Source organism: Mercenaria mercenaria, chromosome 6 (genome assembly GCF_021730395.1).
Source record: "Mercenaria mercenaria strain notata chromosome 6, MADL_Memer_1, whole genome shotgun sequence".
Lineage (NCBI taxonomy): Eukaryota > Metazoa > Mollusca > Bivalvia > Venerida > Veneridae > Mercenaria > Mercenaria mercenaria.
Window position 1 is genome coordinate 25,075,744 of NC_069366.1, and position 72,089 is coordinate 25,147,832.

The 72,089-nt window shown below is 35.2% G+C and overlaps 4 protein-coding genes across 9 annotated transcripts in view; 2 read left to right on the forward strand and 2 right to left on the reverse strand.

Annotated features, from left to right (window-relative positions):
* Nucleotides 1-339: 339 nt before the first annotated feature.
* On the reverse strand, nucleotides 340-7,043 carry LOC123549369 (uncharacterized). Of its 2 annotated transcripts, none has more exons than XM_053545447.1 (6): nucleotides 6,902-7,043; nucleotides 6,239-6,474; nucleotides 5,618-5,816; nucleotides 4,749-4,861; nucleotides 2,763-4,378; nucleotides 340-2,486 (listed from the first exon to the last, which is right to left on the reverse strand). In XM_053545447.1, the coding sequence occupies exons 2-6, from the start codon at nucleotides 6,472-6,474 to the stop codon at nucleotides 2,155-2,157; spliced, it is 2,496 nt and encodes an 831-aa protein (XP_053401422.1). In that variant the 5' UTR covers nucleotides 6,902-7,043; the 3' UTR covers nucleotides 340-2,154. The 2 variants fall into 2 exon arrangements, with proteins under 2 accessions (XP_053401422.1, XP_053401421.1); XM_053545446.1 differs by having other exon boundaries at nucleotides 6,737-7,017.
* A 1,842-nt stretch (nucleotides 7,044-8,885) lies between these two features.
* LOC123549367 (protein unc-93 homolog A-like) lies at nucleotides 8,886-34,370 on the forward strand. Of its 5 annotated transcripts, none has more exons than XM_053545453.1 (7): nucleotides 8,886-8,907; nucleotides 17,252-17,852; nucleotides 18,539-18,702; nucleotides 19,086-19,328; nucleotides 28,988-29,123; nucleotides 29,551-29,682; nucleotides 31,240-34,370. In XM_053545453.1, the coding sequence occupies exons 2-7, from the start codon at nucleotides 17,273-17,275 to the stop codon at nucleotides 31,464-31,466; spliced, it is 1,482 nt and encodes a 493-aa protein (XP_053401428.1). In that variant the 5' UTR covers nucleotides 8,886-8,907; nucleotides 17,252-17,272; the 3' UTR covers nucleotides 31,467-34,370. The 5 variants fall into 5 exon arrangements, with proteins under 5 accessions (XP_053401428.1, XP_053401423.1, XP_053401425.1 ...); XM_053545448.1 differs by lacking the exon at nucleotides 8,886-8,907 and adding an exon at nucleotides 9,359-9,613; XM_053545450.1 differs by lacking the exon at nucleotides 8,886-8,907 and adding an exon at nucleotides 10,298-10,413.
* A 2,376-nt stretch (nucleotides 34,371-36,746) lies between these two features.
* Nucleotides 36,747-44,224, forward strand: LOC128557650 (uncharacterized). Its single transcript, XM_053545454.1, has 4 exons — nucleotides 36,747-37,012; nucleotides 40,606-40,769; nucleotides 41,473-41,565; nucleotides 42,601-44,224. The coding sequence occupies exons 1-4, from the start codon at nucleotides 37,003-37,005 to the stop codon at nucleotides 43,513-43,515; spliced, it is 1,182 nt and encodes a 393-aa protein (XP_053401429.1). The 5' UTR covers nucleotides 36,747-37,002; the 3' UTR covers nucleotides 43,516-44,224.
* Nucleotides 44,225-56,986: 12,762 nt separating this feature from the next.
* The window catches only part of LOC123549365 (tumor protein p53-inducible nuclear protein 2-like), a 16,215-nt gene continuing 1,112 nt past the window's right edge, over nucleotides 56,987-72,089 (reverse strand). Inside the window, exons 2-3 of the mRNA XM_045337392.2 lie at nucleotides 62,932-63,078; nucleotides 56,987-58,395 (exon numbers count right to left, since the gene is read on the reverse strand). Of these exons, the coding sequence (XP_045193327.2) occupies nucleotides 57,989-58,395; nucleotides 62,932-63,073 (549 nt within the window). The 5' untranslated portion in view covers nucleotides 63,074-63,078 and the 3' untranslated portion in view covers nucleotides 56,987-57,988. The remainder of the gene's footprint in view (nucleotides 58,396-62,931; nucleotides 63,079-72,089) is intronic.

The following is a 72,089-nucleotide window of genomic DNA, read 5'->3' on the forward strand; positions in this document are numbered from 1 at the left end:
TAATATTCTTAATCCTGACCTACTGGCCCACTTTCTTGTTTCTGAAGTTACATCAAAGAGGTTTAGAGCACCTTTATAATTTCTTAACATATTTCAGTTGTTATCTGGAATAATCTTTACCATGACCTACTCGCCTAGATTTTTGTTTTTGAAACTTTAGCAAAAAAAATTGTTTTAGCAAGCAACTAAACTCAGGTGAGCGATATAGGGCCCTCATGACCCCCTTGTTTTTTTATTATTTTGTGGGCCGTTCTATATTGTAGAACAAGAGTCAACATTTAAAATCATGTCTGTTCATATTTTTATCAAAATGTTATTTTATAAACAAGAATACAAAAATGAATATTTAGCATTTTTATTGCACGGTAAAGTATAGCACATGGTAAATAAAAATAAATATTTGTAACATAAATAAATACATGACAACAACATTAAAAAACAGACAACAGATCCTAATACAAAGACATTCATACAAAAAAAACCTCTCACTTTTTTAAAGCTTCCATCCAAATACTCATTGTGTAACTATAAGAGATAAATCAAATATGATTATTTTTAAAACAACATAATTTAATGAAAAAGAGAAAAAAAAGGGCATTCAAATACAAAAAGCTAAATCTTTTGAAATGAGATTTAAATGGAAACAAATTCATTTTTTGCAAAGAAATGACAAATGAATAACATTAAAGTATCGCAAAAACTGATTTAATTTCAATTTTGTAAGTAATGGCTTTATAAATTGCGACCACATAAAATTATCGAAAAAAAACCCGGCTTAATTTCAATTTTCCAAGTAGGGCTTTATAAATTGCGACCTCATTAAACTATCGAAAAAAACCCGGATTAATTACAATTTTACAAGTAGGGCCTTATAATTGCGACCGCAACAAAATCTTGTTTTCACTGTTTGACTGGCCCAGTGGAATAAAAATAAATAAACATAGCACCAAAAAGAATGTGGATTTTACTGTGATTTCGATGTCATTTTCCCACTTACTGCGTTAGAATTTAGTTAAAATTTCAACAATTACAATTTTTCATTCGGAAAATTATTCCATACAGGCTTCTGGATTTAATAATAATAATAATAATAATAATAATAATAATAGCTGTAGTAGTAGTAAGACAATAAACCACAAAAAAAAAATCAAAATCACTTTCGTAAACTTTCGGCAAGTGTGTCAAAATGAAATTACATTTTGTACTTCCTTTGCAATCAAATGCACTTTTCTTTTTGTTTTCACTTTATTCGAAAATCAAACATAAAAATGCAAAATAAATGTTAGAAATAGTGTAAAAAAGAAACGAACTTGAAAATCAAGTAAAGGTAACTTTTAAAGCTATTTATCACACTTATAACTTTTATACCTATCTGTCACACTTATAATTCGGCGGGGTTGGATTTTTAATCTATCTATCACACTAAAAAAGAAACTTTCTAGACGGATGAGAGATGAACGTTTACTGACTTAAATGAAAATAAAAACATAATGTTTGATGGGTTACTTGTAACAGCTATACCAATTCTTACAGACATATGCTTATGAATATAATTAACATTTGTCATAATTGTAAAATTAATAAAAAATCTTTTATGACAAACGATGCACATCGTGAAGATAATAATACATTATTGCCGCAGTACAAACAATATAATCGTGAAAAAAAAACTGACAGTAATGGATCGACGTTAATTACGTCAACGTAACGTAAAACATTTCAACGGTCACAGGAAATGGGACAAATTAGCGGTTTTTAAACGTAATGTACTATAATAACATCATATCGAAATGAATTTTGATTCGGTCGTTTCATAGACAATAAAAGGGGCGCACTTTTCCCCACAAACCTAATAATATTATATATATATCTGACGTTTATTGTTTGTTACGGTAAACTAATGTAATTCAATTACTGTGACAGTCTATATGACGTTACGAAGCTTGGCGGGGAACCATCGATGCGTTAATGTCGTCAGGTAGCACTGATACGTCTACCTCAAACGGAGATGAACGAACGTCATTTTTGTGTCCAATCAATTTAGGTTTGAGCAATATTCATAACACTGTTCACCCTTAACTTAGTGTCCCTCTGCATTCAAGAACTGCTGTTTAAATTCAAAGTGTTGCGCGCCACGAGATAATAAATTATCAATTACTTTCCTCTAGCCATATTTCCTCGACGCCTATTATTTTGCCGATTGTTGCGCCACCTGTTAAGACCGGAAGTCTTGTAATTACATGGATTGCGCCTTGCACTGACGCATCCTTGTCTGGTTTTGGTGTTTATGAATCTTTCTCCTCGTCTGCATTGGTACAGCTGGAACTGGAACCGACTTCCGGCAGTAGGCCTACCGGTTTTACGGGTATCGAAACATTTGGCATACATGTGACATGACTTGATACATTCGAGCACTTCTCCCTCGACACAGGTCTTAACTTCCTGACATGGTCTGTTCACAACACAATCCCATCCCAAAGAGCAGCCTGTAATTGATGTGTATTACATATTTCATTTCATTTCAATGAATCAAATATCAAACAAATTATCAAAATAAGGTTGAGCAGTACAAATTTCTAGCCAGTAAAAGCATGCGTATGATCTTAACTATTTTTGAAAATACACACAAAAAATATTAAGGATAGATATACGATACACGCAGCGAGGAGAGGTTAATGCTAAAAAGTAATTTCTTGTTTTTATATGAAATGCATGCGTCATTTTATATGTATTGTTGAAAATACACGCAAGTGCAACCTTACCAGCAGTGACGGTTGTCGGCTCTACAGGCGGCTGAAGTGTGACTGGTCCAGGAGTAGGTTTAGGATCAGGATCAATTGAAGGCCAGACCCATTCCGTACTGTAGTCACAATAGAAACTCACAATAATACTGTTCGCCGTAAGCTGAGGACAGCTGGCGTCTTTATCAAAGTCCCAAACATTCAAAACGGCGTCCCCAAAAGAATTTCCAAATTGTAAAGGTCTGCCACCCGTAATTTTAACGGCACCAGAGCATGGTCGATATATTTCTGTTCCTGGTACGAGACATATTGGTTTACAGACTCGTCCGCAGGAATCTTGAGCGTTTAACATAGCAACCGAAACATCGTGTTGGGACATAGGTTTTCTGACAGCAAGATATGCTGTTGCTACGGTAATTGCTAATCTTTTGTCTAAGATAGCATATTCTTTATAAATACCCTCGTAGTTCAAACCCATAGATTTCACGTAAATTGTGTTGGTAGGAGTATCAGGTTCTATACAGTCGTCATATTTAGCGGGAACTTCCGGTTTTCGAAGATGTCTGTAGACGTTGCTATACGCCCTAGGTGCGTAAATATCTCCCTCCGCTTTCTGAATTTTACCGCGCCTAACAGGGTATGATCCATAGTTAGTGTAATCTGGCGGTCTTCTCAAAATAAGTTTTACTGGTATATAAACCCACTGTCCAATGTCACTTTGGCCATTCATGCAGAACGTGTTCTGAACAGGTTTAATTTCTCTTGAAGGTTGTTTTTCCACTGTGGTATTTGTTACTGGTGGAAGTGGCGTAGTTGTTTTATTTGGTTTATTAGGTTTATTGGGTTTATTTGGTTTGCAAGGTTTGGGTTTGGGCTTGTTCATTTCTGCTTCGTACTCTTCTACTTCTTTCAATGTCCTTGCCATGCATTCATATTTCCCCTGTCCACGATCCACTGCGTCTAGGGCAGGCACGCATTTCAAATACTTTGACCCACAGTCTTGTTTTCCTTTGTTGCAGGTTGGTCGTTTGTCGTATTTGTACCACTCAGTGGTAAACATTCGACTTAGACCGTCGATAACGTCAAGATCAGCAAAACCCATTTTCGCTGTTGGTAAGTGAAGTTCATGCGCACCCATAATTGTTGGATTGACCGGATAATCGCTCTCAATATCCGTTCCTGCCTTCTCCGCATTTTCTCTGAAAAGTTCCCAAATATAATCGATGAAACAATGATGAAGCCAAAACACTGGATCATACACTGCAGACGACAAAATGGCCATCTGTCCGTCTATCCATCTGTGCCCACCGTTATGATGGTATTCGCAATCATGGTCGATCTCAGAATCTTCTCCACAGATGGCGCTCATTTTTGTGTGCCTAGTTATATTATAAATCATCTTATTATTTAGTAGAGGCCCGTCTATAGCACAATTACGTGTGATAACGCCCGTAGATGAATCCCAACCGTTTCTCATAATCCCACCTTTGGCTTCACCTTCGCATGATCCAAGCAAGCGGTCGCTGAACAACGCTGTTTGTACTGAGTCGGGCATTTTTTCATCTAGTGTAGAATCCCAATACGGCACTGTTACGTCTTTAAATTTTGGCCCTTCGTCTCTCAGTGCATTTTCAAACCTATCGTATACAATAAAACAGCTGTGTTTTAACCTGTGTATTTAATCGTCACTGCAAAGGGAGACAACTAACATTTCACAAATACAGACCTAAGGACGGTCGGAAAAAAAAACAGAACAAGAATTTCGACATTTTTATTAATTATGATTTAGTTATCAATAGAATAATTACTCATACAAGTATATCAAATCTATTTCACCGACATTTTAATGTACATGTATTTTGTTCTAAGAGTTATACAAGATAAAAAAAAATCTAAAAATTAACTGAAAATTAAAAAAACGGCTTTAAAACAAGAATTCAAGAAAATATTGTATGTACCAAGGAGACACTGTTGAAACTGGAGAGATACACATTGAGAAAAACTTACATGAGTAAATACATTCTGTGCCATCCAAGAAAGTTGCAGCCACCGTGTGCCGACACCGAGGTCATACCCGTGTGGAATTCAGCAAGGGCATCGTATTTATTCGGAGAAATTGTCTGAAATAGAGAACTCCGGGATACACTCATTGACACAAATACAACATTGATTATTATACGAATTTTCAAACAACTTTTAAATAAAAGTATAACAAATTGAGCCACGCTATGAGAAAACCACCATAGTGGCTTTGCGGCCAGCATGGATCCAGACCAGCCTGCGCATCTGCGCAGTCTGGTCAGGATCCATGCTGTTCGCTAACAGTTTCTCTAATAGCAATAGGCTTTGAAAGCGAACAGCATGGATCCTGACCAGACTGCGCGGATCCATGCTGGTCGCAAAGCCACTATGTTGGTTTTCTCTTTGCACGGCTCAATTATGCTTTCCATGCAATGAACTTTTCTTGACATATGAGTGAGGTTACACTATTATCCTACGTCAATATCAAATACATTTATATTCTTGCTCTAAGAAAATCTCTAGGATTGTTTATCTATGAAATGGAATTAGACACACAAAAAAGAGTTGAAAAAAGGTAGAAATATCTTTATTATCAGTCTAGTGGCTAGTCTTAAGTGAATCTTGAGTGCGGAGTAGACACTCCTTCCAACCAACTATTTTCTTATTTTACTTGAAATATATATGCCGCTATCCAAGTATTAACGTTAATTGCAATAGGCTTCGAAAGTGAACAGCATGGATCTTGACCAGACTGCGCAGATGCGAAGGCTGGTCTGGATCCATGATGGTCGCAAATGCACTATGTTGGTTTTCTCATGGTGCGGCAGAATTATAAACTATAAATCTATACTCACTGTGTTTTGTTTAGCACTATTTACAGCTTCAAAGAATAACTCTATTTCTTTGTCAGACATCATTCGGATTTCTTTACGAATACGAAGTTTGGGTTTTGGTCCTGTATGCGCCAAGGGGTTGGCCTGTCTCTTCTTTCGTTTAATTCTATGTTGAACTATCTCCTGTTTCGTATTTCTGCTCAATGAGTTCACATACGATCTGAAAATGTGTAACATTTATTTACAACTATTTAGCACAATACATTTAGCACAAAACATATACTAGTTGCACAGCTATTTAACTTCGTGATTTTTTGTTGTCTTTACTATATTTCCTGTGGAAATATTTGCGGGCGTGAGTGAGAATTATTCGTTGATCATTACTTTTTAAATTTTTGCTTTGGATACTAAACATGTTATTTGCAAGTAATATCCGATGCGATTCGATAAACCGTTTTTACGAAATCAGTTGTTATGTTTTGTACTTCTTAGTGCTGTGCATACGGACTTAGACAATCATCGCTTTTTCACGCAGTCATGCTCGCGTTCTTCTGGATTTATGTCCGAAAGATCCCGAATTGCATAACAAAATTACGATGAAACTTCATATTTACTCCCGGGTGTTATACTTATAATACTTACACTGTTTGGGTGTTTGCTCCACGCTGAACGTTTAAGTCTTTCATATGCTGCCACATGTACATATTTTCACAATATGACTGTATGCCAACAGCTGGGGTTTCAGTTAATTTTGTTTTCCTTTTGAAGTACCCGAAGCATTTTGCAAGAGGTCTAGGAACATCGTATGTTTGTACTGTCGCGGTTGCAATTTGAAACATGAAAGCGCTCAGTAGAAATATTAAGACTGGTATGTGCATCTGAAATGAAACGTGTGCAATTTTTTTTCAGTATACGTATTATGTTTTTCATCTGTAATATTCATTCATGTGTGTGAATCTTATAATATAATAAAACACCCTAAGATTACATGAAACATATATTCAACAGTTTAACTTCTTCTTCTACTTCGTACGTAGTTTAACAATTTGTGTAACAATGCCTTGTACACATGTACTAAATAAACAAACGACTTGTAAAACTGTTCATGGAATACGGTAAAACAATTATGAAATACTTTACCTTTGTACAATTTTAAATCCGAAAATTCAATCGTAATTTAGGATATTTTCTTTTAAAGCTCCTTCTAAAACAGAGTCTCTATCAGCAATAATTTGTTAAAAATTCAACATATTAATGTTTAAAATATGTGAATGTGTAAAATAAGAACTGAAATTATGCTAGAACCTTATCACTACTGTTAAATCCTCTGCTGAGATTTGTATGATAGAAGTGTATTCATTTAAGCGATTTTATTTACAGTTTTCAAACAGAGAACAAAAATAACCTCCAATAAGATCACAAAGATTCTCTGCACTAATGACATTTAATTATCGTCTAGTTTTATGTTAGAATGACAAGTAAAACAGACTTATGACGATAACGATTCGCCATGATTGATCACTAGTCGCGAATTTTGTACGTAATAGTACAGGACCAATAGGATCTCCTTGCTGTATACCACAGTTCATTGTTAAAACTTGGGCGGTCAATGTATAGCAACATCTATATGAACGGCACTTGGCCTGAATTTAAAAATGACAATGAACCTGTGCCTAAGCAATACCTCTTAGAATAGCAGAATAAATGGACAAGCGATTCAGATTTTAGCTCTATTCAATGTTGCTTATTGGTAGCCATTTTAATATGTGCTTTTTGCAAATCCCAGTTTCTAAAAGACATGTTTCTACTGAAAAAAAACAACAACAAAAAACCCTGAAATTTCTCGAATTATTCAATTGGTAGTTATACCACATATCAAAAGTTGTTCATGCTAACTTGCACGTACATTCCGTTTTTTTCACACGGGCGCAGCAAAATAGTACATTATTATGAAATGTTTTTATTTCATTATAGATACACTGTCACATCCAAAAATATTTTATGCATTAATTATACAAATAAGGAAATAAAACAGTACAGTATACGCTAAGATATATCATAATGTATGGTCGGCAGTGGTTTTTGTTAGCGAAATATTGTAAATCCATGCTTGTTGGGTGCAAGTCGTAGAGACTTTTGTCATTATGTTAGTATGTTAACCAAAGTTTCACGTGCATGCCAGCTAGACAGTTATAATCGCAGTATGCAGAATCTTATCCAAAATTGCTGTTTGTGTATTACCAGTAGGAAGACGCATTCCATATCCGGGGACGCGAATTTTTCTGTTTGACGACTTCACGGAAGAAGTTACACCTGAAGTTGTCTGTCCTGCATCTGGCTCATATGGTTCAGGAACATGAAAAGGGACATGTTCCCGGTCTATATGGATAAGGAACATGAAAAGGAACATGTTCCCGGTCTATACTCTACGTAGCGTTTATCTTACACTGTGTCTGAAAGGCTGCATGGGTGGATCGTAATTAAACACTGACTGTCATTATATTTTAAAATAATTTTGTTATGTTTATGGGATAACGTCATCATGATAGTACATGTATATAAATTCTGGAATGTATTTTGAACGACTTGTAATACTTTCTTTGGTAACAATGCTTTGTTAGGAAAATAATCAAAAACTATTGTTAGCATTATTTCTACAATTTAATCTTTATATAGAGGCCTTCGTGGCCGAGTGGTAAAGATCGCTGACTTAGAGTCACTTGCCCCTCTCTGATGTTGAATCCACACTCGGAGTGTTGTATTATTCATGTGAGGAGGCCTCCCAGCTCTACCCAGGTGCCTGCCCGTGATAGACCCGGGGTCTTCATCCACCACCAAAGCTGGTAGGTCGCCATATCATGCATATGACCTACAATTGTGTTGGTGCGACGTTAGACCCAACAAAAACGAATAAATAAATTAATCTTTGTTTACTTGCTATATCATTTGTGAACGTGAATATCGTTCCCCAAGCAATTCAGTAAGTGCATATCACCCAATGAGGCTTGCTATAAATCAGTTTGTGATAATTATTTACCGGTTTATACTCAACAATAAAACCAAACATTGAAGAATTTTTGTTTTTCATTTTTTTTTTATTTTCTCATGTTATAAAATCAAAAAAAAACCTTTTATGTTCAGTTGTAAATATAGATTAACAAATAATTATCAAAAATATTTACATATGATTACGTTATCTGATAGGCTTTTCCAAACCAGCAATTATCTGAAATTTTTTGTTTGCTTCAGTTTCAATGGTCCTGAAGACGGAAGTACTGAACCAGTCTGAGTGAATTGGAATTTGAATTTCAGTGTTTATCAGGAATATCTTTTTTTTAGTTGTTTTTTATCAATTTTGTTCACTTGAGGTACACAAAATCGTGTCGTGAAAACGTAATTGATTTTCAAGTTATGAAAATAGAAACGTACGTTGAAAAGGTTTTATGGATGTATGTGCGTGTCTGCGTGCGTGCGTTCGTGCGTACGTGCGTGTACCTGTGCGTGCTTATAAACAGTCCAAAATGGTAACACACATGGGCGACTTCTTCAAAAGACCGTTAGTGATATCAGTTGAATGTAAGGACACTCCCATTCCAGAAGCTTCCCTTTTAGTGCGCCACTGCACCGAGACACTAATCATCGGCCGATTCTTAAAGTTTATAGCTGAAAGAGCAGGTGCTCAAGCTCACGACCCCTGGTTTTGTAGTCTTTTGTCGGCCCGTCCTAATGTAAAAGCTTCACCGTTTATGACGTGATGAAGATGTAAATTATCGCCTTGGGCGCAATTTTATAATGTGATCTACCTGTCACACTGTTGAATAGATTAAATGTTTTGTTCAACACTGCTGCATCGACATACGAGTTTAAACATATTATATTTTTACGTTTTTATGTTATTAACTATCTTAAATGACGTCATTAATGAATACAGCGATAGAAAACTTGCATATTTGATTTTGATAGAAAACACATTGTCTGGGGATATGCAACTGTAAGTGGAAGGCGGTACCTTAAAAGGTAAGGTTAACTGTTATATATATAATGTATCGTTTGTTATTTTTGGCGAATACAGAGGTCGGTGAACCAGGGTGAAAAAAGACCTGCAGGTTAAAGTCGTTTCTAACATTTCTTAAAGTATCTTTAAGTATAAAGAAACTTTTCTCGGTTTATTTACATGCAGTTACATATTTTTGTGGTCGAAATCAGTACTGTTTTGAAAGATGAGATTTTTTTCAGGGTTGTATCAGGGGTCTTGCAGGGTGTGGATATTAAGGAACGACTGTCCGATTTTTGTTCAGGGTTGTATCAGGGGTCTTGCAGGGTGTGGATATTAAGGAACGACTGTCCGATTTTTGTTCAGGGTTGTATCAGGGGTCTAAGGGAGTGGGGAGGGGTGACCAATCAATGATACTGCCATCTGTAATGTGTATAAGGATACGAGCTTTGGATACAGTTTAAATGTATTGAGAATTTAACATAGTTTATGTATATTTTTTGGAAGCCTTGGGTCTACGAGTAAGGGTCGAAATACCGATGCCAGAATGTAGCCGTAACGTGTACTAGACGTATCAAATTAAGCGTTAATATGTACCGACCGATTGTATACCACTTGTTTGTCGTTAAGATATTTCCTTGTCTATCCATCACTATGTAATTAATGTATTTTATTCTCAAACTTTTTGTATTTTGTATTGTGGTTAAATAGGCCGTGTTCATAACCATACCTTGTATGGAAGTTGAATTTTAACTTAATACAACAAACAACAAGTCTAAGGTGTAGGGTGTAATATAAAACCTGTGTGATTAAATATTGCATGGTATAGCTATATAACATTTATTTTGTTTACAAATCTCAAATTTCTTTATATTTCATGGTTTAATATGATAAAAGTTGTATCGCCGATTTAAGAATACATTTGAGGAAGTTGTTCTTGTAATCTATTCTAGATAAAGGAGAAAATAAATTCAAGGTGATATCGGTACATTTTATCTTCGTTGGATACCATGTATGTAGTATTTATATATACCTAGGTGCTGAATTTGATGTTAATGAATAAATGTGGAGACTGTCATATTTGTTCGTTCTCATTTAAGTTTAACGCATATCTGCATAACACATTTACTAATATATTGTCAAGTATTGACGCGGTGCTCATGAATATTCAGTATGTTTCCCGTAAATTTATCAATTATCGGTGTCCGAACCGTTGTGGGTTGTGGGTTCGAGTCTTATCTTTAGCCAAAATATATATATTTTCTAATTTTATCGGCGAGACAATTTCAACTATTCTTGTGATTTTCTATTGTTTTTAATATTGAAAGAAATTCACTGGTATTTAACATTCTTCTTTGTATACATGTCAGTAAACCGTTGAAGAAAATGTCGACTAAAAAAGATACAACAATTGAACTATATCAAGCCAGCTTTTACAAGTACAGTCGAATACCGTTACCTCGATATTCAAGGGACTGTAAAAATTGCATCGACGTATCCGAAGTTCGACGTAACGATATCGACTATTAGGGACTACTTTGTACTTGTGTTGGACGTCTATATTAATTCATTATATCTAATGCTTTTTTCCAGAGGGCTTGAAAAGGGAAAGAAATAATATTAAACGTAAATATGATTTTCATTTTATTGACAAATAAAACATGTTAATTAAATACATACATATAACTTTTTAATTTTTGAAAATATACATTTAAACATTAGCATTTTGATTCCTTCCCTAAACAAGTCTGAATGCAGCGGTAAAGTTCCTAGTTGAGTAGTCATTTTGACTGTGCTTCGACAACGAAAATTTGCCAGTTAAATACGCATATTGTTACTCAATCCTAAATGGTAGATTTTTACTCCGTCAAACAGAAAATATTTCATCCAAATTAGTTTTTATATTGGAAAACAGCTTTCCTGCTCGCATGGTGTTTTATAAGACTAATTATTGGGAATTAAATGCAAAACTTCCTGACATTTAAATTGGATTAAAGATTAAATAACAAACAAAACAAACACACAAACTAACTTGAATATAATTAATATATCGCCGGACAACAATAGGTTGATTTTCATACCTTACAAATAACATGGATATTTTTTTTTTTTTTTTTTTTTTTTTTTTTTTTTGTTTTGGGTTTAACGCCGTTTTTCAACAGTATTTCAGTCATGTAACGGCGGGCAGTTAACCTAACCAGTGTTCCTGGATTCTGTACCAGTACAAACCTGTTCTCCACAAGTAACTGCCAACTTCTCCACATGAATTATCAGAGGTGGAGGACTAATGATTTCAGACACAATGTCGTTTATCAAATAGTCACGGAGAACATACGCCTCGCCCGAGGATCGAACTCGCGACCCCGCGATCCGTAGACCAACGCTCGTACCTACTGAGCTAAGCGGGCGGGCAACATGGATATTTTTTGACAAACTGTGATATCGACGAAACCAGGTGTAAAAACAGTACAGGTAAGTTGACGAGACTGAAAAATCTCACCGAGCTAAACGAAATATCGAGCTAATCATATCGAGGTAATGATAAATAATTACATTAAGATAAATAGGGAAAAATCGGGACCGACTCAAACACATCGTGCTAACCGGAGTATCGAGCTAACCGATATCGAGGTAACGATATTCAACTGTATTTTCAGGAAAATCCAGGACTGGAGAAATCTTCGTTCATTCAACGGACAATTCAAGCAGCTAGTGTCAGTTGACGAAAAAAGACATCTTAAAACAATTAAATAGTAAAATATATTACATGAAATAAATCATTGGTAAAAGTAATTTTACATTGAATTTAAAAACATGGTCCGAACTTAATAAGAACACTCATTATAGCGCGCGGTAGTCTACGCAGGCGTATTATCGGTTCATTTAGTGTTTACTTTCAATTAGGGTCCGTCTGTCCTAATGTATAATGTATAGTCTCTAATAGTTCTATATAGAACAGTTATGTACTATTATATGTATGTTTGTAAATGTATATTGTTATTGTTTGTATGTGATAGAGACTCTAATAAACAAATAAACAAACACTATAGGATATTTCAGTAAATATATACATATTATTGCGTAAAATAACGAAAACGCGAAAATTAACGTGTGCCGTGCCAGGTCAATACTTACGGACAATAATACACTGGTTTGACAACACTAAATGCGGCTGTTGTACATTATGGTGCATCCATGTGTGAAGTTTTGAAGTCATGACCAGGTTACATCCATTGAAGATCAGTGCATAAAGGTTAATATTAATTAGAGATAACAGGTTATAACACACTAAATAGTTGTTGTTCTTTATTCTATATAAAATTGACCTATTTCCAGTGGTCGCAGCACACATCAGGACCCATTTTAAATGTCTGTAAACTACATTTTCTTGAAGAATATTGTAAGTGCCAAATAAAAATCAAAAGAAAAGTGGGGGTCATGTTTGATGCAAGAAAAATAATTTCAGTTAAACACACAAACTGCAAAATCAGCTAAAAAATGAGACCCCAAACTATACTGGTGGTGTATGATCTAAGTTTCCATGAAAAATTTTGTCATGGTGTTATTTCATGATCAAAATGCTATCTTCATGTCAAGCATAAATCTGTCATGTGATTTTACCAAAAAAATTGCAAAGAAAATAAGGAAAATAGCTCTACACAGCGAAAAAACTGAGGACTATTTGTATCCGCCATTATTTTTTTTCGCGCCATTTTTCTATTTAGTGTCTGTATGCCTATAAGAAAAACTTTTTTCTCTGACACTGTGCCAGTTTCATTTGAAATGTAAAAGAAACCTAAAAGCATGAAAAAATACAAGGTTTTAGCTTGATATCAACAGTTTCTAAGGTTTTATGGCATTTTCAGTACCACAAGACAGAGCGTCAGATTTTGTCAAAATTAGCTGTCGCGACATAATTTTGAAGCAGTTACCCTAAATGCAGCCTTGTTTTGCCCTGTTTTGACATTTTCTACTCTGATCTGCATACAAATTACACATTTAAACTGTTAATCATGTTCACTTTTACCTCTGATGGTCAGACATTAGCAATCAGTTGGCTATAAATATGCAGTTTTTGAAAAAAGTACACACAAAACAGTGAAAAGGTGATATTTTTGGGTTTTATCCTCATTTTCAACAAATTTGCAATAAATTTGTCATTTTCTATCAAATTCTAATCAAACTAGCCCATTTCCACCATCATCTGGCCAGATTTCAATGTTTACCAATGTCATCTAACAGGGAGCTGGTCGTGGACTTTAAGTAGGGACAACGTAATTTTTTCGTGTTGCAACTCTTTTACAAGGTTAGCTTTGTGTAAAAGCTAGTCAGCGGCCCGTTATTTGTTCCTTCTCTTGAGAAGGAACACTTATAGGCCTAACTATGGTAAAGGAACCAGCGTGGGAGCCATCTGGTCTAGTCGCGTAATGGCGGACATTAATTTTTCACTTGGCATGGCAACAGAGGTCTAAATTAAAGCTGGTTTCTGATTAAATTTCATTGTGGATGTATTTTTGACATTTTGGTAGGATAAATGGGAGAGCAGGTTGTATTTGGTGAAGTGAAGCTCAATTTTAGTATGAGTAGTACTTCCAGGTCACAGCAGTGTGATTTTGATGTGATTTTACAGTAAGCAAATCTCTCTTAGAAGATACATGGCCCCTACTTTTCTCTTCATTTTATATCAGTTTTATCATAACTGTTTAAAATGAGGTAAGGATTTGTTCTCTGAAATGGGTCTAGATATGTTTGTTAGCTCTTTAAAAAGTTTTATATAGAATATATAGGGAAAACTATTTACCTGTTTGTGACCTATAAGAAAATGTGGGCAAAAATTGAGATTTGTCCAGATATTGATATAAATGGATTAGTTTGGTCAGAGTTTGGTAAAAATGAGCATTTCATTGAAATTTTGCTATAAAAATTGATAAAAAAAATCAAAAAAGAAAAAAAAAATCACATTTTCACTGTTTCAAAATGAGGTAAGGATTTGTTCTCTGAAATGGGTCTAGATATGTTTGGTAGCTCTTTAAAATGTCAGTTTTATATAGAATATATAGTAAAAACTATTTACCTGTTTGTGACCTATAATTATGGTCAACATTTCACACTTGACTGAGCAGGTGATGGATACAAGGATACTGTCTAAGGCATCCGAATACCAGTAGGGCGCCGCCATCTTGGACTCATGCATACCTACTCATTACAAATAGCCTCTATGCCAATGTGTGTTCGCACGTCTTTATGTAAATCTATTGTGGAATGGATGTTATTAACAGCAGGCTGACAAGGAACAATAATTCGTACAGAGTACTAACCCGTGCCTTGAATATTTGATTCTGTAGAGTAGAGATTATTATAATGAATATGCATGATCTAAAAATAGACTCCTGCCACATAATCCAATCTGATCACCTCGGCCTTTATGATACGCAATAGCGTATTTACCGGAGAAGAATACGGAAATGCCGGATGTTGTACGATTGCCATATAATCATGTTATGAAATAAATGATCTAAAAATAGACTCCTGCCAGATAATCATGGTTTTATAGCTTCAGGTATATATAGGCTGAACACCACTAAATCCAGCTGTTCTTTATTTCATATAAAATCCACTCACTTCATAACGGTTTTTCGACATTTTCTAGCATATCAGATTTTCAGAGACTTATATTCCCATAAAGAACTAGATCGCTACTTTAGAAAAACAAAAAGAAAAGGGGGTGTTAACTTTTATATAAGAAAACTACAGTTCGTTAAATACAACCCGCTGAATTTACTACTTTTCGCTTCTTTCAATTTCTCTTTTCGTGACATTAAACTCTTACGCCGCCATTTTTATCTAGCATGCGATAGGAACATGCCGATTTCATTAGAATGCAAAGTGATACATACTGAAACGCGGTAGGGTAAAAGTAAGCACGTTCCTGCCGAGAAAATGCACTAGGAAAGGAAAAAAGATTAGTACTATTTATATTTGGACTACTTGTGACTAGACCTGCGGAGGCTTACATTCTATTTGGTAGTGATCAGCCTAAATATCTGTGCAATTTGCAAATGCTGCAAATGCTTCTTTTCATTTTTAAACCTGGCCATTTTCTCGCGTATCGTAAATGAATATGTAAATTATTTTTGTATATATAATATGCAGGTGCTCGCTTGTGTTAATCACGTGACGAAAACATACTGGGGAGTGCTAGTTTCGAAGATTTTGATATTGTATATAAAGTAAACTAACATATAGTAGTCGCAACTTGACCGCGATGGTTGACCTTAGGCTGATTATTCATATAGATCATTTCATTGTAGAAAATAAGGGGTGCTAAGGGAAGCCGTGTATTGTTCAAAGTATGGAATTAGTTTGTGTACAGTGCACAATCAAAGTATATATACATAAATTTGATCAGCTAAAACTTTCCAGTACAATAATTTATATTTATATTAATTTATATTTCCATTTTCTCGTGCACCTCGTGTTTTTCACACCACGGCAGTAAATCTATATCACTATAAATGTACGTAAAATTTGAATTTATGAATGCAAAAAGATGAAGCGTACACACCTTTTCAATAATAAGTTGTGCCTCATTATGTATTATAATACAAAGGTCAACCATCGGGGTCAAGTTGCGTCTACTATACTTTCATCACTGTTGTATTAAACATCTGTAATATGATGCTAAAAAAAAACGAATCATTGTATATGCGCTAGAAAGAACCTTTAGGTCGGCTAAATCTTGTTATGCTACTGTTCAGCATACATCAGACTGAACGATCTGTCAAGCATACCACCGACCAGATACGCAAAATTAAAAAAGAAACAACTTTCATTTAGAAAGAGTCTCTTTGTGTTTGCTTATTGCAACAGCTGGTTCTCAGCCTAGCACTATCCGCTTAATGCTGAGCGCCAAGCGAGGAAGCTACTAGTACCATTTTTACGGCCGCGTCATACCAAAGACGTAAAAATGGTACTAGTAGCTTCCTCGTTTGGCGCTCAGCATTAAGAGGATAGTGCTAGGACTGATCAGCCCGGTGTCAGTATAATGTGACTGGGTGTTGTATCATGCCACGTGTCTACGGCGTGATATTCCAGTGAGGCAGCTTTATAAAGTTGGGCAATGTGCTCACTGCTACAAGTAGACACCGTCGTTTATATGACTGAAATATTGTTGAAAAAGACGTTAAACACACACACACACGCGCGCACACGTACACACGCACACACACACACAGAGCTTGTCTATGCATTTGCAATTGCTCGTACAGAAAACAAGGTAAAAAACGCCTCCATGGGATTCGAAAACTTCGGTCTTTTTCCTTGTTTTTAAACAGAAATCTTATCGAGACTGGTCGGAAAAACTATACATACATTACTTTATGCCGTTGCGCTGCATGTGATGTTATTAAAACATCCTTTGAAAAGCGAGTGTAGCACTAGTCATATGCTAGAATACAGATACCGGTATATGCTGCGAATACATTTAATGATGATAAATATCTTTTTTTTTTTTTGAAATCTGCAAAGTTTCAATCAATGTAAAATGGAATAATGTTAAGTCTTAAGTCAAAGCCAGTATTTCTGAATTTTGATGAATATGAACAAACTGGTCTGGCTTTCTGTTCCGTCTCCGTATAACTATATTCCATTCCCTCTTTCAGAGCTGAACTTTGTAAAGGAAAATGGACAATCCAGGAAGAAATATCGATGTAGAATCTGAAAAGGCTCGCGAAGCGGAAGTAGGATATGGCGCTACCGGAAATGGTTATAAGTCATCTGCTGATTCAAAACTAGCGATGGCGGAAACCTACAAGATGACTAAGTTCCAAGTTCTCAAAAATCTGGTTGTCGTCAGTATTGCATTCTTGTTTTTATTTACGGCGTTCCAGTCTTTGTCTAATTTGCAAAGTAGTCTGAACAGAGAAGAGGGTATCGGCACCGTCGGACTGTCGGTAATATACGGTGCGCTTGTAATTTCTTGTATGTTTTTACCACCGTTTATTATCGATATTATCGGATGCAAGTGGACAGTTGCATTTTCCATGTTATGTTACATTCTATACATGGCGGCAAATTTCTACGCAACCTGGTGGACAATTATTCCAAGTGCGATAATTCTTGGCATCGGCGCAGCACCGCTGTGGTCTGCGAAATGCACGTATCTGACGCAGACGGGAACATGGTATTCCAAAATGACCGGAAGAACAGAGGATGACATCATCAATCGATTCTTCGGAGTTTTCTTCATGATCTTTCAAACAAGTAGGTTAAAAATGCTGTAAATACGCATTAAGCTACTACAATTGAAACGCCATAAAACCAAACCCGCAGGATGGCTGCTTCTTTTCTGTAAGATACATCACAAAAGAAACACTATAATACAAAACTTGAGTATTACTTAGTTATCTAGTAAGAAAAACATTAATTCAATAGGGAGAACATATGCGATGCCATTAAGGAGATCCTGATCTAGAGTCATGGGCGATAGCGGTGTAAACATCAAATTGTACAATGTCTGTCAGACGATCTGCAGTTAAGAATTTCTCAACTCAAATGTCTGTGCTTTTTAAGGAAAAGCTGGCGTTTCATATACAAGAAAAAATTCGGAAATACTTCTAGGATTATGTCTAATATATTGTTGAATAAGGCTGTGTGACTTGGTAATTTCTTAAGCATGGGTAACGTTGCATATGTGTTACCTTCATTCACCGGTCTTTATCCTCATAAATTACTAATAATAAAGGTCACATTAATACTGTTATGTTTAACTCTACTCTGAATTTAAGCTACACTCGCGCTCTGAATCTATTCCTTTTTAAACGCATTTCTAAAGATATTGGATTTATTCGCATATGATAATGGTTACTTTGATGCGATTTTTAAGTCATTTTGATGAATATTTTTATAACATATCAAAGTTGTAACAATTCAATTTTATGGTTATTAAGGTCAAATATGGGGCAATCTAATTTCATCCATGGTGTTTAGTGAGCGTGGCGATAATGCGACGACTGAGGTCACAGAAGAAGCCCTCCAAAAGTGTGGCGCCAACAACTGCCCAGCAGACGACATTGGTAATAATACAAATCTCAAAAAACCGGAACTTAAACAGGTAGGTGGAGGAGGTCCTCAAATATTTAAAGATTCGAATTAAGGCAGGATTCTAGAAAACTGAGCTAAACAAAATAAATATATATGTATTTGTTCTTTGTAACTGTTTGTAGAACAAACTCGTTAACGAATCTAGTAATATGTGCTGAGTGAAACACTATGTTTGTACAACAACCCTGCAAACGAGTGAAATGAAATGAACCTTTCTGAAAGTCTGAAAACATGTTTGCATATCTGAGAGAAATATTATCCAAAATGCTGGCCGATGTAATTGTTGCGACGACTTAATTACAAACGGATGAAACAGGTAGCCTACAAAGATAGCATTTATATACTCGTATTCGAACGCAAACCAAAAGCATGTAATTAAAAATATTGTTTCAGGTATACACTGTCTGTGGGATTTATATTGCCAGTGCCTTTGTGGCGTTCCTTATTGTGGCCTTATTTCTGGACAAGATAAATCTAGACAAACATGACAACAGGACAGGCAAACGGAAATTGTCGTTCCATCTCCTGCTAGAAACCTTCAAGCACATGTGGCGCAACCCCTACCAGAAACTGCTGATACCGTTAACAATTTACAGTGGTATAGAACAGGCGTTTATAGCTGGGGATTTTACCAGGGTCAGTTTTTCATTTTTTCAAGTTTTTGTTTTCTATAATGTCAGATAACTTTTGCAGCGTGGCCAACACACGTTACTTTTGGATACCGTTCACACGGAGAAAACGTCTCGATTCAATTAACATTTCCCCTATATTTTCCTTATTATTTGACATAGTTTCTTAAAATAAAGTGCGTCGAAGACAGCAAAGTGAGTGTTTTCCGCTGCACAAAGCGCCTGTCGTCAGTTTTCAGTACTTTTTTCAAACACTTCGCCCGACTGGATTTCGTTGACTTATTGTTACTTTCCAAGTTGGGTAGAGTGTTTGAGAAAAGTAATGGGAACTGATTGCAGACGTTTTGTGCGGAGGAAAACACTCATTTTGCTGTCTTTGAGACTCTTTATCCTACGAAAACCCGTCAAGTAATAAGGAAAATATAAGCAAAATGTCACCTGAAGCGAGACATTTTCTGCGTGTGTACGGTATCCAGAAGGCACGTGGGTCGGCCACCCTGTTTTACCTAACTAAATTTCACATCCAGATGCTCTAATGAATTTGTTTAACTGAAATCGACTTTAATCGTACAAAGTTTGCAGTATTTTTTCTTGGTTGCTTTCTACGCTTCCGAAGGTGCCTCCGTGGCCGAGTGGTTAAGGTTTCTGACCTCAAATCACTTGCCCCTCACCGATATGTGTTCGAGCCTCACTTGATGTGTAGAATTCTTCTTTTGAGGAAAGCTTATGGAAGGTCGACGGTTCTATCCAGATGCCCACCCGTGATGAAATAATGCCCAGAGGGACACCTGGGGTCTTCCCCCACATGAAAAGCTGGAAAGTCGCCATATGACGTATAACTGTGTCGATGTGACTTTCAACCCAACAAAAACCAAACGAAAATTTTACAGATTTTATCCACACAAGTTTTAAAAATATTTCATTTATATAATGATGCTTGTGAATCCGTAACGCTGCGTATGTAGCTGACAAATTCCCATCAAAATTAATTAGACATAAGGTGCATATTCAGTTTTTTTTAGTAAGTGGCTGTCGGGGGAAAACCTGAACCCGTTATTTCGGAGGGGATGAATATGACTCGGTATAAGAATTTTGATGTTAAATCAGTTTTAGGGGATAACTATAATTACTTTAAAAGCATTTTCAGGGCGGAAGAGGCCTTTTAAACTGCTCCTAACATAAAAGAAAAAATAACCCTAGTTCTGTCAAATCCTAACACAGAACATTTTTCTCGTCCGAGGATCAAACCGCGGCGTCTCGAATGATTTCGAATTGACATTGAAATTAGTACTATAGGTAAAACTATGGAACACGGTATATCCTGTGTTAATCTGAGTGATTCATCTTGAATGGATAGTTTTTTCCTGCCATCCGAAACATAGAAAATCATGCAAACCGCAAAAAGCAAGCTGTCATGATTATTGTCATCACATGAACTCATCCACTGAGAGTAAATTCATTCCATCTTTTGTTCTAAAAAAATGTCAGCTTTCCAGAAATTTCATAACATTACTTGAAAATGTTCACACCTAATATGAAACATCTAAACACGGGAATATTCGGTGTGTTGTCTTTTGTTCGTTAAATGGGATGTGGTTTTGATTATACTTAAACTACTATGTGGCAATTAACTCATTTATTATATGCTTTATTATGGTGCTATTTCCTGCTTGATACTTTTTTTTTGTTTTTCCGTTTTATTGAAAATCAGTTTCGCTATAGCACGCTAGTTTCTCAGTTTACTGCTCGGTTAATCGAATTCTTTCATGGCACTCCTAGATGACGTCATCTATCAGTTACTGATCACTGAACAGTCATAAACGATTAATAAGTCTACTATATTTACGGACTATTTTTAGCTAATCGAAAAGCGTTATGCTTTAAGTTCCTTAACTCAATCGACATCAACATGATTTTGATAAACTCATGCAAAATATCATCATCCTTGTCGTCGGCGTCGGCGTCATCACAGCCTTCGTTATCCACATGTTCTTACACGTCATTAACATCATCATAAATGCTGTGGAACATATTGGTCACCTCGACTTGCCTCTCATCGATTTGTTTATTCTATTTTTAACGTTAACTTAAACATATGAAGTTCATTTTTCAATGGATCAGAATGCCATGTTAGGGGCATGCGTGGCCGAGTGGTTAAGGTCGCTGACTTCCAATCACTTGCCCCTCACAGATGTGGGTTCGTGCCGCACTCGGGGCACTGAATTCTTCATGTGAGGAGGCCATCCAGCAGGCTAACGGAAGGTCTGTGGTTTTACCCAGGTATCCGCCAGTGATGAAATAATGCACGGAGGGGCACCTTGGGTCTTCCTGCACAATCAAAGTTGGAAAGTCGCCATATATAACCTATAATTGTGTCGGTGCGACGTTAAACCCAATACAAGCGAAAGGTAAAGCAGAATGCCTTGTTACATCGGTGTTAGTGTTGTCCTCGATGCTGAATATTTTGTGTCTGATCTCGAAAACGAGAGTCTGTACGGAATCCTCGAACAATTAAGTGTTACGACACGACGCGTGTCTGCACGACACGATACGTTTTATGTACCGTCGTTCATCTTTTTTCAAGTAACGAATTACCATACAAAATTACAATAACCTATACGAAATTAAATAGGACGATGATAAAGATTGGTTTAGTGATAATGATTATTATTATTACTATTTTCTTTATGTCTCCTTCTTCGTCAAGCTGTGACTCAAGCTTGGCATTAAGTAGATTATTATTATTATTATTATCATAAGAATCATTGCCATAATTATCATTATCATTTATTTCTTGTTTTTCGGCGAACGCCGTCTAAGAACGAATTCGTGACCTGGACTAATCCATGCCACGTGACTTAAGTTTGCAAATCAGATTTTTTAATAACGCATTATTACGGAATCCTGTTCGTGCCACTTTAATTCTCGCCTCGCCAACACGCGACAATGCAATAATTTTCGCATTGTCGCCTTGTCCCAAAACATATATACATGCAAGATTTAACAATCCTCGCGGGTTTTTTGAGTCGATAATTATCGTCTTAATTTTCGCATGTCTTTCTTAATTCTCGCATCGGGAAATCGAAATTCCACTTAAATAATGATACATTGTCGCACTGTCGCTTGGGATAAAATTTCTGGACAATTGATCTGGGTATTATGTATCAATACACCGAAACAAGTTTCTAAAAATATTCCCTGCCCTTTTTAATGGTGTAACAGAAATCCATGGTGCTGTGGTAAGAAATAACCTCTAGCACCGGGCGACAATGCGACAATGCAAGGTTTTGCAAATTTTCGCAACTATATATCATTATTTAAGCGGAATTTAAATTTCCAGATGCGAGAATTAAGAAAGACATGCGAAAATTAAGACCATAATTATCGCCCTAAAAACCTCGCGAGGATTGTTAAAACCCGCATGTATATATGTTTTCGGTCAAGGCGACAATGCGATAATTACCGCGTTGTCGCGTGTTGGTGAGGCGAGAATTTAAGTGGCACGAACAGGATTCCGTACATTATAGATAATTTATCAAAATGAAAGATTTATGCAACTAGACGAGAGTGTCTGGGTCTTTTTTCTCACTCTGCTGATTGTGCAACGTTGACAAAGCGTTTATCCTTAATGACGCTAGCTACATTTTGCTCAGTATATTTAGCAAGAATATTGATATATCTAAAAATGATTAGTAAGTTTAATAAATACAATAAAAACCTGTTCAAATACCAACAGACGGTCTGCGTATCACATGAATAAGGGTGTGATTAGCCTTCTTGGTAGAGAATTGTATTCCAGACCACTGCTGTACTTATTCGTCGTAGAAAAAACAAAACAAAATTGCACCCCTACGAAACCTTTGTGAAAAATTAAGAGAACCATTTAAATTGTTAAGTGTCGTGTTTATTTTCGCTATTTGCAAAATGTTAAATAGATGACAGAATAACACAAATGATATGAAACCCTCATAAACTTCTTGTCTTATTACAATTCGCCGACCATATTTTTAAAAGATATTTCTTGAATGTTATTCAAGCATACCCAACGTATAAGGGAACATTACGCTAGCTGGGGGAGAGTTATACCGCCCCACAAAGCCGCAGTTTGTAAAAAAGACCTTGGTTCATTCAGGTATAGCCTTGTAGTCCAGTCTGGCAATTTCTAACCTTATTGGCAAATTTTAGAAACTCAGTGAGTGCCAATTGACACTAATTAGCGCAAATTTAGTGAGATCTTTACCGCATAGATTTAAGGTAAGATCAAAGACTTTCCTGGCTAGTTAAAGTATACCACATCCTCTGCACTGAGTTGACTTCATACCGTCTGTAAAACGACAGAGACATGCTATCCGCAGCAGTGACTTTCCATTGATATTGCAAATCGGCATGTTAAAATCCACTTAAGAAATACGAGGTACGGCTAGTCTACTTCTCGCAGAAAGAATTGACGTAAGTCGCACGACTGTTGGACAAAACCACAGTACGTTGAACTGAAATTAAACGTCAGCATAATTATAGGAACTCATTGTCGGCTTTATGTAATAATCAGTTTAATGAGCAAATGTAAGTGTCATTCTTTAGGCCGGTTAGTAATAAAAGTGATTTACGTCGCAAAAACGTCAAAATGTTCATAATGAAATGTTACTTTTAAAAATACATTATTACTTAAAAAAATAACATGTTTTTTAACATTACGAAGACATTAAAGCAATCAATCTAGACGTTATTCGTCATCATTACCTAACGTTGACGTTTTTTGTCTATCTATGTTACATCAATTTAAACATGCACGCAAACGCACACAAATAATTATAGCAATCTAAATATACATGTCAATAATTATTATGAGCGTTGTCAACCTCATTTAATGGACTTTCGGTAAAGAATATTATTTTTTATTTTTCAGTTATTATAAAAACAATGATATGAACATGTTCAGAAGTTTTTATTTTAGATTAACTAACCCACATTGACAAATATATAAGCTTATGTAGTAGTCGGTAAATACATAGAAGTTTCGAAGATAAAGCCCGAAATGCTATGTGGATATATTGTAGTTTGAAATTTTGCATATCGAGGGCTCAGAGCGAAACTAGTCTGTCTGCTTCTGTTTCTATATACACTTAGACTAGTTTCACTCTGAGCCCTCGATATGCTGTTCTAAAGGTACCGATTGTTGCCAGTATATTGAAGAAGTATACTAATAAAATGTGGTAACAAATTGCTGTAGATTTTGGTAAAAAATTAAACAAGCCAGAACAGGTAAATTTAACACATGAATCTAAATATGCAGATTCCAGAGGGGGAGGGGGTATACCTATATTTTCAAATTAAGTATGCTAGGGGTCCGTTAGCATTTTAAGAGTGTGAAAATAATGGCACTTTAACAGGTCAGATTTGCTGGACTATGTTGAATACTGCTGTGAATTCATAGAAGAAGTACATTCCCTTAGCTGATAGTAGTTTGATACTGTACTTAATGATTAAGTACACTTGTTAACTTTTCCATACAAAGTTGTCCCCCTTAGAATGTTTACCCCACCAACATTTCATCTGCAATACAATACTGTTATTACATACATTTCTATACTGAAATATAAAAAGTTGGTCCCACATATTTGTTCACTATCCCCTTCCCTCTTCTGTAAGTTCAATACATTAAGTTGGTATTATGAATTGTAATTGAGATCAGGTTTTTTTTTTTGCTTTGTTTCTTGGGCTATAATAACCATGGTATTTTTGACTGCTGTTCAAAATCTGTGGTATTTTAGTCATGTTAGTGGTGTTGAAAATCCTGGGTATTTTTGAAGACCGTATTATACGTCTCGTAGATCTCGGTAGGTTGAAGAGAACCTCCAGCCAAACTCCAAACTCTAGGTATTCGGAACGTGAACAGGGTTTGTGATAGCAGTGATTATAAAAGGTAGTTGACAATTAAATAAATGTATGTATTTTATGAATATGGAAACCGTAGGGTAAAATGGGACAGCGAGGGAAAATAATATTTTTGCACATGTCTACTTGATACCAGGAAGGTGCAAAATGTACGCTTTGCCTGTTACCAGTATAAAAATCGTTAACAGGTTCATATCAGCATGTTGTTACAAACTCATTCACCGAAACATGTCCACACACACAAAACTGGTCAATGTGTAATGGTATGTAAATTAAAAAAAAAAAGAATGACAGCTATTATCCACTTTCAAAGACAGCTCATGTTGGGCATTATCCATGGTCATGTTCGGCTATTATCCATTTTTCACACAAGTATCAATATAAATGGTTTTGGCATAAAAACGGCAAACGTAAACCACTTACTCTAAACTATGTCAGATAGTGAAATGGTAGAGCCGTATATACAATGAATAACAAGCGTAAGAAACAACTCTAAATATTTTTATGAATTTTCAGACTAAACTTACATGGATTTTGTAAACTATTTAACATATTGTGTATTGTATTCACAAAAATACAGTAAAGTAGTTTGAGTTCCATGGAAACAAATCACCATTTGTTCTTTTAGCAACATCTGGCGGTTAAAATCTCTTATCAAGCCGCAGCAACTTACCGAAAAACCTGAAATTTTCAGAAGCGTTCATCTGCCATTTTGTAGCATTTTGGAATTATCACAGCATTTCGTATTATCCGGATAACAAGGGTGCGTTCCACTAATAAAATTTTGTTTTCTTCAAGGCAGTGCCCCATTTATCTTTTGCGGCATAGCATTTGTCTGTTTATTGATTTTCGATTCAAAACACAAAATGCTATCTCATATCTCGGTTCTACACAGATTTTCAAGCGACGACCAACACAATACGTCTGCCAAACATACGGCGGTATGTTTAGGACATGCATTTTTATAAGTCTAAGATATCTCGTGCGCACGACATCTTACCTTGTGCGCGCGACATTTTAGCATTTGGAAATTAGCATGGCACACCAGCCTTCCATGGGCTCATTACAAATCTACATCATATGACTTGCTATGGGGACTAGCAATACAAAGAAAGTACAATTTTAACATATCAATTCAGTATTCCATAATCTCCATTATATATCAGTTTCACTCAGTTTTACTGTTTGCAGATCAACCTTTATTTTATTTTTTAAATTTTTTTTTACTGTTTTAGCTCACTGACTTGCTTACTACATAAATTTTCTACATATATGTAGTTCGTTATACGTCATTTACAGCACGAGAGTCTTCTTACACCCCGGTGTGTAAGATGGATTTTTCCAGCACCGGTAAAGATACCAGAAATCCCCGTCTGGTATGCAAGAAATGATTATCTTATAAACTGTTTGCAGATCAACCTTTATTACATGTTTATCTTTTATACTGTTTGCAGATCGACCTTTATTACATGGTTATCTTTTACACTGTTTTGCAGATCAACCTTCATCTATTCTGTTTGCTGATCGACCTTTATTGCATGTTATCTTTTATACCGTTTGCAGATCAACCTTTCTTGCACGTTTATCTTTTATAATCTTTGCAGATCAAGCTTTATTACACGTTTATCTTTTATACATTTTGCAGATCAAGCTTTATTGCATGGTTATCTTTTATACTGTTTGCAGATCAACCTTTCTTGCAAGTTTATCTTTTACACTGTTTTGCAGATCAACCTTTATCTATTCTGCTTGCAGATCGACCTTTATTGCATGTTATCTTTTATACCGTTTGCAGATCAACCTTTCTTGCACGTTTATCTTTTATACTGTTTGCAGATCAAGCTTTATTACATGGTTATCTTTTATACTGTTTTTAGTTCACTGACTTACTTACATGATTAACTTTTGTACTGTTTGTAGATCAACCTTTATTACACGTTTATCTTTTATACTGTTTGCTGAACAACCTTTATAACATGATTATCTTTTATACTGTTTGCAGATCGACATTAACTGCATGGTTATCTTTTATACTGTTTGCAGATCAACGTTTATTACACGGTTATCTTTTATACTGTTTTTAGCTCACTGACTTGCTTACATTATTATCTTTTAGACTGTTTGCAGATCAGCCTTTATTACATGTTTCTCTTTTATACTGTTTGCAGATCGAAATTTATTACATGGTCATTTTTGTACTGTTTGATGATCAACCTTTATTACCTGTTTTATCTTTTATACTGTTTACAGATCGCCCTTTATTACATGGTTATCTTTTATACTGTTTACAGATCGACCTTTATTACATGTTTATTTTTTATACTGTTTGCAGATCAACCTTTCTTGCACGTTTATCTTTTACACTCTTTTGCAGATCAACCTTTATCTATTCTGTTTGCAGATCGACCTTTATTGCATGTTATCTTTTATACCGTTTGCAGATCAACCTTTGTTGCACGTTTATCTTTTATACTCTTTGCAGATCAAGTCTTATTACATGGTTATCTTTTATACTGTTTTTATCTCACTGACTTACTTACACATTTATCTTTTAAACTGTTTACAGATCGACCTTTATTACATGGTTATCTTTTAACTGTTTTGCAGATCAACCTTTATCTATTCTGTTTGCAGTTCGACCTTTATTGCATGTTATCTTTTATCCTGTTTGCAGATCAACCTTTATTTCATGGTTATCTTTTATACTGTTTTTAGCTCACTGACTTGCTTACATGATTAACTTCTATACTGTTTGCAGATAAACCTTTATTACATGTTTATCTTTTATACTGTTTGCTGATCAACCTTTATTACATGATTATCTTTTATACTGTTTGCAGATCGACCTTTATTGCATGGTTATCTTTTATACTGTTTGCAAATCAACCTATATTGCATGTTTATCTTTTATACTGTTTTGAGTTCATTCACTTGTTAACATGATTAACTTTTATACTGTTTACAGATCAACCTTTATTACATGTTTATCTTTTATACTGTTTGCTGATCAACTTTTATTACATGATTATCTTTTATACTGTTTGCAGATAGACCTTTATTGCATGGTTATCTTTTATACTGTTTGCAGATCAACCTTTATCACACGGTTATCTTTTATACTATTTGCAGATCAACCTTTATTACATGTTTATTTTTTTTATACTGTTTTCTGATCAACCTTTATTACATTGTTATCTTTTGTACTGTTTGTAGATCACTTTGCCTACACGGTTATTTTTATACTGTTTGTAGATCTACCTTGCTTACACGGTAATTTTTATACTTTTTGTAGATCTACCTTGCTTACACGGTTATTTTTATACTCTTTGTAGATCTACCTTGCTTACCCGGTTACACTGTGTGTTCCTTTACAGTGGCTTTCGTTTAAACAAGTCTGCCATCAGTTTTCAGTAGTTTTCTCGAACACCTCGCCCAACTGCGAAAGCTCGTACGTTACCTACACAGTTATTCCACGAAAAACACTTGGGCGAATTGTTTGAGAAAATTACTGGATAAGCACCCATTTTTACTGTTTCGACGTACTTTACTTCATGAAAATACGTCAAGTAATAAAGAAAATATAGGCTGAACGTTTCCAGAATTGAGACGTTTTCTCCGTGTGTACATTATCTAAAAATCACGTGGGTTGGTCACCCTGTTAATCATCATGTTATATACAAGGAGTCTTCAGAACTTAAATTTTTCAACGGTTTGCTCACGTGATTCATTTTTACGTGACATCTCACAATTGTTTTTCGTTATTTTTTTCAGTCGTACATCAGTTGTTCTATCGGTATTTGGAATGTAGGCTTTGTAATGATATGCTATGGTGTGGTTGATGCCGCTTGCTCATTCACGTTTGGCAGGCTCGTACAATACGTCGGACATATTCCATTCTTTATTTTAGGTAAGTTACTGTATACTTTCGACATGTACGCTCTTTACCCTATGTAAGCTCAGTTTTACTATTAAGTTCAAAGGAACTTGTCCTGACTTGAATTTTCTTTCCTTAACTAGTGTTGCAGGTTGGATTGATTTACAACAAACTTGACACGTTAGATGCTAGTGATAAACAAGTGAAGAAATATTTTTAAATGCTATGCTCGTTCACATATGAAGAGACTGCTTGCAAGTGGTAGCATTTTTTTTAATTTAGTACAGTTTTAGATTCCAAATGTTAAAAGATCTTTTATCTCCGCTTAGATGTTAGATGAACTGGACAGATGACGTCGCGTTTGTACTCTTGCGATAAATCGAGCCACGGTAGTGTAAGAAGGACCGCAAAACTCCTTTTTTTTAAAAGAAATGAATGCTTAATTTTTATTTCGTTTCAGCATTTGCCGTTCATTTAGCATGTCAGATAACTATGCTGCATTGGATTCCGGACCCAGACAAGACGTTTGTGTTCTATATTCTAGCTGCATTGTGGGGTATTGGTGACGCTGTGATCCAAACACAAATAAACGGTATGTTGCTCTGGAATGTTGATGTTTCAGCCTTTTTTGCTGAAAATTCCATTCTTAAATTATCAAACATCGAGTTATAGTCTTGATTCTTCAATGTACTATGTACAAATATCCGACTTATATCTAATTTCTTTCTGTATTTGGTTCATGGGAGATTACTCCTAAAGCTGTTCAACATTTGTATAATTACATCCCTTCTCCTTCATCCCTTCTCCTTCTCAAAAGCTACTAGAAATACGGAATTTTGTTGAGATAGTGAAGTAAAAAAGGTAGAAAATAAGAAAAATATTTAAAAGTTAAGAACAACTCGATTATCTGGTCGGAAGCAAGGCTAGTTCATTTCACTGGGTAAATGCTTCCCGATTTTTCACCAGTAATAACGAAAAAGAAAGGCATTGTAGAGACAGCGGTAAAACTCCCCCTCAGTGTTTTTGAATCGTTTTGGAACCGAAGTTTGGCCCAACAATCTCCTCTCCAAGATGTATTTTGACCAAAAATTGTCTGTTGTGAACAACATACTAAAATTTTATTACTACATGCATTTACTAAATGCAAACAGTACTATTTATTACATAAGATAATGTGTTTTAGGTAATCTTCTTCTGGAGTGTTATATTTATATAAAATACATATAAGTTCAATTTCCATGGAAAAACAGCAGTAGACTTCTGAGTTCTTTTCAGTATTTTTAATTTTTCACTGCAAGCGCTTTCAATTGTACATATCTTTAGGCAGTTACATTTTGAAATAATACAATGACGTGTCATAACAAAAAATACGGGAAACGTGAAAAATTAAAATTATTGAAGTCTACTGCTGGTTTTCCTTGGAAATTGAACTTTTATATATTTTATACTTGCACAAGGATTTTACTGACTTTTCTTCATATATAAAATACTATTTTTATTACGACGCGATTATCCATTCCTCCCTGTTTTAGTCGTAACGGCCTGATTATCCCCTCCTGTTACCGTTTTCCCCTCAAAAATGAAGAAGAAAAAACACAACCCCTGGCCGTGAATTGAAAACGCAACCTCCAGGCTCAGAAGTCTGGTGCTTCTGTTCCTACACCACTGTTCATCTTTGAGTTAGTACTTAATTTGGTTACAAGTATCGTACCAATTTTATTAAGGAATAGGTGCGATATTACATATTTGAGAAGCCCCCTTTAAAATTGTTTCTAAGCTCATAAAGTTGCAAGGAACTACTGGCAAAGACTTTTGAAAATTGCCCAAATGATAGCAAATCAATATAAATAGATGGCATTCATGTGTTTTTTCATAATTATGAATGTAGTAATTAGCCCGATTTGTTCTACCTTTGCGACCAGTGCAGATCATGATCAACCTGCACATCCATGCAGTCTGATCATGATCTGTACTGTTCGCTATTCAGTAAGTATCTTTTTGGTAAGCACCCCTTTTAACAGTTAATTGTACTGTCCAAATTCAAAAATGGACAAGTTCATTATAAAAATTTAGCAGAGTAAGTGTTAGACACAAAGACGTATGAATATAAAACTATTGTCAGTCATCTCCCAAACTTTGATTATTTCAGCTTTGTACGGGTTCTTGTTCAGCGACAATCCGGAAGCGGCATTTGCTAACTACAGACTATGGGAGAGCATCGGTTTCATATTTGCTTTCGGTTACAGCAGCTTTATCTGTACGGATATCAAGCTATACATCTGCATCGCCGTGCTTTCTGTTGGCATGGTATTGTATGCTTGTACAGAAATTCTCCACAGGAAGAAAAATTGCCAATCAGTGGACATCACCAGATAAGGAGTCCCTTCGGGAAGAATTTCAAACCCCGTGATAAAATCTGAAAGATCCTATCTCAAAAAATGATAATGTATATAAGCTAATAAACACTACTTTTAGATATTTTCTGATTCAAACTACAAGGGCCTACTATATTTTCCTTCATGTGAAAAAGTCTGTTTAATATGCAAGTAGACAGTTGAAGTAGGCACAGGCAGATGAAGGGGAATATTTTAGTAACGTTCGTAAACTTAACAGCATATTCTTACGGGACCAAATGAGCCACGCCATGAGAAAACCAACACTTGCATTTACGACCAGCATGGATCCAGACCAGCCTGCGCATACGCGCAGTCTGGTCAGGATCCATGTTGTTTGCTTTCAAAGCTTATTGCAATAAGAGAAACCGTTAGCGAACAGCATGGATCCTGACCAGACTGCGCGGATGCGCAGGCTGGTCTGGATCCATGTTTCTCGCAAATGCACTATGTTGGTTTTCTCATGGCGCGGCTCAAATGAACTAATTACTACGACTAGGTTGAAACGAGACACAAGATAGTTTAGCAGTTGTTAAGGGATTAGCTATTATATTTTTAGAATTTTATTTAGTTTTATGAAAATGTTTTTTTTTTGTATTTTCATTAATTTTCGGATGGATGAAATTTTCTGATCGATGCAAAAACCATACTGGAGTAATGATATTTAAAACTACAAAAAATCTGGTGCCATCTTACATATCTGATATTTTAACATTTTCCAGCAATGAAATTTATGGCCTTAGATCAGTTGTACATAATGATATTTTAATACCTAAATGTCGCACGAATTATATGAAAAGATCATTTGGCTATAATATTGCTAAAGTATGGAATATCATTCCACAAAATATTCGTTGTGTGGATTAACTTACTTATTTCAAAAGCAAATACAAAAAAATACTTATTAGCATCTAAATAAGCTACAGCATTTTTTCTTCTGCAATTGCTATTTATTTAGTTTCTTTTTAATGGGTGAATGCATATCTGAGTGATTTTACTTTTTATGATTGTATACATATTTTTTTCTAATTAAATGGAGTGTTTGTCAAGAGTGAATGCTGTGTTTAAATGTTCATCATTCTAATTCTGTCTTATATTATAATTAGATAATCAGTTTTAATCTGTTTTTGTTGTTGAACTGTTTTTATCAATATTACAGAAGGCCACATTGAAACTTAAGATATTTAATATGTTCTAACACTGTTATATATCTATATGTGTTACCTTCTTTAAATAAAGCTATTATTATTATTATTTAAGTTACAATTTTAAGATTTACATATTTAAACATCTGTAATACATTTACCCCTTTTATCATAGCGATAAAAATCCATTTCCCGATGATGAAAAAACAAAACAATCAAACACATTGCAGGTGTCACATAGCAAAGCTAGTATGATGAAAGAGAAAACAACAACAACAAACAAAATGTATGTTACCATCTACGAAAAGTGTAAATTAGTTAAGAGCAGTGTTCTTTGTTTTTAAAATTCAAGCCGATGCTAAGTAAAAACACCCTACATATATTTGTAAATTGCAAGTTGTTTCCTAAACACAGTTTGAATCTTCTTTATGCATTTTAACTGAATTTCATTTATGAGTTTTCAAACAAAAAATGAGTTTCAAACAAAAAATTCATATTGAAATGAAAAGAAGAGCAGCGCGGTTTTCTTCGTTTTCCGTCTGCAGCAGACGACACAATTTTATCTTCTGGTTCTTCTAGCGACAAGGTTGAAACGAGACACAGGATAGTTTAACAGTTGTTAAGGGACTAGCTATTATATTTTTAGAATTGTATTTAGTTTTATGAAAATGTTTGTTTTTTGTATTTTCATTAATTTTACATATTTTGAGCTCACATGAACTTTGTTCAAGGTGAGCTATTACTAGTAGTATAGAAGGATAGTCCGGCGTCCGGCATCAATATTACACTGAAAATGGTCTGTATCATCCTAAGATAGACCTCTGTCAAGTTTTTTTCCATGGTAAAACTTGGCCTCTTAAAGGTTGCCAGAGCTCAAAATAGGAAAACATTGAAACGACTTCTCATGAACTGTATGTTGGATGTCTGAAGCATCATTATAAAGTCTTCTACCGGGAACACTCTCTCCATACTGGCGGCCACTGGGGCTTAAAACAGAAAGCTGTAAACAACTTCTTCTCATGAACCGCTCGTTGGATTTTCATCATACTTGGTCTGAAACATCGTGATAAAGTCTTCTCCCACATTTTTTCAAGTGGGGACACTCTGTCTTTTTGATGGTGACTGGAGCAAAAAAATAGAAAACTTTGAACAACTTCTTCTCATGACACGCTTGATGTATTATCATCACACTTGGTCTGTAACACCACTTGGCCACAGGAGCTATAAGTAGGAAAAACTTTAAACAACCATTTGATGGATCATCACATGGTGTCTAGCATCCTTCCATTGTCTTCTCATAAAATTGCTGATATGGTTCTGCTTGGTCCCTATAATGGACTACCAAAGCTTAAAATTGAAACAAAATTACCTTTTGTATGAACAACCTGATAGATATTCAGCATTTTTGGTATGTAGCATCATTGTTAAATCCTCTCTCAAGCATATTCAAATTATTCTGGTTGCTTTGCTGCCAAAGCAAAAAAAAAATAAAAAATAAAATTGAATAACTGTTAACGAAGTGCTGAATGGATATTCACCAAACTTGTCTGAAGGCTGCGGTCTTCCTCAGGTGAGCGACTTAGGCTTATCTCTGACTCTTGTAATTGTTTATTTAACGTTTTCAGATGACATATAGTATACGTGATGTAGTACATATCTTATTTGTAAATTTATATTTACCTTACCCGCTACAAGTACTTTTGTAACTGCGTTAATGGGCGCATAATAAAATTTATTTTACATTTACGTGTTGCTTTAGTATAAACCTTTTCTATTATGTCTGTGTAGTAGGGTAGAGTATAAAGGTGCACTTATACTTCCTTGCTATTGAGCAAGCTTTTATAGCGACGTAGTAGAGTGTCCTCCTTAAGTGTGAGAGGTTCCTGGTTCGATTCCCAGTCAGGGCTGAAGTATTTTCATTCTGTTACATTTGGCGCCCAACGTAAATAACTCACGAGTAGATATGAATGTACACCTTGGAACCTCCCACAGAGGTTCAAACTCCTGGAATTCGAGGACGAATTCTAAAATGGAGGGGGTAGAGTATAAGGGTGCACATATACTTCCTAGCGACGTAGTAGACTGTCCGTCTTAGGTGTGAGAGGTTCCAGATTCGATTTCCGGTCAGGGCTGAAGTATTTTCAGTCTGTTACATCTGAGCCGGATTTTAGAGGGGACCTTGGATCATAGCTTGAAATTGACGTTGAAATGTTTTTCGTAAAAAGATCTGCTTGCTTTTCTCTAAGTTATACGGAGGGAGCTTAAAGTTACTTCCTTGAACAAATATAGTCGAATTACCTTTAAAAGCCTTGTATCTCTACAAACATTATAACATAATTAAAAAATTAAAATAAGGATTTTTTAAGTTTTCATGAAGGAGCTCGAGTGGTCATGTTTTCGCTTCGAAGTGACTCTTAGCCCAAGGGAGATAAATCTCATAAGCATAGCTATTCATTAGTCTACAATGAGTGTCCGTTCGTCCGACCCAGGTGTTGCCACTAGGTTCAACGGATAGGCATGTTTATAGTGTGGATTTTCTATGAATTATCATCTTGAAATTAAAACGTAATGCTAAACTGCAGTGAAACTGCTCAAAGCTGAATTGTTTTCCTTTCAAATAATGTCCACCTTGCAACAGTTTGATTACATGAGCGTGAGAGACTGTAGTCTGGCTACCAAGTAGATAATCTTTTAAATTTATTTCAATCATTTCTCTTGGCTCTAAATATGAGAAGAAAAGGAAAATAAATATACAAAATTTAAATAGCCTCAGGAGTTATATCATGTGAACAAAACACAGATTCAGAATGAAAATCGAATACTTAAATACACTGACGAGCTAAGTTTAATATACGTTACAGAATCTAAATGGACCTTCATAGAATGGTGTTGTACCAGAAACATTATTTTGAATTTCGGAAACGAATTTAAAGCTGCTTTAGGGCCACGTGTCCCCCATAGATGCATTTAGTAACTGCACAAGGAACAGAAATTATTTGGTCACTGTGCACTGGACGGTTGACGTTCTATCCTCAAATCAATGATTATGGGTCATTAACCAGTCATAAGTAACCTCCGCATCAAATGTGATCTTAGACCAAAGCATTCTCTAGTTATTTGGAAAAGAAAAACAACAATAACGTTCTACTGTTCTGGGTCACTTTGACCTTGACCTTTAACATACTGATGTCAAAATCAATAGAGGTCATCCGTTGGTCATGATCAAACTCCCTATTAAGTTTCGTGATCCTACTCAAGTTTTCGTCAGGGAACGGTTTAACTGTTCCGGGTCACTGTGACCTTGACCTTTGACCTACTGATCTCAAAATAATAGGGGTCATCTGCTGGTCATGACTAATCTCCCAATCAACATTCATGATCCTAGGCCCGAGCGTTCTTGAGTTATCATCCGGAAACCGATTGGTCTATGGACCGACCGACCGACCGACCGACATCAGCAAAACAATATATCCCTCCTTCGAAAGGGGCATAATAAAGAGGAGGAGAACAACAATTATTTAGCGTCGACGATGACGGCGACGACGACGATGATAATGGTGGTGTTGATGATGGTAGTGTTGTTGCTGGTGGGGGTGGTAATGATGATGATGGTGCTGATGAAATTAGTAATGATGATAACGGTAACGTTGAGAATAATAGTATTGATGATAATGAGTATGGTGGTGGTGATGGTTGTGGTGGTGGTGGTGATGATGATGATGATGATGATGATGATGAAGAAGCAGAAGAAGAAAAGATGATGATGATGAAGAAGAAGAAGATGATGATGATGATGATGATGATGATTATGATGGTGGTGATGACGATTAATGATAGTTGTGGATTACTAGCGAGTGTGATAATGGTGGTAATTAAAACGATGATATATTCAAATGTAAGGGGAACAGCCGTGAAATAATTCAGGTTTTTCATATACGACCACACAAAACTTATAAATGCATTGTTTCTATGCACATTCATTATCAGAAAAATGGTATTGTTCGGTAGTTTAATAGCATTTTGTTTATTAAATTTGATTAAAAATACGCAATCGAGTATGAAGTGTTAATCGATGAATATCTTTTATAATTAAGTTCATTATAATAAACCGTATTCAATCAGACATATGCCTATCCCGGTACAAAGTCGTGGGGTAGACTAAATGATAACATTTGATACAATTTGATTATAAATATAAATTAAATAAAAAGGTATAAGTCAGCTTATAGAGTCATGTTGAGACAATGTATTGTGAAGGGTTTAACTTTAAGGACAAACATAATACAGAGTGACAGAAAAGTGTACAAAGATGAAAATTTGATAGAAAGAATGTATGAAGGCATGAAGTGAAAAGAGAAATGGATTAAATCTATAATGGAAGATGGTAGGTCGGCGTCCTTTAAACCATTTTAATGCGATTTATGGCAGGATTTTCATATTTTATAAATGAGCAGATTGCCACCCAAAGGTATTTCTAAAATTTGAACGCTTATGCAAAGTTGAAGTAAATGAGAACTTCATATCCCTAACCCGGAAGTCACGGATTCGAACCTACTCGGCAGCAAAATTAAAGAACAATTCAAGTACTAAAAGAATTACACGGTTTGAGAGCTTAGACCCGTGTCATTTGGATAAGATAGCAAGAAACATAATTCGCATAAACGCCAGTGAGAATGCACGCCTGTCGCCTGTTTTGACAGTAAACAGTCCAGGGTACCGGACAAAGATGGTTATGTAGTGTAATTATTGTAATGTTATCAAGAAAAGAGTGTAAATACGTACTAGTATTAGATCAACCATAAAATTACATAAAGCAGTGCTAATTATTAGAATATTTTGCAGGTAATATGACGGATATAATTACATGAATGAAGGAAGCAAGAAGACAGTGCTGTCGTTGTTCCGCCTCTTCTCCCTGTAGATTAGTAAGGCAGTCAATATATCGGCATCTCTAATATTGATTATGGAGAAAAGATGATTCGATGGCGCGATGCGACTCAAAAACGCGGTATCACGCTGGCCTGCTAAGACGCGATATTACCATCACTCGTTCGCATTTTCGCACGTGAAGCCAATATTACGAACGAAACTACTATCGAAATAACGAAATTTCGCCTAAGATCGACATACGGGGGCAAAATTGCGATAACATGATGCAAAAAACGTGAAAACACGATGTGAAAATGCGATATTGATATCACGCCTTTATATGTGTTTTTGCGTTTTCGTAAATGCATTATCGCGCCATTTTTTACAACTTCGTGTCTTCTGTGGCCCTTACCACAGGAAACTGAAACCCTCCCCCTCCATATAAAAAAAACAGGGGGTCTTTTTAATATATAGACGGATAGAATTTCAGGTTCTTGCGCCCTTACTAATCTGCAAGGCGAAGTAACGAGACAATGATGGCCCTAACAGAACACCGTAGCAGTTGATGTACAGCTTAATACTATTCTGTTTAGTGATTTTCAGTAGTTTCTTGAAATCTAACGAGGTTATTAGGCATGGAACCGTATTCAGTCCATGCGGAAGAATATAAATTATAAATAATCGGAAAATCTTTAAATTAATTTAACGGTTCTATAATATCAGGAGGCTCGTGCCTTAAATAATATTTTCATTGTCAAATAATTGTGGGGTTCTTTTCACGTGTGACTTCCAGTCGAGCGTAACGTTACAAGATATGCCTACCTACGATTCGAGACGGGGCTACGAATCCACTAAAGGGTTCCCTTTATGTTTTTTCCTTCCTCTCCATTATAAAATGCATAAAATATGTAGTAAATATATTTATTTTGGTGCACCTATCTTTTTTTTTTCATTCTAAGTACGGTACCCTCGAGACATTTTTTATCTTCCACTACAGCAAGTCAATATACTTATCCTCTATAAGATTAAAAAAAAATGTACGTCATAAATAATGTATATCGGATTTCTTGCTCTGTGTGTCAGTGTGATATTGATCAATACAGGTTATTGTCCCTACTTTAGAACAATATTTTACATGAACGCAGCAAAAAAAATCTAATACTAGTAGCAAACAATTTAAACTATATAATAAGTACAGGTAATGTTGCAAGTATTGTGACGTTCATGTAATGTGTTCGGCAACCTTTCTGTACCCGAGTATTTTCATTTTACTATAGGTCACTGCTTTTGATATGTATTTATGTTGTTAAGAATATAACTGAGCCGTGCCATGAGAAAACCAACATAGTGGGTTTGCGACCAGCATGGATCCAGACCAGCCTGCGCATCCGCGCAGTCTGGTCAGGATCCATGCTGTTCGCTTTTAAAGCCTATTGGAACTGGAAAAACTGTTAGCGAACATCATGGATCCTGAGCAGACTGCGCGGATGCGCAGGCTGGTCTGGATCCATGCCGGTCGCAAAGCCACTATGTTGGTTTTCCCATGGCGCGGCTCATATATTAATAATTTCGAACCTTTGAGCACACATACTAACCTTTAACCTGCTGGCGGCAAGTGATTTTGCCTTTGCGACCAGTGCAGAACAAGATCAGCCTGCACGGTCTGCACTGTTCTCCATTCAGTCAGTAAATTTTGACCGCTATCCATTTTTTAAAAAGTCACAAAAATATACCCGACTGTTTTGCTTTTGATAAACGTTCAAATACCATTTATAATTATATTGAGCAGTAGATATTAAATTTTATTTCATATACCTATATAAATTCTGTCAAAAATACGGCTTGTATTTCACAAGTAAATACGAACAGGCAGAAAAAAAATCCGTATTGTACCTATTGTATTGTATGCCGACGTCATGGAAAAGTTCACTCAAGCCGAATACAGCATCCCAGATCAATACTATTACAATAATCCTATTATTTCTGATGTATGGTCAAATAGGAAGCCAGAATTATGTATGCCTCTAAGATATGGTAGGTTTGCTATTGTCTTGTCCTGGATCTTAAAGGTATATGAGATGAGCGAAATGTTTCCAAATCAGAATTTCTTCAAATTTTGGATATTGAAGTACAGTCATCTAAGAAACAAAGATATGCAATAAAAGCCATAGGTCACCGGTATTGAAGAAGAATTATCTGCCCTTGAAAACGGCATTTCCCCCAATAATGGTTCCACTTAAACTTAACGTATAGTAGTTTATAAATGGGTATGTGATAAAAAGAAAAATAATGATCTATTTTGGTGCATTTATTTTTACAGTAAAATTTTGCGTGCAGTACGCTCATGAAATTATTTTCTTTTATCTGATCAATATATTTATCCTTTATTTTTAAAATTGAAAAAAAAATGTACGTCATTATTAAAGCATATCAAATTTCTTGTTCTGTATGTCATTGTGATATAGACGGAGATTATAATAAAGTATGTAATAATTCATTAAATGTCGTTTCTCAAAAGGACGTGTTTCGGGGAGCCTGACGACACAATTTCTTGATGGACAGGGCCTTGTAACATAAATAAAAACAAGATACAGTTTCCTTTACTTATTTCAAATGGCGTTCTTGTTTTTGCTTTGATTCAAAGGCATTAAGTACATGCGTATATATGGTTTTATATGTTTCTACACGAGCATTTTTGTGCTTTACATATGTGTAGTTTTGTTAATAATACGTATATAAGGGATTCACCTGGTCGGGATCTATTTTATTTACTTTGAATGTTTGAAAAATGGCGGGGATAAAGACTGCGGTGTTATGCGCAATGAACCGTTTGAACCTTCCTATTGGTGTTTTGTCACTGTCCGTTCCAAAGAGCTATATTTCATAATTATGTGTATATGCCTAGTGTTTACACGCACATAAACACTGTTGTGGGTTTCTTTTCTGGTGACTGGAGTTGGAGGAGAAGGGAGGAGGCGGTGGGGGTAAAGGGAGAAGGGGCAGGGGTGAGGGTAGAGGGGAGTGCGCTGTTTGAATGTAAATGTTCCAATAGGATCTTTGTCCTTGTTTTATACAGTATACCAACTATCTTAACATCTTATTTTTCAGAGAACAGGAAGCGAGCATTGCGCTACCTCAATATTACAGGAGCTATCCAGGGCTTGCTTGGGGTGCTGTTGCTGGTACTGGGCCTCGTGTCGAGGTTGAAGCACGGGTCTTACACAGAGGGGGTACCTCCCTACTATACAGGAGCTTTTGTAGTAATGGGCACGGTACGCATTTTTTTAATAATTGAGAAACCATGAGAAAACCAACATAGTGCATTTGCGACAAGCATCGATCCAGACCAACATGTTCATCCGCGCAGTCTGGTCAGGAACCATGCTGTTCGCTTTCAAAGCCTATAGAGAAACCGTTAGCGAACAACATGGATCCTGACCAGACTGCGCGGATGCACAGGCTGGTCTGGATCCATGCTGGTCTCAAATGCACTATGTTGGTTTTCTCATAATGTGACTCAATTATAAAAAGAGCGCAAGCAATACATTATGTTTGACATTATTCCTTGTATTGGATTCTGCTGTGAATGGATGCATTCTGTAGTAAATGGATTGTATTTTGCTGTGAATGGATGGATTCTGTAGTAAATGGATTGTATTCTGATGTGAATGGATGGGTTCTGTAGTAAATGGATTGTATTCTGCAGTCAATGTTTGCATTCTTTTAAACTTGCAGTCAATAATAGTCTTCTTAGTATATGACTGGTATATGTATGAAAAGTAACTCGAACTAGCACACCCATTTCATGCCAAAACTTTGTACACAATGTGCTTTTCGGACCCAGAATGTTCATATTGTCCATTTTGTTTTGTAATTAGTAAACACTTTGACTCCTCTATTACCGATAGATTAAACCGGGTTGCATCTCAGAAAAAAGCAGTTCATTTAAAGTACGATTCTTTTTATTATTTGTAGGTTCTTCTACAAGCGGTGTTGGGACTGGCAGTTTTCATTCGCGGAAAAGATTGTGTAAACAAGTTAGAAGCAGCCGAAAAAATAGGATGTATAGTAAGTTACTTTTTTGATTATAAAACACAGTGGTGCAGGAGCTGATGCAGGAGTTGATGTTGGACTCCTGATCACTAGTTCACGGGTTTGAATCGCGGTGAGAGCAGAATGTGACCGAGGCCTTCACATCCCCTTTTCCAGTGCGCAAGTTAGATCAACGATGATTTAATTAAGATTAATATTTACTAAGTAGTCGTAAGAAAGGAATTTTCATCACATGAATCTTTAAATAGATTGCCGGTCTTATATACCTTGCATGAAAAATAGTGTTTGCGCCCACAGGGATCAGACCTAGCATCCGCGCAGTCTGTCAGGCCTGCGCTTGCGTTAAAAGCCTATGAATTGGAGAACTGTTAGCGAACAGCAGGATCCTGACCAGTGCGTGGATCGCACAGGCTGGTCCGGATCCATGCTGTCGCAAGCATTGTGTTTCTTATGCGGTTGCATATATAGTTTGTGCTACATTGACGGTTTTACATTCACACATATTTATACTAGATTAATAAGTCAAAAATTTGAAAATGAACCTGAGAAACTTAATTTCTAATGTCAAACACTTACTGAATGGCTTGCCGGTCAACAGTCAAAACTACCGATCCCCAGTCTTTCGACCTCGTGCAATAGTTTTGACTATTCCCTACAAGCCGTTCAGTTGAGTGCTTAATATAAAATTCTTAATATTGTAAGGGAATAGACGTTCGGAAAAGGTGATGTTCGATTTTCTTTTATTGAGGTATCCAAAGCGTTATTTTTCAATAGAATGAGTTATGTAACAGTGGTCAGTTAACCTACATAGATTTTGTTTTTAATTCCGTATCATTGCTAACTTATTCTCCGTATTAAGTAATTTTTTCGTGATCTGTCAGAGGATCTATGTCGTTAGATAATTCTGTCATACTGTTAGAAAAAAAAACATTCGCCTGGTTCCTCTAGACTGACACATCAATATTTCCCCTAGACAAATACACGAAAAGGACATTCAGAAAAGGTAGATTTTGGAACGACTGCAAACTTTTATTTCTGTTTCATTTACAGATGCAGACGTATTGTTTGACGGCGATCATCAGCAACGTAGGATATCTCTCTGGTGCGCTAATTGCCGGTTTCACTGGCGTTTGTTTGAACAGCGAGTGTTCTTACACCGAGACTGGAGAGAACCGTCGACTTGCTGTCACTGTTATAGTGTTCATATGTGTCGGGGTTATAACCAGTGCAATCGGTTTGGCAATAGTGTGCAAATTTTCATCAAGTTTCGGTTTAAAAATGTTGTCACGAGGTCAATATCAAATCTCTAATTTAGTCGACAATACAGACGATGTGATAGCTTACATTGCAGCCGAACAAACGGTAGCGACTAATGTAGAAGAGAATCAGCAATCTACTGATCGTCATCATCACCATGAACATCTTCATCATCATCCAGATCCTAGACTGGCATTTCCGGAACCAGATTTTTCTGCACATCATTTACAGCATTATCTCACACAGCAATACAGGGACAGAATAAGAAAACGTCGAAGAAAGAATAAAAAACGAAACAGAGAGAACAATCCGGCGGATGACACCCGTCGGCGGCGGCGAAACGAAAGGGAGGCTCCGTATGTTTTACCTCCAGTGACAGGGCTAAATTACCACCATCAGACCAGGTCGCCAACACGAACCCCACCACCGCCGCCACCAAGTCCACCTCCTGCGCCGGTGCATTACCCTCCACCGTCTCCATCACTTCCCGGCACCACATCACCGCCACATTCAAGAAGAACACCACCTTTGACGCCGTCAGCGTTACCATTGCCGGATATGATACCACCATCAACGTCACCACCCCCACAATTTTCACAAACACCTTCACCACCGCCGCCGACGCCGCCATTGAACTACCCTGATGTTATACACGTGATTCCATGCGGTGAAATTCTTGATGAAGATCCTCCACCCTATTCTCCGTAAAACATCTCTGTGCATCTTTTGCACAGCTTTTCACTTTCAAGTCATATGAATGAATGACGTCAAAAATGAGCAGCCCTTGAATATGTCAAGAAAAATGGGAAAGCTGCAACAGTCTGAACATGTTGTTAATGTACCCGCTTGTTTCCTGACAACAGTGCTCATCTGCATCTTGCTGTCCAGTACGTTTTCAGTTATTTTGTTAGACAATTACATATGCCAAAAAGATATTCACTTTCAATGAAGTCAACGAGTCAAGGATTTGAAATGGAGTTTCGAAATAGGTAATTCGGCATACGGGTATAACAACAATTTGCATGGAAAATTTGCTTAACTTTTTTTTATCACAGCTAGAGTTTTACGAGGAAAAAATAACTTTAGCCAGTAGCAGTTTAGGAATCGAACAGGCAGAAAGTTTGGGCTCTGGCACAAATGAAACAGTTAGGTTCCCGGTCGCAGCTTAAGTGTTCAGTGCTTTTAGTGATTTACTTTAATCGGAATATCGGCCTAGATTTAGTAGATGGGGAAAGTAAATGTATTATGACATCTGCCGTGGTCTCAACTTGAAATGAAATGTTGTTTCATTTCATCCATTCAAGTGACTACCCACACTGAATAACAAATCTTTACCTTTAATTATGATTACATTTTCTATTAAGAGATCTGATGTGTCAATGAATTTTGTTAAATAAAATTAACTTTAGCAAAGAGGTACGATTGTAAATTATTACTTTCTCTTTATATGTAGAAGTGGTACAAATGTAAAGTTAAATACAAATATTACATAGTTCGACAACTATTTAGCCTATATGGTTCATTAGCTGTCCGTTCGGCCTCCTGGTTAGAGAATTGCAAGTTGATGTCATGCATTTCATTTCCATTTACAAAGACATCCTGTATAGACATCCAAATACCGTACTGATGAGGTCAACAGACGACCTGTCAAAGGTTTCGACGCAGTGTCAACTGGTATGATGCCTCGGGTCAATGATTATAACTTTATTTCAATTTCACTCCTAGTCAGATGTTGAGTTTACCGCATTAAAAGACAAGAAAACAAGTGAGCCATGTTGGTCCAAATTTAATCATTCGATCTTGAATATATATATCATACCACAGTTCACTGTAAGACATATAAAAATATTACCCCTTAACCTTAAGCCTGCTGGCGGCAATTGATTCTGCCTTTGCGACCAGTGCAGACCAAGATCAGCCTGCACATCCGTGCAGTCTGATCATGGTCTGCACTGTTCGCTATTCAGTCAGTAAATTTTCAGTGAACACCCCTTTGAATAATAAGTGGTACTGCCCAAAATGAATGATGGACCAGTCCATTTTAGAAATTTAGCAGGCTAAGGGTTAATTCAGCCAAGTGGAACAATTTAAACAAACACGTTGTAGCAGCTCCAAATTTGGTACTTACGTACCAGGCTCAAACAAGCTTTGTAAAGGTTTTTATATTTAAGCTATGCACATTCATAGATTTTTTAAAATTTTCATTTATAGAATTCTTTGTGAAAACGGGAACCAATGTGACCATAAATTTAGTCCTAGGCTTGAAAAAACGTCATAAAGGACAACTGACAAATGCTTCATGTAAAAAGATTTTGATATCTAAGCCTCATACTTTTGGGAGTTTTGTTTTCCTATGTAACATTCCATGAAAACATGGATCCCTGTAGCATCTCCAGGGATACTGCTAGAAGCAAAGGACCACTGACAAATTCTTCTTGTAAAATGTCTTGCTGTCTTCTAATTTTTGAGATCTTACACTTTTACAAGATTCATGGCACCTGTGATGGCCCTGGTCTAAGCAATCCAGTACAAATTTGACAAAGATCCATCAAACGATACTTCCAGTGAAAAATCAATCAAGTGGTTCGTTTGAAAGCAAGTTTCAGATTTTTTCTCTATTTTGATCACTGGCAGCCATTACAGCAGATTAAACTAGTCTTTTCAACATTTACCCTGTTGTATTCTAAAGCGGATTGGCCCATCATTCAATTTGGGCAGTACCACTTATTATTCAAAGGGGTGTTCACTGAAAATTTACTGACTGAATAGTGAACAATGCAAACCAAAGAGGTTTATTCCAGTACAGTACAAAATAGGTATGATGAAGCTCAGGAGAAGAGGTCATTTAAAGTTGTTTTTTTCTATTGTTTCGCTACGACAGCCAGTTGTCAGCCAGTCAAGCAAGACTATTTGAATGAGCTTGAGAGGTCCACACATGGAAGTTATGTACATATATATTTATTGGAATGCAACCAGCAGTTCTTTTAAAGTGATCTAAAAAAAATTTCCGTTCCGAGCTCTAGCAAGCCCTTGCCAGAATCAATCACACTTAAATTTGAGATGCTAATCAAACAGTTCGTGCTGCAGTTCTTACAAGTAATGTGAGAGGAACAGACCATCCACCACACAAATACCTCACCCTGAACCTTCTGTTCAGATGAGCTAAAAGTCTGTAAAACAACACACTATGATTTTGCATAGGACTGTTTATTTTTTGTTTCACATCATGTTATACCAATATATATATATCAGTTAATGTGAATTTTCTAACAAAAAAAAAAAAAAGAGAAAATATTTTACACATGCAAACTAAATACAACGGCTATAACCATTAATAATATTATCAACTCCTGAATGTAATATCAACAATGTAACAGACTCCACTCCAGTAAATATACTAGTCACACAAAAGATACAGAAACAAACAGCATTTAGTTCCACTGCACAACATACATGTATCATCTAAAAAGAATATCTACTTAACCCTTACCCTGCTAAATTTCTATAATGAACTTGTCCATCTTTCAATTTGGACAGTATACCATTAACTGATAAAAGGGGTGCTTACCAAAAAGATACGAACTGAATCAATGGCGAACAGTGCAGATCTTGATCAGACTGCATGGATGTGCTGGCTGATCATGATCTACACTGGTCGCAATGGCAGTCAATCATGTCCAGCATGATAAGGGTTAATTGAACAAAGATATATCAGACTCGACTTTTACGTCACTACTTCATTGCTAACACAATACGTAAAATTAACAGTAAACCATTTAAATCTTTAATATTCTAGAGAGTTTACAGAAATTTTAAAAGAATCAAAATATCATAAAAATGACCAAATACACAATTCCTCCTCCAATTTGTACTGAAATATCAGGTCACAGATAATTATGCTTGATAACAAAAACTGAACCATTCATTTACACCATTTCTAAATCATACATACAGCAACACTTTTTTAAAACTCATTTTGTCAACAATATCATTTGACGCTTAATTTCCGGCAGACAAAATGTTTGAATCAAGTTGGTAATTATCATCTTCAGACAATACAAGGGAGGTAAACTCTGTATGCATATTGGTTTATCATAAGGAATTCTTAAGATATTACAACTAAAATTTCAGACTATTGGATTTTAAACGTGACTTGCACAAACACACTTACAATATACTTGTAAAGCCCTGTTTTTGAGTTGGAAATCATACATATTAACACACTGCAAACACTAAATTTGGCAGAGAAATTTCAAATCTCTCTAAATATGTAGAACAGATAGAAAAATTCTTCCATTTTACTTACTACTGTAACCATTTTCCCAAAAATATTGCACCCACACTGCTGACTTAGCCAAAAAAAGCATAACAACTGATAAACGTTTTCTCAACAATTAACAAACTATCGTATATTATATGCTATTGTGGTAATTGCCTCATTTACTCATATATTAACAATATATCTATGATATAAATACATGTTCCGTAATATCTAATAACATAAGCACTGTACAGCAGGCAGTTTTCTAAAATGCTAAATTGTTCATTATTTAGTATATACACGATGACTTAGTTAGTATTGACTTTGCATATAGATAATACATTTTGCACCTGGTAATGTATACCGCATAAAATATTTATTCTTAATACAGATTCACCTGCAAGTCATGCTAGCATTACAAACAAGAGGACCATGATGGTCCTGAATCGCTCACCTCTTCCCACATGACCCAGTTTTGAGTATGATGTCGTTTTTTCTATTATTTGACATAGTGACCTAGTTTTTGAGCTCATGTAACCCAGTTTTGAACTTGACCTAGATATTATCAAGATAAAAATTCAGACCAATTTTCATGAAGATCCATTGAAAAATATGGTCTCAAGAGAGGTCACAAGGTTTTTCTATTATCTGACCTATTGACCTAGTTTTCGAAGGTACGTGACCCTGTTTTGAACTTTATCTAGATATCATCAAGGTGAACATTCTCACTAATTTTCATGAAGATCTCATGAAAAATATGGCCTCTAGAGAGGTCACAAGGTTTTTCTATTTTTAAACCTACTGGCCTAGTTTTTGACCGCATGTGACCCAGTTTCAAAATTGACCTAGATATCATCAAGGTGAACATTCAGATCAATTTTCATGAAGATCCATTGAAAAATATGGCCTCTAGAGAGGTAAAAAGATTTTAATAATTTTAGACCTACTGACCTAGTTTTTGTCCGCAGTTGACCCAGTTTCAAACTTGACCTAGATATCATCAAGATGAACATTCAGACCAACTTTCATACAGATCCCATGAAAAGTATGGCCTCTAGAGAGGTCACAAGGTTTTTTTATTCTTTGACCTACTGACCTAATTTTTTAAGGCACGTGACCCAGTTTCGACCTGACCTAGATATCATCAAGGTGAACATTCTGACCAATTTTTATGGAGATCCATTCACAAGTATGGCCTCTAGAGAGGTCACAATGTTTTTCTATTTTTAGACCTACTGACCTAGTTTTTGACCGCACATGACCCTGTTTCGAACTTGACCTAGATATCATCAAGATGAAAATTCAGACCAATTTTCATACAGATCCCATGAAAAATATGGCCTTTAGAGAGGTCACAAGGTTTTTCTATTATTTGACCTACTGACCTAGTTTTTGATGGCACGTGACCCACTTTCGAACTTGATCTAGATATCATCAAGATGAACATTCAGACCAACTTTCATACAGATCCCATCAAAATTATGGCCTCTAGAGAGGTCACAAGGTTTTTCTATTATTTGACCTACTAACCTAGTTTTTGAAGGCACATGACCCACTTTCGAACTTGACCTAGATATCATCAAGGTGAACATTCTGACCAATTTTCATGAAGATCTCATGAAATATATGGCCTCTACAGAGGTCACAAGGTTTTTCTTTTTTTAGACCTACTGACCTAGTTTTTGACCGCAGTTGACCCAGTTTCGAACCTGACCTAGATATCATCAAGATGAACATTCAGACCAACTTTCATACAGATCCCATGAAAAATATTGCCTTTAGAGAGGTCACAAGGTTTTTCTATTATCTGACCTACTGACCTAGTTTTTGATGGCACGTGACCCAGTTTCGAACTTGACCTAGATATCATCAAGGTGAACGTTCTGACCAATTTTCATGAAGATCTTGTGAAATATATGGCCTCTAGAGAGGTCACAAGCTTTTTCTATTTTTAGACCTACTGACCTAGTTTTTGAAGGCACGTGACCCAGTTTCGAACTTGACCTAGATATCATCAAGGTGAACATTCTGACCAATTTTCATGAAGATCTTATGAAATATATGGCCTCTAGAGAGGTCACAAGGTTTTTCTATTTTTAGACCTACTGACCTAGTTTTTGACGGCACGTGACCCAGTTTCGAACTTGACCTAGATATCATCAAGATGAACATTCTGACCAATTTTCATGAAGATCTTGTGAAATATATGGCCTCTAGAGAGGTCACAAGGTTTTTCTATTTTTAGACCTACTGACCTAGTTTTTGATGGCACGTGACCCAGTTTCGAACTTGACCTAGATATCATCAAGATGAACATTCTGACAAACTTTCATAAAGATCCCATGAAAAATGTGACCTCTAGAGTGGTCACAAGCAAAAGTTTACGGACGGACGGACGGACGCACGCACGCACGGACGGACGACGGACGACGGACACCGCGCGATCACAAAAGCTCACCTTGTCACTTTGTGACAGGTGAGCTAAAAAAAAAAAAATTAAGGTTTCTTTCAACAAATATTATCTAAAACACTAAGATTTTTTGTTATATATTAATCCTATTCAGTTATACATAACAGCAAAACTGATTTTCAAAATCAAGCGTAAAAGCACCAGGCCTTACAATTAATTGAGGCAAAAAATGCCACAGAAAATGCAATATATACAATGTACTGTTTCTGTTACATAAAGCTATAAATACTCTACTTAGCTTATTCACACTCCTAAATAATTTGGTAGTGGCAAATATTTCCTGAATGTTTTGCTCTGAAGGACACTTTTTATTTTATGTATTACAAGTGTATCACTGAACTATTTGTATCAATAATATTTCACATCAGGTTTAAAGTTCTTACAGCTTAAACAACCATTAAAGTTTGGTCTTTAACTTAGGAGTGTCGACATGCTTCAAGTGTGACATATCAAAATGAATCAAGGTACTCAATGTGTGACATTTCAACATGTTCCAAATTGTGTGACAAATCAGCATGCAATATGTGTGACATATCAACATGCTTCATGTGTGACATTTCAGCATGTTCCATAATTATGTGACATTTCAACATGCTACACGTGTGACATATCAACATGTTCCATGTGTGACATTTCAACATGCTACACATGTGACATATCAACATGTTCCATGTACGACATTATCAAAAGACTACAATGTATGACACATCAACATGTTCCATGTGTGACATATTAGTCAATGTGTTCCATGTGTGACATATAAACATACTCCTTATTCAAGACTGGATGCTTTTGAGTAGCTTATTAAGTTTTCAAATATAGCTAGTCACCTTTTTAGTGTGTGCACCTCTTATGTGACAAACAATATATCTACTGACAAAATATGTCAATTTGTGTAAGATTCTAAATTCTTTAAAACACATAAAAATGATCAAAATCAGGCATTAAACCGTGTTTTTTTTTTGGTCTTAAACAAGACCCTACAGTTATATGAATATACAACAGAGGGTAATAACCAAAGCAAATTCAGCATAGTCTTAATATAACCTATCTAATACACCACTGTGAGAACTCTGTATTAATGACTGGTTACTAATAAATACCAATTAATCAGACCAATTAACCTTACAATATTTCACTATATAATATAACAAATGGTTAACATAAATGATCAATATGCCAGTTAAATAATAGTCAAACAAAGGTTTGCACAACTGTAATACTGTAACCTGTGCATAACTTTGCCTACTATCTGTAACTGATCAATTAAAACCAGGAAGATTTTCAATCATGAATTACTGTAGATTGTCAATTAATGTATTGCTAAATTCTGAAATTCCTCACAAATGGGGACATTAGGGAACGTTAGCAGAAGCCGTAGATTGGAAAAAAGATTTGTGGGAGTTTAATTTTCTCTATATTTTTCAAACAGATGACTAACAAGCTAAAAGCTCATGCATATTATAATCTGCATTACCTACAAAAGAATAACCAGCTAAGAAAACCCAATTCTTAACAATGAATATGTGGGCATTTATCCATTAAATCTAGACTGGGACTGAGGCGTTAATATTTTTTGCTTTTTCATATTAATGCTCTATTCCTATTTATGAGCACATCGTTGGTATTACTACTCCTATGTAAATACTTGGTCGTTTAGTTTCTGATAGTTTCCGTCGAACAGAAGCACATGAAAAATCGACAGACTTGAACCCAGGCTATATCAAATCATGAAATAAAACTTATGGGAATAAAGTACCAATATGTAAAATGTATAACCAGTTAAGATACATATACCGACATGAAGGCAGATAGGTGTACTGGTATGCCTGCATAATTATACAGATGTTCTCATTTCTTTGGGCAGGTACATGGCATAAGATTAAATAACTGGCGGTTACTATTAATGCAATGCCCAAAGTAAAGTTATAATCATCATACTGATGGTTCACCATTCAAAAGGCTGAACTAACATTTTTTGGTAACTTCACAGGCAGACTTTCGAGGGAAATGACAAATCCTTAATCTTACCAGAAAGTCCAATTCAGTCATTAAATAATGTGTCAAACAACAAACTGCATGGTGGGAAAAAAATAATATGTGAAAAGCCAAGTTACTAAAAAATTATTTTGTGCATTTTTCAAATATACTACAGTACATGTAAATAGGAAATTTGGCTTTTTGTATCATTTCTAGAAAATCTGTATTTGTTTTTTGTTTGGAAAGTTTAGCTTTTATTGTAGGTTTGTCAGTTTGAATGATGACCTCAAAGACAAATGTGGTATTAAAGGTCTACTCGAACTTAGATCTCAAGTATGCAGGTAATCTGCAGTGACAATAATGCACTACTCAAGTTACATCTCAAGTATGGAGGTAATACGCTGTGACAATTACAATGCTCTACATAAGTTAAATCTCAATCTAAGTATGGAGGTAATCTACAATCATGGTACTTAAATGCTCTACACAAATTAGATCTCATCTTTAGTATGGAGGTAATCCACAATGGTACTTAAATGCTCTACACAAGTTAGATCTCATCTTAAGTATGGAGGTAATCTATTGTGCCATTAATTCTCTGCACAAGTTAGATCTCAAGTTTGGAGATAATCTACAGTGGTAATAATGCTCTACGCATGTTAGATCTTAAGTATGGAAGAAATCAATTAAAAGCAAGAAGTTTCAGCAAGAAGCTTCTAATGACCTCTGATTAAACATTTTAATGATCCGGCAAGCCATGCCCTCTATAAACTGTGCATTTATATAAGCCGTTTACTTCGACAGGGACACCATCATCAGAACAACTTGGATCGCAAACTTCTACCAATTAAAACTGCTACTAAACTCTTATTCAATATTGAAAGTCCCTCTTTAAGCATTGTTTAATGTTCTAACCAAACCAAAGTATCTCCAAAATAAAATATAAGACAAGCTTGAACAATACAATATTTAAACCTGAGTGTTGAATATCTCCTACTATGCAGAAATGAACTTTAATGTATTCTATTATACATACTTATGTTAACAAAATAACTTATGTCAAATCATCGTAACAATGCTATCATGTAACTAATCTTAGTGTATTGCAACACTACTGAATTTTAATAAATAAATTTACTACAACACCTGAAGAACTGTTTTGATATTGTTTAAAACAGTTATTTCTAACAGTTATTTTATTAATTCTGTTAAACATTCCTTAATCTCGAGTCCAAAACATTTTTTTTCAACCGACACGTACAAGTATCTTTATCCATGCCAAACCATTCACAAGGCAGTGATAAAAAATAGCAAAAATATATTTTCAAAAAATGTACTCGCTTATGCAGCAAAAATAAATTCTGTTTTTATGCTATACAATGTATAATATTGTATTCCCTGCCAGATCAAATTTCTATGAAAAAATACACTAAGCATCACCAGACTTCCTAACAAAGAAACACCATATTACTTTGTACAAAACATTTTCATATTTATTCCTTTTTTTCAAAATCATGAGCTTAGATGTAGCCGCATTAACAAATGTGCATCCTGGAGGTTACACAAATAAAATCACTGAATAATTATCAATATATTATATCTTTTTACTGCTGCCTTCTAAATAGCATATACCTGAACTTACAGCCAAGTCTACGTATTAATGTTCCATCAAGACCAGGTAAGCATAGAGATCTATCATTCATTAATTAGACCTTCAGATGTTTTGGCTCTCTATATGAGCAAGATAACGGAATGCTCTACAAACAGCCAACTTATATGATTTCTGTCAGCTCAGATCTCTTTTGCCTAAATTTCAGCATTAGATTATTGATACTCTAAAACTGCCTGCATTATACAAATGCTTCCAGCTATGACAATATATAAATGTAATTTACACAGCCTTTAACTAATTTTTGCCATTTCTATGAAACTGGCTAAATTAACTCTCTCTCTCTCTCTCTGCTACAGAGCCAGCACAACTCCCATTAGATAACATGAAAAGATTGGCATATCAAATAATTTCAATGTGATAAGATGGGCAGTCGCAGCACCAACAAGAAAATTTCGATGTTGTTTGAGGTCACACACACCACACTGATCAACAGAAGTCATGTATGAAGTACACTGAACCAGTTACCTACATATAAAGTTCTAAAATAGTTAGGACTAGCATGGTGGCAGTACCTCATAATCAGCAATAAGATTTGAACTACGTGATTTCAGGATAGACATAACAATAAATATCAATCATGATTAGAAAATATCTGTATAAATCTGGCTCCATATTTTCCCCCATGTATTACTTGTCATTTCATGCTGATGCTCAACCTTGTACTAGCTAACAGTACCATGAATACTAAGTGCTAAATGCTTTTTGTGCCTTAGAATTCTGTCACAGTATGTGACTTCCACTGTTGATATTTTGAGCAAAATATTCTTCAGTCCATTTTGATTTCTTGAATCGTTTGAGTGTGGTAGTGAAAGCAAAAGGAACAAGAGCACCGCCTTGCGGGTGCTGACGCTCATCTGATTTTTTTTGTGTAATAGAAATATTGTCCTACCCATGATTTTCTAAGTCTAAAAAGGGCCATCATTCTTGCAAAAAGCAGGATAGAGTTATGTTTCTTGATGTACAGTGTCCACTTATGATGGTGAAAAACTGTTGCAAGTTTAAAGCAATAGCTTTAATAGTTTATGAGAAAAGTTGACTTAAACATAATACTACAAGAATGATTTTCTAGTCCAAAGGGGCATAATTATTGCAAAAGCAGGATGGAGTTATGTTGCTTGCTGTACAGGGTCAGTTATGATGGTGAACAAGTGTTGCAAGTTTCAAAGCAATAGCTTTGATAGTTTAGAGAAAAAGTTGACCTAAACATAAAACTTAACCAGAAATCTGATATTTTCTAAGTCAAAGGGCATAATCTTGCAAAAGCAGGACGGAGTTGTTTCTTGCTATACAGGGTCAACTTATGATGGTAAACAAGTGTTGCAAGTTTTAAAGCATAGCTTGATAGTTTAGGATAAAAGCTGACTAACATAAAACTTACAAGAAATGATTTTCTAAGTCCAAAAGGGCAATAAATCTTGCAAAAAGCAAGATGGAGTTATGATTCTTGACGTACAGGGTTGCTTATGATGGTGAACAAGTATTCAGTTTCAAGCAATAGCTTGATAGTTTAGAGAAAAGTTGACTAAACATAAAACTTAACCAAGAAATCTATATTTTTAGTACAAAAGGGGCCATAAATCTGCAAAAGCAAGATGGAGTTATGTTTCTTGCTACAGGGTCAGCTTTGATGGTGAACAAGTTTCCAAGTTTCAAAGCAATAGCTTTGATAGTTTAGGAGAAAAGCTGACCTAACATAAAACTTACAGGCAACGCCGACGCCGACAACCGCTCAAGTGATGACAATAATCATCATTTTTTTTCAAAAAATCAGATGAGCTAAAAACAGTTTTAGCAATAATACTGTGAAATCATAAATATTCGTGTGGGACTAATTTTTGTGCATTTTGTGGTTGTGTCAATCCATGAAATTTAATCCCAACGAACAGGTAAAATTCCCATTCATTTTATGTTTAAAATTTGAAATCCACGAATTCATATCCCCACGAAATTGCCGTTTTGACCAAAACCACGAAATTTCATGCCCACGAAATTTAATGATTTCACAGTATAAAACAAAGCAGCTGTCTCAAACCATTCCTGAGAAATATTACCGCATCACACTTAAATATTTCACCAATTATACTTTGTCAATAATGGCAGTTTATTCAATGATTTTTTTCAGTGGCTTCTTGAAATGTAATGGTAGATTATACTTGTAACTTCCACTTATTCAAACTACACTTGAACATGCAAGAATTTCAATTATGATTAATCAGAAATTCTTTGAAATATACATCAATAAAGACAGGTAAGTATATAAATACCTTAGTTTATGTAATAGTTATACACTCCATATATGTTAAAATGTGATAAATCTAAAAACTTTTGAGAATCATTTAACTGTTTTTTACCCCATATTACAATTGTGATGTCCAGACTTTGCTTGTGACATTGCCCAATGCCTGAGAAGTTGTACATGTTAAAAAAGTAAAATTTGGTAAAAACCTTCAAAAGAACATGAAATAAAAAGAAAACATTTGCACATTTCTCATGTAAGATTGAAAATATCTTTCACTCATGAACACCAGATTTTAAATTTTCACTGACGGCTGCACCTGCACCACTCATGAAAATATAACACTTGGTGACTGTGTAAAATTGCTTGCTAACAGATATTTCAATCTTCCACTGAAACAAACAAATATCCTCTTTGAATTTTATATTGATTAACTGCTCTAAAACAGACCAGTCTCAAAAACTCTGAAGACAAGATTTGATTGGTTGATTTTGAACTCACTCTAGAAATTAACCAATGACAGAAGCTTAGACTGGTCTCAAAACTCAAGTTTATTATCACAGAGCCTTAACTGATGAAAATGTTCACAAAGATATAAAACCAATGATCATGTTGTTGCATGCACAGGACAGCATTAATTAATCACTGATTAAACATTCCCAATATGCATCATAATCTGGGCTGAACAATGATCAATATCTGATATTCTGGAAATCTTCTCTATAACTGTGCTGTGCCATGGGAAAACCAACATAGTGGCTTTGCGATCAGCACGGATCGTCAGCCTGCGCTTCTGCGCAGTCTGGTCAGGATCCATGCTGTTCGCTAATGGTTTCTCTAATTGCAATAGGCTTTGAAAGCGAACAGCATGGATCCTGACCATGCTACATGGATGCGCAGGCTGGTCTGGATCCATGCTGGTAGCAAACCCACTATGTTGGTTTTCTCATGGCACAGCTCAGTTACTGATTAGTTCTCTCATTCACACCCACATATTCATCAACATTAGAATCGTACTAATTTGTTTTTGTTTTTAAATGTCAAGCCTATATTATTTACGATCTTCAGTATCTTACAATATACTATTTATTTTCAAGCACATCTTTTGTTTAGCTTTCGTATGTACAGTTTCCATTTAGTATTAAAAAAACATCCAAACAAAGTACTAATAAACACAACAGTTACTAAGGTGGGCTGGATCCAATCTGGCCCGATTTACACTCATTTCAGTCGGGCTAGTTGCATGTACATAAATTCGGTACACCTGTAAGACACGCCAAATTAGACTAAGCCTGATTGAAACATCATGGCGTATTTCAGTGTACCGATCATGTGGTCAGGATAACCTGTAGTCCCAACACTTTGCTTACTAAACACATGTACCTGTAATGCATTTAAAACAGGTATACTCCATTTTTTCTATTCCAGAAAATTCTCTATAATTATGCTGATGGTATGGTGACATTTAATCGCACAAACAAATTAGTATGACCTTTATTATTTTAAATGCTGTTAATTATGTAATGACAATATATGTAAATTATAACTATGGCACCATGGTGTGTGTTTTTTATATTTGTCATCTATTCTAACATAGCGAAATATTCTGCATGTTTTTTAACCTGTACACATTTCAAAGATTAAACAATCGGTAACTTATAACAATTAATGGTAATTTTCATTCACAAGGGTAAGATATATTTTAAGTAAACACTCCAAAACATACATTAACATTTTTGTGAGTCTTATTTTAAAGCTTGCTGACCAAAACATGGACATGTACTCTGTGTTTCAAGTTTCAATTTCATTCATCTTAACCCTTACCATGCTAAATTTCTATAATGATATTGTCCATCTTCCAATTTGGACAGTATCATTAATGCTGAATAGTGAACAGTGCAGATCATGATCAGACTGCATGGATGTGCAGGCTGATCATGATCTACACTGGTCGCAAAGGCAGAACCAATTGTGTCTGGCATGGTAAGACTTAGTGTTAATAACAATATCGTAAATTTGTATCATAATTGAAATAGTATTGAAAAATCTAACCAGATTCAACATTTTTGAGAGCACAAACATTTTATTATCAGTCTGTTAAATTGTACAATAATAACTTTATAATTATATTCAGTGTTGGGGGACTGCTAAGGAAAGTATATATTCTTTAACAACAATAAATATCAGAAAACTTTCAACAGATCTATCGTTACTTTTTTTGTAAGACTGGGAAAAATGGCCAGTCTTTATACATTTTTAATTTTTTTTTTAACAATTTAATCTTTTACAATTTTTTTTTTCATTTTTAATAGCTCTGTAGTGATCAGTTAATCTATCCACAACAGTACAAAAAGGTTCTTGTATAAAAAAAATTCAGAAACATTTTGTCATTAATCTAATTAGAATTAAATTGAAATTAATTTAAAAAGGTGATGGGTTAAAATTGAACAGAAATTCAAAAAATCTCCTAAAATCGCTTAAATTTCATTATCATGTAACAAGACAATAATATAGTTCGTGTATTTTGAGGTGAAATTTGATAACCTAGCATACGTCTGTTAGTTACTGTTTCCTCTGGGGGACACGTGCATTCATCTGGCCGGAAGGGTTTCTCACACGGTTTTTACGGGTAACGTGCTTATCACAAATGGCAACTTTGTTGCTTCTATCGAGATTTCTCTTATTATTGCGTTTCGTAGAATGTTTTTGCTGCACTTTCTGAGCATGCTTAACCTGAGAAACTTGGGCTAAAAGTTCCGCCCGTGCCGACACTGCACGCATGCGTTTTGGTGAAGGTCGGTTCAAGGCTTGAGATCTTTTTGATTTTTTGGCGAGTTCGTTGGAAGATTCTTCCGAATGGTTACTGTCTTCTCCTTCACTGCCCGATCTCTTATACACAGACATGCTTGGATGCTCGATCAACAGGTTTTCAAGGTCTGTAATTCCAACTTGCGGGGCCTTGCCATTTCCTGCAGTAAAACATGAAGGTGGCGTAAGAATCCAGGCCTCGTGTGAGTGCCCATGACGAGTACGTATAAATAAATGACGAGAGTGCGAAACGGGACTCAACGAGTTTGGAGTTGAATGTTTTGATGGACTAGAAGATTCACTCTTGCAAGGACTAATATTATTTGTTGAGTCGCTCATTGAGCTAGCGGAGTCAGTGGCGTCACCAGGGTAACAGTTGCCAGGGTAACAGGTCACATGACTTCGGTGACTGGCTGGTTGGTTACCAAAGCAACAGTCTGTAAGAGAATTATGACTTTTAGTCACTCTCCTTCTCTAGCTGATTTCACATCAGAGTGAAAAAGAAAATATTAACAATATTTGAATAATATGTAATTCACTTGATTTTTTGTTTGATTTTCTTTTTTCGTACTTATAATTTTCTAAATACAAAAGAAAGGAAATATTTTAAGCGTTAGCAAATATGAAAAAAAAAAAATTAGCATTTTGTGTATTTATGAAATAAAGAAAACAAATAGAAAAAAGTTGAAGCACAAAAGCTATTATACTACAATACTACAGGTGACTATTAGGTTGCAATAAGATGGACTGACTAACTGCTACCTTAGTAACTAACCACCGAACCCACTACCATGTGACTCCCTAAAATGGTGTTCAAACACAAGTTCTGTAATTTTCATTTTTAATTCATTAAAACAAAATAGGGAGTTTATAGGTTTGTTTTATCCATAGTCTCCATTTAGATGATGAACCAAAACTTATCATTTCAAAAAACAAGAGCACCGCCTTGCGGGTGCTGACGCTCATCTGATTTTTTTTGTGTAATAGAAATATTGTCCTACCCATGATTTTCTAAGTCTAAAAAGGGCCATCATTCTTGCAAAAAGCAGGATAGAGTTATGTTTCTTGATGTACAGTGTCCACTTATGATGGTGAAAAACTGTTGCAAGTTTTAAAGCAATAGCTTTAATAGTTTATGAGAAAAGTTGACTTAAACATAATACTCAACCAAGAAAATGATTTTCTAAGTCCAAAAGGGGCAATAAGTATTGCAAAAAGCAGGATGGAGTTATGTTACTTGCTGTACAGGGTCAGCTTATGATGGTGAACAAGTGTTGCAAGTTTCAAAGCAATAGCTTTGATAGTTTAAGAGAAAAAGTTGACCTAAACATAAAACTTAACCAAGAAATCTGATATTTTCTAAGTCCAAAAGGGCCATAAATCTTGCAAAAAGCAGGACGGAGTTATGTTTCTTGCTATACAGGGTCAATCTTTTGATGGTGAACAAGTGTTGCAAGTTTTAAAGCAATAGCTTTGATAGTTTAGGATAAAAGCTGACCTAAACATAAAACTTAACCAAGAAAACAGATTTTCTAAGTCCAAAAGGGCAATAAATCTGCAAAAAGCAAGATGGAGTTATGTTTCTTGATGTACAGGGTCTGTTTATGATGGTGAACAAGTATTCCAAGTTTCAAAGCAATAGCTTTGATAGTTTAGGAGAAAAGTTGACCTAAACATAAAACTTAACCAAGAAATCTGATATTTTCTAAGTACAAAAGGGGCCATAAATCTTGCAAAAAGCAAGATGGAGTTATGTTTCTTGCTATACAGGGTCAGCTTATGATGGTGAACAAGTATTCCAAGTTTCAAAGCAATAGCTTTGATAGTTTAGGAGAAAAGCTGACCTAAACATAAAACTTAACCAGGCAACGCCGACGCAGACGCCGACGCCGACAACCGCTCAAGTGATGACAATAACTCATCATTTTTTTTCAAAAAATCAGATGAGCTAAAAAGCAAAATCACTTTTTCTCAACCTATGCAAAAGGCAAAGCACAAATTCAAATTAAGATTGTTACTGCCAAAATTAAATAAGCCAATGTTGTAATTTTAAGATCTTCTAAATTACAATCACGGTTCATGACTGATTTACTAAGTGAAATAGGCTTTTCTGATTGGATGAGAGATTTGTCATTTTCCAAAGATATGCAAACTGAATGCAAAAATCTGAAAAGGGCCACAAGTCTTGGTTCGGCATGTTACATGGAAACTTGTGATATTATAACCATATGATAATAATCATTTAAGTAAAATCTCATGTTCTTTAAAATGTTTATAATATTCTCCACAATATTGTATTTTTCAAAGGCCGTGTGAAAATAGATAATACAGTCAAACTTCCTTCGCTCGAATTCGGATAATTCACCTTTGCTCAAACACATCATTGGCTCCTGGCTAAATGCGTGTAAAACGTAAATTGTTTTACTACCGGGCTCGGGCACCAACCAATCCCTTGGGATTCTGCAGATGTTATAACACGAAAAAACATGTTTTCCCTACATAAAAATTTCTTGATGAATGGTTGAGTTATGGAGCAGATAGGAAAATTAAACCCTATTGACATTTTGACCTCCATGTGTGACCTTGAGGGGTCTGGCTTTGCGCATGACATACTGTCTCATTATGGGAAACATCTGTAGCAAGTAATGGACAGGAAGAAATCTCTATTGACCTTGGACCTCCAAATGTGACCATGACCTTTGAGCAAGGGGTCTGACTGTTGTGCATTACATTTCATTATTGGGAGCAGTTGTGTCAAGTAATATCAATAGCCATTGATGGATGACATAGTTATATACATGACTGACAGAAATGCGTAATCCTGTAAGACCCAAAAACTGGTTTTCAACCAGTACGGGTCTTATATTATATTATATGTGCAGGTTTGTCTATAATTCTATTCAAAACTTGCATAAAAGTATTCATATACTGTGAAATCATTTAATTTCATTCTGGGTTTGGTCAAATAAGCTATTTAATGCAAAGACATAAAATTTTAATTCATGGATTTTAAATATTTCGAGCGTAACAGCTGAGAACTTTATGTTTTAATTCGAAATAAATTTTATGGATTGAGCTCTAATGATTCTACAAAATTCAAGTACATTTAATAAACAAGAGGGCCATGAAGGCCCTGTAGGCTGTATCGCTCACCTGACCTACTGATCTAAAGATCATCAAGATTAACATTCTGACCAAGTTTAATTCAGATATGGTCATAAATGTGGTCTCTGAAGTGTTAACTAGCTTTTCCTTTAATTTGATCTGGTGACCTAGTTTTTGACCCCATGTGACCCAGATTCGAACTTGACCTAAAGATAATCAAGATTAACATTCTGACCAAGATTCATGAAGATATTGTCATAAATGTGGCCTCTAGAGTGTTAACGAGCTTTTCCTTAGATCTGACCTAGTGACCTAGTTTTTGACCCCACCTGACCCAGATTTGAACTTGACCTATAGATTAAAAGACCAACATTCTGACCAAGTTTCTTTAAGATATTGTCATAAATGTGGCCTCTACAGTATTAACTAGCTTTTCCTTAGATTTGACCTGTGACCTGGTTTTTGGTCCTACATGACCCGGATTTAAACTGGACCTAAAGATCATCAAGATTAACATTATGACTAAGTTTCATTAAGATATGGTCATAAATATGGCCTCTACAGTGTTAACAAGCTTTTCCTTTGATTTGACCTGGTGACCTAGTTTTTGACCCCAGATGATCCAATATCGAACTTGTCCAAGATTTCACTGAGGGTAACATTGAGACTGACCAAGTTTCATTAAGATTGGGCCAAAATTGTGACCTCTAGAGTGTTAACTAGCTTTTCCTTTGATTTGACTAGGTGACCTAGTTTTTGACCCCACATGACCCAGATTCAAACTTGATCTAAAGATCATCAAGATTAACATTCTGATTAAGTTTCATAAAGATACAGTCATAAATGTGGCCTCTAGTGTTAACAAGCCTTTCCTTTGATTTGACCTAGTGACCTCGTTTTTGATCCCACCTGACCCAGATTTGAACTTGACCTACAGATCATCAAGATAAACATTCTGACCAAGTTTCTTTAAGATACGGTCATAAATGTGGCCTCTAGAGTGTTAACAAGCTTTTCATTTGATTTGACCTGGTGACCTAGTTTTTGATCCTACATAACCCAGATTCAAACTGGACCTTGAGATCATCAAGATTAACATTCTGATTAATTTTCATGAAGATACAGTCATAAATGTGGCCTCTACAAAGTTAACAAGTTTTTCCTTTGATTTGACCTGGTGACCTAGTTTTTGAACCCAGATGACCCAATATTTAACTCTACCAAGATTTTATTGAGGGTAACATTCTGACCAAGTTTCTTTAAGATTGGGCCAAAATTGTGACCTCTAAAGTGTTAGCAAGCTTTTCCTTTGATTTGACCTGATGACCTAGTTTTTGACCCCAGATGACGCAATATTGAACTCGTCCAAGATTTTATTGAGGGTAACATTCTGGGCCAAAATTGTGACCTCCAGAGTGTTAACAGTCAAATTGTTGACGACAGACGACTGACGGACGGACGACGACGGACACAGGGCGATCACAAAAGCTCACCTTTGAGCACTTCGTGCTCAGGTGAGCTAAAAACAATTTCATGCACATGCAGAGTAAATTATACTGTAGGAATCATGCTGAAGTGTTCTAAAAAATCACCTGTATGTTCCACAACCACCCAGTCTTTGTCAGACGGCACTTCAGTCTCCATGGCAACAGCTTGCGCTGGTACAGCTTCATTCTCGTCTTTCTGTGGCTCTTCAGTTGATGAACCAAACAGGTAACTGGCCCAGCTCAACATCTTTCCTGTAAATACACAATATCACATACAGTACTAAATAATATTACAGAAATAACCCATATAGAGCTCACTCTGTAAAGATATCACTCTGTCTTGTGAATATTGTTCACAAATATATTATATATATATATATTTTTTTTTTTATTGCACTATACTTTTTTATTATAATATCACAGTATTTATTGCATGAAATCCATTTAATGTAGTCTTTTTCCATGTAACTTCAATTTTACTTGTCAATCTTGAAAAATGCATTATCATTATAATAGTACCAAAATTTTGATAAAAGTAAATATGTGGTGCTGGTGTTGATTTTTTAAGTATCATATAATTTTACCAACAATTTAATAGATAAGCAGACAGATTTTCACTATTAGTAAAATGTTTAAGCTGTGATGACCGAAACTTCCATTTTAATAACAAGAGCACCGCCTTGCGGGTGCTGACGCTCATCTGATTTTTTTTGTGTAATAGAAATATTGTCCTACCCATGATTTTCTAAGTCTAAAAAGGGCCATCATTCTTGCAAAAAGCAGGATAGAGTTATGTTTCTTGATGTACAGTGTCCACTTATGATGGTGAAAAACTGTTGCAAGTTTTAAAGCAATAGCTTTGATAGTTTATGAGAAAAGTTGACTTAAACATAATACTCAACCAAGAAAATGATTTTCTAAGTCCAAAAGGGGCAATAATTATTGCAAAAAGCAGGATGGAGTTATGTTGCTTGCTGTACAGGGTCAGCTTATGATGGTGAACAAGTGTTGCAAGTTTCAAAGCAATAGCTTTGATAGTTTAAGAGAAAAAGTTGACCTAAACATAAAACTTAACCAAGAAATCTGATATTTTCTAAGTCCAAAAGGGGCCATAAATCTTGCAAAAAGCAGGACGGAGTTATGTTTCTTGCTATACAGGGTCAACTTATGATGGTGAACAAGTGTTGCAAGTTTTAAAGCAATAGCTTTGATAGTTTAGGATAAAAGCTGACCTAAACATAAAACTTAACCAAGAAAACAGATTTTCTAAGTCCAAAAGGGGCAATAAATCTTGCAAAAAGCAAGATGGAGTTATGTTTCTTGATGTACAGGGTCTGTTTATGATGGTGAACAAGTATTCCAAGTTTCAAAGCAATAGCTTTGATAGTTTAGGAGAAAAGTTGACCTAAACATAAAACTTAACCAAGAAATCTGATATTTTCTAAGTACAAAAGGGGCCATAAATCTTGCAAAAAGCAAGATGGAGTTATGTTTCTTGCTACACAGGGTCAGCTTATGATGGTGAACAAGTATTCCAAGTTTCAAAGCAATAGCTTTGATAGTTTAGGAGAAAAGCTGACCTAAACATAAAACTTAACCAGGCAACGCCGACGCCGACGCCGACAACCGCTCAAGTGATGACAATAACTCATCATTTTTTTTCAAAAAATCAGATGAGCTAAATAGGACAGAATTTATGTATTTCTTTTGATACATATAATATGTATTAACAATTAATAAACATAAGAATATTGATACTGCAAGACTTAAGTTAGATCAGCGAAAGTCTCCTAAATTTATTTAGGAATAGGACACACTAATGTCTCACAGACTAAGTGATTTATATACCTACGCAGACTTATTACGAGCAACCTTAATTCATAATTATAATTATCATCATTATTATGCTGTAAAAACTGATCTGCATATGACAGGAAATGTAGGTTTGCTAAGGGAGGTAACAATTTGTTTCATGAAACAGGATTTATCCATACTATTTCACAGGAGCTAACTCATGAGGCTATTGAAATTTTGTATAATTATGTCCCTTCTCAAACCACTGAAAATAATCAGAGCCAAGAAAGACTCAGGTCAGAATGTATAAGAGAAATGATTAATTAAAAAGATTATCTTGTTGGTAGCCAGACTTATAATGTACTTCAGTTCACTGCATGATGTGAATGTGATCACTTGGCAAAATAACATTATCAAAACTGACCAGTGGTCAGTATATAGGTTAAATAAACCTGAGGGTCAACTAAGTTCATGTATTAATATAAAGAGTTTATTCACCTGATCTGACCGTATACATGCTTACATAAGCTATTCAACTGTGGCAATATTGGGTTAAATTCCTCGAGATCTCTTTTAAATATTATGTCATGAACAAAAATAATCTCTTCATGATTAGATAATCATTTTTTTTCTATTTTTATGTTGAACTGTCTTTAAGCGTTGTTACCTTCTTCAAATAAAGAATTTTTATTATTATCAAAATCAAGTTCATGCAAATAGATCTTATATTATCTCTTATTCAAATAATAATGAAATAATATTTTCTGGAAATAAATGATACAATTTTAATACTTAAAAAAAAAATTTTTTTTCAAGGCTTGAAGTGTACAAATTAAATTTTGCTTTATGTATTTTTGTAATAATACAAACATAGTGAAATTCAAGTGAACTGTGATCGCCAGAGTCCTATGAACTGTTTAATCAAAGAGCATTAATATCAACTGATCTTGTAATAAAAAAAGAGCATTTTTCCCATTCTGACTCAGCCGATTAATATATTTATCATAAAAATATGGTACTGAGAGACACAAAAGAGTTGTAAGCTCAGGCAGTGATTTTAATGTCAATCATCTCTGCCAACTATCTAATTAATGCTCATTCAGCAGGTTTTGAATGTTGTTGTTTCTATAATTTTTCCATTGTTGCATACAGTACACTGCTTCCTCAGTTTAAACTAGTCCAAATAACAGGATGTTTAATGGGATCGCGTGATAACTTTTGACTGTCGCTGTCCCGTCAGGGAAGACAACTATAAAATGACAGATCATAAAATAAGTCATCTCGATAAGCCTAATAAGTAAGGCTAACAGCTTCCATGATGACTGAATATAAAGAAATTAAAATGTTTTATTAATATTGCATTAATACGTACTTTAATAAAACGTTTTAAAAAGTCTTTAAATTAATTAACGTTTATTGAAAGCCTCAACATGGAAAAGTTTTAATTTAACGAATTAAGTGTCTTACCATTTGTGTCAAATTTGATCATCTTTAAATATCCAAAATATTTTTTAACAGTCTTTGCTCAAAGAAGTTCATAAAATGATACAAAAAGACATTTTTCATATAAATTTGTTTTAGAACAATGTATACAATAACAAAATCATTGATTTTCTCACATTATTAGTTGCTATAGAAATAAGCCTATTGGAAAAATATGCCCTTAATCATTTCAATGTACAATAGAATACAAAGGAGTTTAAGGGACACAAAGGGGACATTCCGACAAACTGATAACATCTGTCCGCACATGTGTTCTGACACGATTTCACCTGTCAATGCCAGATATTTATGTCACCGAATTGTGATCTTTTTGATATTGTAATTAAGATTCCCTAATTAGATAAAACCATTTACTCTTTTATGTCATACCAGCAAACAATAGAAATTTATTGCTGGCAAATTTTTCACTAGAGTATTCCGGTGATTTACAAACAAAAACACTGTCACCCTTCTCAACCAGAATCACACTCCCCTTCCCCTGGATGCTATAATCATAATTTTCACTTCATTCCATGTTAAGTTGATAATTATCATAGAAAATTGTAATTTCTGCTCATATTTGTTTGACTTTAAGGTTTTAAATCAACAAAATCAAATTGGAGGGGAAAATTATTTTTGTTCGCCTTGCAACCAGGTCAAATTGAGCAGTGGAGGAGAGGGGGGATGTGGGAACTTTGTCCTAAGAATCATTCAAAGTTAAATCACTTTACTCAATTATCACTGCAATGAAGGCACTACAGATAAGATAAACCTGTTTATGGATTGCAGTACATTGTAACATAATACAAGTCTTGCATAATATTATACCTGTATATTTTCAGCTGTATATATTCAACAAAGTTATGAAATATATAAGGCATAACAAAAAAAAAAAAATTGTTTCCGGTAACTTGTAAAAAAAAATAATTAGGGTAGGTAGGACAGTAAATTTTGTTTTTTGATTTTTTCTTTTAATTAAGTGAGACTTTTCAGAAATTATTTTTGTGTCAAAAAATGAATACAAATAAGGGGGTTATGACTTTACCGTATCAGTAAGTTGTTTTCTAACATCACTGACCATGTTTAAAACATAAAAAGTGCAGTTTTGCAACTTTTTGTTAAAAAGTTGAAAAAAAAATTCTCCCAAGGCCATAAAAACATCTAGGGTCACCCAAAATTTAAGGTAGATCAGGATACCAGTAACAAACAAGAGCTGTCTCCATAGGATGACACATGCCCCCGATGGCACTTTGAATGAATAGTTATGGCCGATGTTAGAGTTTAGGACCTTTGACCTACGGACCTGAGTCTTGCGCGCGACACGTCGCCTTACTGTGGTACACATTCATGCCCAATAATTTTAAAATCCATGCATGAATGACAAAGATACGGACACGCCCATCAATGCACTATCATGAAATATGACCTTTAACGTCTAAGTGTGACCTTGACCTTTGAGCTACGGACCTGGGTCTTGCGCGCGACAAGTCGTCTTACTGTGGTACACATTCATGCCAAGTTATTTGAAAATCCATCCAAGGATGACAAAGATATGGACCGGACACGAATGCACTATCATGAAAAATGACCTTTAACGTCTAAGTGTGTCCTTGACCTTTGAGTTACGGACCTAGGTCTTGCACGTGACACGTCATCTTACTGTGGTACACATTCATGCCAAGTTATTTGAAAATCCATCCATGGATGACAAAGATATGGACCGGACACGAAAATTGTGGACAGACTGACAGACTGACAGACGGTTCAAAAACTATATGCCTCCCTTTGGGGGCATAAAAATATTTTTTTAGGCCTTATTGTTAGAAAAACTTTAATTACACATAATGCAGAATTGTTTTAGGTCAAGTTTACGCTATTTCTAAATTCTAACAAATACATGTATAACTATATTGTCATCACATGGCGAAATCTACTTTGTGCTGCTCGAAACAACTTAGATGAAGAATATAATAATTTCCTGTTGAAGTAAGACATTAAGATCTGAAAAATATATATATTCTGCTGTACAAAATTAATGTTACTTTCCTCTGTATATTACATACAGTGTTCAACTTTAACTGGAGTTTTTCTTAGAAGGTGATGTAATATGATTATACACAGACAAATGTTACACCATTTTGAAGAAGGGGGACTTGCAAGTCAAACTAGGATTCTATCTAAGACATAACGGTTAACCCTTTAATAATATTTTTTTAAACACTTTCCAAGAAACATCTAAAACAACACTGAAAAGCATTAAATAACTACTGTTAAAGTACTCTTAATTTTTTTTACTTTTTCTTATCCAAAATAGCTAGCACAGATTTCTCTAGTGTCAGATTATCTAATCTCTTTACCTCTGTAGTCTGTAAATATTTCCTTATTACCAGATTTAAATCTCCAAATCTTGTCTTAACAAATAACAATATTTGAAGGCATTCGTTTCCTAGCTATTTACTTCAACTTAAGGTTTCGATGGAGGCCTTGAGAAACAAAAATCAAACAACACCAAATCATAGAAAGAAAGAGTTGTTTGACATGAAAATTGAACAGCATGTAAAACATGTATATTACTTTACGAAACAAGTGTCAGTATACTGATATAAACATTGAATTCCAGAAAAGGGCTGCCTAAAGGGGCTCCACTTCCGGACAGTTAAACGCCTTTAAAAACTCACCATTTTCAAAGAACAGTTACACATGTTCGTTTTGATGCATTTGCAATAGCGTGCGAGTGGTGAAATTTCGCATAACAAGGTGGAACACAGTTTTCAGCAATTGTTTATCTTTATTTCTTTACAAATGGCATTCATTTTCAAAGGGAAACAACTGTTCCCGATTATTTTAAGTACAAATGGCATTCATTTTCAAAGGGAAACAACTTTTTCCGATTATTTTAAGTAATTAAATAATTGAATTCAATGTTTATATCAGTATACTGACACTTGTTTCGTAAAGTAATATACATGTTTTACATGCTGTTCAATTTTCATGTCAAACAACTCTTTCTTTCTATGATTTGGTGTTGTTTGATTTTTGTTTCTCAAGGCCTCCATCGAAACCTTAACAAATCGTATTTATATATTGCACAATGTTATGAAAGAGACTACCCAGGTATCGTAAGTGTGTATATACACTGATTGGCTTCAGTGAATTTCGACAGCTCTCAGTAATTGTCAAATGATCTTAGTAACTTTAGAAAGTTCGAAACAAACCTGTCCTCAAGCTAAAATGACAGACCTTAGGGGGTCGGACTGTAAAATAACAATTTACACTATTAACTTGAATTGACTGGACATATATATTGTGCAATAAATGGACCAAAATAATGTTGCCCTCAAGATAACTTTTTTGTCAGTGTTTCATATATACTGCTGATGCAACAGATATGTTTAGATATGACATTGTGTCAACAACGAAAGTAGGCCAGGGACGAAAATAACTGGTTACTACTCCCGCAAGATAATTTAAACGGTTATGGTTGTCATGCATCATTGAACTCAAAAAGGTTGTCAATGATAGAAGTTAAGTGCAAACTGTAATGATATACAAAAATATTTTCTGTATTGAGAAAATTTCATAATTATCAAACATGTTATCATTTGTGTTATCATGCTGGATTTATACCTGGACTTATGGATCACATATTATATATGATGTTTTTGAAACCAAATACTCAAAGGTTGTCCCCCTTTAAAATTAATGCCATTTGTAAATCTTATAACAATTAATCAATTGTAAATTTATACTGATGAAACAAAGTTTGATTTTATTCATAACACAATATATTCCAATAACAGTGACTGCACGTTTACCATAAATTATAATTTTACCAATTGTTTGGAAGTAATGTACAATTCGTCATGTACATGTATATAAATATACAGATAAGATCACTTTTCACTTGTATGACCTTTTTCATTATTATATGGGCAGATTTTTTTTGTCAATAAAAGTAAATTACTGAGTTTTCACAAAACCTATCAATGTGAAATGTCAAAAATGAGGTCAGTTACAAATTTAATATATATTAAATAGAAATTTATGCAAATATCCAAACCAAAGATTACCTTAATAAAATACAGCCCGAAAAAAGCAACAGATAAAATATCATTTTAAGAAATACTTATTAACCACTGGTGACTTTTATGCTTCAATAGTAACCTATTTATATTGTAAGTTACTTGTAATCTGTTGGTGTACCTTTGGCTATGATGCATGACAGGCATTCAAACTGCATTTTTAGTCATTGCTAAAATATCTTCTGAATGTATATAATAATAATTATATAACATAAATATGGTCCATATAGCTTACACACAAGATCATATCTTACACAAACATTTGAGGAATGCTTGATCAGTTACATTAATTTAAAATGAAAATAAACTTTTCCTTGTTTAGGCCCCCCAAAAAATAGGTACATTTCCAGTCTCCCTACCTACTAGAGCTCTTTTTTACCCCCCATATCCTACTTTTTATTAGGGATAATTTTCCGCCTTTCGATTAAAAAAAATATTTCCATTTCATTTTAAACCTTTAGCTTCTTTTTGCTGAAATATGCGATTCTGATTAGTTTTGGGGCTTCAATTTAAATCTTGTTTGCATTATAAAATGGCCAAAAACTTACAGCTGTTCCAGATCACAAATTAGTTGATGACATATTTCACCAGTATCATGATTTACCTGGCAGCTCTACGTTGGAGAATTTCAAAAAAAAACAAGAGCTGTCGGAGGACAGCAATGCTCGACTATTTAACAGCCTTGTCGCTTGAATGAATAAGAAAGTCGAAAAAGGGGCATAATTTAGTAAAAAAAGTAAAACAGGGTTATGGAACCTGCATAGTGCTTATCAGCTCATGACAGTGGACAAGTGTATGAAGTTTCAATCCATTCCCATTAGTGGGTACTGAGATACCAGCTTACATATAAGAATTTAACCCAAAAACTCCTAAGTTGAAAAAGGGGCATAATTTTGAAAAATGCAAAGTTGAGTTATTGACCCTTTGCACTGCATGTCATATCATGACAGTGAACTAGTGTGTGAAGTATCAATCCTTTCTCATTAGTGGATACTGAGATACCAGCTTACATACAAAAACTTAACCAAAAATTTCTATGTTGAAAAAGGGGCATAATTTTGTAAAAAAGCAAAATAAAGTTATGGGACCTGCTTTGTGCATGTCAGATCATGACAGTGAACAAGTGTGTGAAGTTTCAATCCATTCCCATTAGTGAGTACTGAGATACTAGCTTACATACAAAACCTTAACCAAAAAATTCTAAGTCGAAAAAGGGGCATAATTTTGTAAAAAAGCAAAATAGAGTTATGGAACCTGTGCAGTGTAAGTCAGTTTATCACAGTAAATAAGTGTGTGAAGTTTCAATCCATTCCCACAAGCGGTTACTGAGATACCAGCTTACATACAAAAACTTAACCAAATCGGGACGCGGACGCCGACGCAGACGCGGACGCCGATGCATGGGCGAGTCCAATAGCTCTACTATTCTATGAATAGTCGAGCTAAAAAAAAAAAAATGATTCCTACCTACCTACCTACCCTCTTATTTTTTGACAGGAGACCGGAAACGGACCTTATTTTTCTTTCTTATTGTTCAGGCTTTAAATAAATTAGCTAAAATTGATCAGAAAAATGTAATAAACAGTAAGATTTGTTTTTGCTAATATATTATCATCAACACAATTATAGGTCATATGGCTCCTTTCCAGCTTTTGAAGGAAAACCCCAGGTGCCACTCCGTGCATTATTTCATCACGGGCAGGCATCTTGAACCTATCATAACCAGCTTGGAAAAAATAAGAGCAGTTGAAAAAATTTTTTTTTGGAATTCATTTTAGTCAAAGATTCCAATGTAAATAAAATAATCAAGAAAACCTTGTCTATTTTCATTCTAATTATCATACTCACTGAAATCTTATGATGAAAATTATGATTAACTTCATTCATTAAGTAATGAACTGAATG

Excerpts from the sequence above, each read along its gene's own strand:
- LOC123549369 (XM_053545447.1), bottom strand. The coding sequence starts at position 6,474 with ATGCACATACCAGTCTTAATATTTCTACTGAGCGCTTTCATGTTTCAA. Across the intron at positions 4,379-4,748 it reads CACAGAATGTATTTACTCAT|GTTTGAAAATGCACTGAGAG; the intron begins GTAAGTTTTTCT and ends TGTATACGATAG. Across the intron at positions 2,487-2,762 it reads GCCGACAACCGTCACTGCTG|GCTGCTCTTTGGGATGGGAT; the intron begins GTAAGGTTGCAC and ends CATCAATTACAG.
- LOC123549367 (XM_053545453.1), top strand. The coding sequence starts at position 17,273 with ATGGACAATCCAGGAAGAAATATCGATGTAGAATCTGAAAAGGCTCGC. Across the intron at positions 29,124-29,550 it reads TATTCCATTCTTTATTTTAG|CATTTGCCGTTCATTTAGCA; the intron begins GTAAGTTACTGT and ends ATTTCGTTTCAG. Across the intron at positions 29,683-31,239 it reads GATCCAAACACAAATAAACG|CTTTGTACGGGTTCTTGTTC; the intron begins GTATGTTGCTCT and ends TGATTATTTCAG.
- LOC128557650 (XM_053545454.1), top strand. Across the intron at positions 40,770-41,472 it reads CTTTTGTAGTAATGGGCACG|GTTCTTCTACAAGCGGTGTT; the intron begins GTACGCATTTTT and ends TATTATTTGTAG. Across the intron at positions 41,566-42,600 it reads CCGAAAAAATAGGATGTATA|ATGCAGACGTATTGTTTGAC; the intron begins GTAAGTTACTTT and ends TTTCATTTACAG.